The following is a 72,089-nucleotide window of genomic DNA, read 5'->3' as shown; positions in this document are numbered from 1 at the left end:
GGCAAGAAATTGCTTTCTCTTCTCATTGCTTCTTCGAATAAGAACACAACGATACTGTTTACGACTTTTAGTGAAGGGAAGACATCCCACGGGTTGGTTGCTTACCTCTCGCATTGACATGTAACCTCTTTGCTAGTTAAGTCCGTTGCCGGGAGCCATCTTTTTGCCTTGGTGTATTCTGGTTTCTCCAAGAAGGGTCATACTAAAACTTGACACGCTTTCTCACTTTCTTTCCTATACTTTTCCAAGTTCTGTCCTCAGGAGACAGATACGAGTCGCAAAATACACCATTATCCTCCTCAACTGTTCACCTCTCCTCTAGTTCCCCTGCACTGCGATTTACTGTCATTAGGCATCTGTCAGAGTTTGATGCTCAGGATCTTTTCCAGTGATTTAAGACATTTCTAAAAAATGTGTTGTGGTAAGAACACTTAACATGAGGTCGACTCCCTTAACCAATTTTTAAGTGTAAGATACATTATTGTCAACTGTAGTTACAGTGTCGTACAGCAGATCTCTAGAGCTTATTCATCTTGCCTAACTGAAACTTTCTGCCTGTCAAGTGAGTTTTTATTAAATTAGAATGTAAGTGCAAAAAAAGTGCACATGTTGTAAGTCTACAGCTCAGTGAGGTTTCAAAGACTGATGACACCCATGAAACCAGCACCCAGATCAAAAAGCAGAGCACGTCCAGCACCTCGGAAGCACCCTCATGCCCTCACGGGTAGCCGCTCTCCTGACGTCTAACAGCATGCTAAGCTAACATTGGTGTGCTTGATGCAAGTGGCACCCCACGCAATCCACTCCCGCATCTGGCTTCTCTCACTCAGTGTTATGCTTGTGCGATCCAACCGTACTGTGTGTAAAGTTGGAGATCACTCATTCTCATTGCCTGATTATTTATTCATTTTCCTATTGATAACTGCTGGGTGGTTTCCAGTTTGGGGCTAACATGACTAGCACTGCTACGAAAATTCCTGCACCTGCCTTTTCATGAAAACACATAAGCTGTTCTCTGGGGTACACACCAGAGAGGAAAATTGCTGGGAGATGCTGCTTTTTAACATATCAAGGCTGATGAGTTAATGCTCATGAGTGCCAAAGAAGCAAGGTATGTGTTTAGGTAGGTACGCATGCGTTCAGACACCCAAGCATAAGAATCGGAGCCAAAAATCCTTTCTCCTCCATGTGAAAAAGGAACTTTCTGCCTGCCAGCAATTTCTGAGCTGCCGCCTTATTCCAGCCTTCCAAGGATGCAGTGTTGATTGCTTTAGTTTATTTTATGTTTTTAATGAGATCAGCCCACTGCTGCAATCGCTTTTCCAAGCATGACACATCCTGGCTCCATAGTGAGAACCGAGTCAATTCTCAGCTGTGTGCCAGCGGCAGCTAAGAAATTGCTATTCATGATTTTCTGCTTTAGAATCTCCATCGTGGAGGGTGACTAGCGGAGGCAGGACAAGCCATAAGCAGAGGGGGTGGTCGCCTGCACACTGTCGTTGGAAGCCCTTAATTAGCTCTGCCATAAATGCCCTCTTCTGAGAGGACCTAGAACTGCCCCCCCCCCCCCCCGCCACCAACCAAGCTAGCATTTTAGGTTAGACCACTGAGGCAGGGGACATGCCTCTGGAAGGCCACTGCTGACCTGGGCTGCTTTCCTGCAGGGAGGGAGAGGGTTTTTAACAGTCTCCCAGAAGGTTAATAAGTCATAAAGTTGGCAGCGAAGAGAAGTCAGTGCTTGGGGCGCAGGAATAGAGGGTTTGATGGAGGCAGCAAGGCTTGGAGACTGCAGTGGTGGAGACTGAACGGAAGGAACAGAATCTTGGGAGGAATCTAAGGCCTGCAGGGCCTTCGTGGGGAGGCCCTGCTGGACCACCTAGAAGGCAGGGCTGGGGGTAAGAGAACACCCAGGAGCAGTCTGCTGAGAAGTCACTTGGATCCTTAATGATTGGTCTACTCCTCAGATTCTCTGATTTCCTCTGATGATTAAACAAATATTTTGATATTTATATTGAAAAATCTCTGCTGTTTGTACCTTCCCTATGCTACTCTGATTTGGGTATATTTTAGCGACTTCTTTCCAGAGAGGGTAATGGGGCCATAATTTGATGCTTTAATCTCAGCTCCAGGCTATTCAAGATTTTTTTTCTGTTAAATTTATGATATTTTTCTCTATATTCATATATATACATTATATATACATATTGTATACATACATGAATATTATCTGTGTTTATACATTGACTTTGAGATCTTTAAATTCTATCATAGTGGTGATTTTCAGGGAGAGGAGACACGTTCTTAGAGTCTCACCCACATTGAACAGACTTAAAAAAATCTTTATTACTGTTCTGATTATAAAATAATGCCTACTTATAAGAGGTGCAAAATTTACAGGAATAAAGTAGAATGTGAAAGCTCTATATCCCTGGAGTGCATGTTAAAGGTATAGTAGGAGTTCGTAATGTCTGTTGCCCAGATTTTTTGTTAATGAAGAGCATATTTAAAAAAAATGTATCCTGGAGTGTTAAAGTCCCCTACTATAATTATGTTGCTAATAAGCCAGACGGTGAGGGACAAATACCATATGATCTCACCTTTAACTGGAACATAATCAATAGAAGAAAAAAGCAAACAAAATATAACCAGAGACATTGAAGTTAAGAACAATCTAACAATGGGCAGGGGGGAATGGGAAGGGGACAGTGAGGAGAGGGGAGTACAGGAACTACTATAAAGGACACATGGACAGAATCAAGGGGGAGGGTGGAAGTGGGGGAGGGAGGGGGGTTCAGCTGGGGTGGGGTGGAGGGATGGGGAGAAAAGGCACACAACTGTAATTGAATAACAAAAAAAAATTTTTTAAAATGTATCCTGACTACTTCTTACATAACATTAAATACGCATATTAAATACATTCCCTATAACAAATGTCCTGCTTGCCCAAGGGACGTGGTGGGCCTTCTGGGGAATAGAGCAGAGCCTGGCCTTTCCCTTCGCTTCTTTCCGGCTCATTCCCCACCTTCCGTTAAAATTTATGAAGCAAAGAGAGACTACTTAATGAGACAACTCCACACATGTAAAGAGACTTTAAAACATTTGAAACTTATAGTAATGCCCACAAAATATTATACAAGAACACTCATAACTTTTCTTCATAACAGCCCCAAACTGGCGATAACCCAAATTCCCATCAAGAATCAAATGGATAAATAAACTGTGGTGTGTTCATACAGAGGAAAACTTCTCAGCAATAGGAAGGAAGAAGATATTTACTGATCATGCAACATTATGAGTAAATCTCAAGAATGTTTTGATGAGCAAAAAAAGCCAGAATCAGGAGTATGTACTGTATGATTTAATTTATGCACAATTCTAAAACAGTCTAACCTCATCTAAGGTGCTAGAGATCACAACACTGGTTGACCGGGGTGGGGATTGGAGTAGGGGGGACAGTGGGCAGGGACTGGCTACAAGGGCACAAGGGACTTCCTGGGGTCATGGAAATATTCCTTATCTCAAATGAGCTGATGTTTTCATGGACATGTACATTTGCCAAAATTCATCACTGTGTCTTCTTATGATCTGTGCCTTTCATCACATATAAATTATACTTCAGCAAAAAACAAAATTTTGAAGGGAATCCCATAGTTTGTGAGAAGGGGCATGCAGCACATGGTTCCTTCGTGCGGGTTATGCTCCCTATTTCAGCTGCAGCTGTTGGGGACAGTTCTGACTCACCTTTCACGGCTGCTTTCACCTCCTGTCCGAGGCCTTCTCCAAGGCCAGGAACACGCTGAACCCACACTAAAGCGCTGCCCATGAGTTTTCGTCCCTGGGGGGCCAGTGATGGGGAACAAGAGTTCGTGAATAAATACTGCAGCCTGTCAGGTGGAGAGCTCTGGGAGGTCTCGTATAGGCTGTTCAGAGGTCTGGGTGCAATCTAGTCCCTGTGAGGTGAATAAGCACCCTTACACTGGTTAGTTCTTTTTCCGCATCTCACCCTTCCTTAACCTTCACTCCGGCACTTTAGGAACCCCTCCTAAATTAACAGCCGGCACCCCCATCTCAAGCTTTACTTTCAGAGAATCCCAGACTAAGAAACTCAACACAGGGGGCAGCGGAGGAAGATGCTGTGGTCCTTACTCCAACGTTCCCTCTGCTTCCTTATTCCTCTCGCTCTCTCCTCCCATTTCATTTCAAAATTTTCTGTGACTATATTTTAGGAAAAATAGAAAGGAAGGAAATGAGGGTTAGGAAGAGTAATCTAGGACAAGAGAAGAAGTAAAGGAGAGAGAATTTTATATATGTGTGCTTATTCCCCATACAAGTACCATAATCTAATTTTAGAACGTTTTCATCACCCCAAAGAAAACCTTGTACCCATTATAGTCAGTCACTCTCCCGCCCTTCTACTTGCCCCCCAGTTCCTTCACCCCCAGTCCCTGGCGATCATTAATCTACTTTCTGTGTCTATGGATTTGCCAATTCTGGACACTTCATATAAATTTTGATTAGCTAAAAAAGTGGAAGCAACCCAAAGAATCATGAAAAGATGAATGGATAAAAAAAATTGTAGTATCTACTCACAATGGAATATTATCCAGCTATGAAAAGCAGTGAAGCTCCGATACATGCTACAGCATGAATACGCCTTCGAAATATTATAATAAATGAAGGAAGCCAATCATAAAAAGACCACATAACGTGCTATCCCATTTATATGAAATGCCCATTTACTTGGGTTGTTCCCACCTTTTGGGTAGTGTGAATAGTGTTACATGAACTTTGCTGTACAAGCTTTTGTTTGAACACCTGTTTTCAGCTCTTTGGCAGTATACGCCTCCATGTAGAATTGGTGAGTCCTTTGGTAGTTGAGTCAATTGGTAATTCTGTGTTTAGCTTTGTGAGGAACCACCAGACTGTTTCCCCTAGTGGTTGCGCTATTTTACATCCCCACCAATAATGTATGAGCATTTCCACTTACATATTGCCTTTTTAAAAAACCTGTTTCTCCCTCAAGCTTTCCCTCAACATTTATGGGGAATATATATATTCACAGTCATCTCTCCTTTACTTCTTCTGTTGTACATTTCTCTTGCTAACTTTCCTCTAATGTACTTTCCTTTCCCTCTCTGTCTCCTAAAATGCAGCCCTTCCCACTGACAAATCTCCATCCGGGACCATTTCAAACCATGAAGGGAGTGAAACAGATCACAGTTTCTTTCCTCCCAGGACATTCTTCGGTCCCATTGCCCATCTCCTCCCCAGAAACGGCTCTATGATGTACCCAGTGTTGGGAAAGAGCTTTTGCCAGGACCTAAAGTGGGAAGTTTCACATGTTTTGATCTCTTCTCTCTTTTCTCCCTCAGAATATTTTATGTAGCTTTTAAATTTTTTATTGTAAGAATGTATTATTTATAACTGGAAAACAATAAATCAAAGGAGAAAAAAATGTGAGGGCTTAAAAAAAAATCCCCAGTGGTGGCTTGGTATTTAAACATGCAATCTACTTAATTATGCAAACTTAAGTTTGCTTATCAAATTCCCTGTAATTTATGACATGCTAAGCTGATGTGGGAGTCCCTACCTACTAAATTGGAAGAAAGCCTGATTTTTAAAAAAGACTTTATTTATTTATTTTTAGAGAGAGGGGATGGGAAGGAGAGAGGGAGAGAAACATCAATGTGTGGTTGTCTCTTGTGCGCTCCCTGCTGGGGACGCGGCCACAAACCAGGCACGTGCCCTAACTGGGAATCAAACTAGTGACCCTTTCGTTTCCAGGCCTGTGCTGAATCCACTGAGCCATACCAACCAGGGCTGATTTTTTTTTTTACCAAATACTCTGAGTATCTCTAGGGATGATTATGGTGATTATTGCACACCTCTGTGAATATACTAAAAACTGTTGAATTAGTGCACTTGAAATGACTGAACTTCATAGTAGTATGTAAGTTATCTGTGAATAAAGCTGTTAGAAAAATTAGCCATGGCTCAGGGAAGGGAGTCAGCACTAATTTCAGAAACAGATTTACTTCTATTTTAAATTCAGTTGGTAAAATTCCAGGGATCATAGACAGTGGAGAGAGAATTATATACCTTTACTGATATAATACGTTCCCCAGATGTCCTGTTTCCCAAATTAATTCATTATCTAAATTATTTAACAAATATTTAAGTATTAATTAGTATTGTGTGCATGTAAAGATGCAAGGGTGAATAGGAAGTCACTGTTCCCGCCTCATGGAAATCAGAGTCTAGTGGAGGAAACAGAAAAAGGGACAAGAAATTAAAGAGGGAGAGAAATGCCTTTATAGTGCAAATTGAGTTCTTAATTCAGAAAAAGAAACAAGGGAAGGGCGCTGTGCCTCGAGGGCCTGTGCTTCCTGTGGGCAGAATTGGACGGTGTCCCCCTCCCTCCCGATGGAGACTCAGTGACGGAGAAACGTGTCTAATGCATCAGGATTGTCTTTAACTGTATTTTTGAATGTTCTCTATTCTTGATGTTCAGGCTTCTGGGCCTTGGATGAGAGCTAATCATGAAGGGACTGTCCCTGGCAAGGTTAGCTAATTCCTGGAGATAACAAATAACTCACCGGGAGAGTGCCTTTCATATGTAAATAAACCAGTCCAGAGCCCGCATTTCCTCCACCTCCTGTATCTGGCTCTTATACACCAGGCCAATATTCCCTGCCCTAATTACCCCAGGGCCAGGTAGTGGACACCTCAGGACAGCCTCTGCCCCAGAGCCTGCAGAGCATATTCAAACTAGCCAGTCCTAAGCCTGCTTACCCTGCCTCCCCTGTTCCTTCTCAAGGAAACCACAATAAAGGCCCTGCCCACCTTTTCCACTGGGCTCCCTGTGCCTCCTGATCAACCCAGCTTCTTCTCTGTGTGGCCCAGCATGGCGAGGCATGCCCCTAATCTTGGGATCTGCGAGAAACAAACTATCTTTTCAATGGTGGCCATCTCCTGATCTATTGGCTCCCCCGCCTAGTACCTGACTAATAATAAAACCTGCGAAACATTTGAAAACAGCTCACTGTAGTTAAGAACAAGTCTTCACAGAGGAAGGGAACCCGGTGGCTCCATTCCGCCCAGGGCCTAAACATTAGAAGGGAAGATTTGTTCTTCATGTAAAATACAGGGACTATGAAAATGTGTTCACAGATGCTGGTAAGCATTTCTGGAGATTCTTAGAGGCACTTGGTAAAAAACAAAATCAGGCTTTCTTATTCAGTAGGTGGGGAGTCCCACATCAACTTACCATGTCATGAATTACAGGGAATTTGATAAACAACCTTAAGTTTGTAGAAATCATCAGTGGGGGATTTTTAAAGAAAGCCCTCACATTTTTCTCCTTTGATTTATTGTTTTCTAGTTATAAATAATACATTCTTATAGTAATAAATTTAAAATCTACACAACATATTCTGAGAGAGAGAGAGAGAGAGAGAGAGAGAGAGAGACCGACCATTTTTAGGTCCTGGCAAAATCTCTCTCTCTCCCAATACTCTGTACAACACCGAGCTGTCTCTGGGGTAAATGGGCCCCCAGGGACCAAAGAATCCCCAAGGAGAAAAAAGACTGTGAACTGTATTGCATGTCTTTAATGGTTTAAAATGGTCCCGATGAAGGTTTGCCACTTGGCAGGACATGAAAGACCCCAAAGAGACTCCACAGCAGAAGAAAGCTCAATGGGTGATAGGGTCCACCCCAGGCCCTCCGTGTACGTAGACGAGAGATTTTTCTGATACAGTGTGTGGTTCAGGCTGGAGATCTGTCCTGACAAAAGGTGCTTTGGGGACAATAACTAAGTATGTGAATGTAAACCTAGTTAGAGTTAAATAATAGGCTATGGTCAGTAGTATTGTCCTTCCTTGAGGAATAGCTGTGGCCTGCAGAGGTCTGGACTAGGGTTACTGTCATGGCTTCCAAATGATACCTTATGGGTGCCACAAAGGCAATACCAGCAAGAAACAAGCGTATTAGGGGTAGAAGAAAGACATATCTAAGAGTTTATTCCAAGTCTGAGTGCATCACATGCATTTATTTATTTAGCCCTATTTACTTATTTAACCCTTACAACAATCTAATGAGATGGTTACAATTTAAAGCCACTGGCCTTTACAGGTGAGCAGGAGGGACTCAAAGAGCTAAAGTAGTTCCTAATGTTACTGATGGAATGTGCTGACTTGTACCATTGCTCAACAATATTTAGTTCCCTCTCATGGGAGAAGGGTACTGCCCTGCTGCATTTATTTGGGGCTTGACCAATGCACTTCACTTATTCATTGTTGCAAAACTAACTACCCCAAAAGTTAGCAGCTTAAAATACCACTTTATTGCCCTGGCTGGTGTAACTCAGTGGATTGAGCGTGGGCCTGCAAACCAAAGGGTCACCGGTTTGATTCCTAGTCAGGGCACATGCCTGGGTTGCAGGCCAGATCCCCAGTAGGGGGCATGTGAGAGGCAACCACACATTGATGTTTCTCCCCTCTCTTTCTCCTTCCCTTCCACTCTCTCTAAAAATAAATAAATAAAGCCTTTACAAAATTAAAAAAAAGAATGTGGTGAGCCACATATGATTAAAAAATACCACTTTATTATATCTTGTGATTCTGTTGTTTTGCCAGGACTCAGTGGGAGGTTCTGCTGGTTTAAGTTGGGGTCTCCCATCCACATCAACTGGGATCTAGCTGAGGCTGGAATGTCCAGGATGGCATCTCATCCTTCAGGACTTCCCCCTCACATGGATTGTACTCATTCTGTAGTCCAATCTGGGATTCCTTCCAGCATGCCAGCTGGCTGCTAAGACAGAGGAGGTGGAAGCTGCCAGCCTTCTCAAGATCTGGGCTTGAAAATCCTAAAATGACACTTCCTGACATATTCTGTTGGTCAAGGCCAGTCCAGAGTCAAGAGGATTGGAAATAGGCCCTGCTTTTTGATGAGTGGAGCAGAACATACATACAGGAAAGGGAGGAATTGATGGTAGAACCTATACCATGTGACTGACTTTAGCCAAAAGGATATGAATGGACATGATATCCAAGCAGAAGCTTTAAGAGTGTTAGCGTAGTATGGCTTAGTCTCTTTTCTTCCACTAGAACAGGCATTTCTCAGATCAAGATGGCTCCTTCAGTCAAGAAGACACATGGACCAGACCCTACCATAACCCAGAGTTGGGAGCATAGTCAAAGCAGCTTACCTATAGCTACACACATGCTAAATGAATGAGAAATACGTATTTGTTGTTGTAATTCACATTTGTTTGTTAGGCAGTGTAACTTAGTGATAGCTGACTAATACAGAGGTAGAACTTGGATTTGAACTCAAGCAGTGTAGTTTGAGAATCCAGGCTCTTAGCTACTATACTACACACTTCACCAGGAAGCAGTATTTCAATTTTGGATTAAGAAGGCCTTGAGGGTTCTGAGACAAACTGGCAGTGTCAGGGAGGTGCTAAGAGAGACATTTGGCAAATGAAGAGGTAAGAGCTATAGCAAGAAGTTTAACTGTTATAAGGAGATGTGATCAAATTTGTATCAGAAGCCGGACAAGTGGGCCATTCTGCTTTTTCAACTAGTACATGTAACACATCTCTCACCTCTGCTATACCTTAACCTGCACCCTAATTAAAGGGGGCCTTTACTTTCTACTTTCATTATTTATCATTTTTTAAAATTTAAAAAGAAGGAATATTAAAACTAGATTACTCTGTAAGGGAAAAGCATACCTTTTTCCAAATCAACATGGTAAGACATTTTTTTACTGTAATTAAAGATGGAGACAGAGAGAACTGCTGAAAATTTAGTTGTAAATACCTAGAACTCCTTGTACACCAATCCCACGGTCAACTCTCTGTTCTCATGCTACCCCACCTGTCAGCATTATGAGACAGAGCTGAACACCCCTCATCCATTAATCACACAGCCTTCGCGTGGCTTCTTTGATTGAACTCTTGAGTTTTCTTCTAGCCCCCTGCTGGCCGTTCCTTCTCAGTCTCTTTCACCTGGACCTCCTTTTCTCCTTGCTCTCTGAGCAGTGAAGTGCCCCAGTGCTCTGTTTCCATCATTTTCTCTCCTCTATCTACACTCACTCCCTTGGTGAACTCATTTGTTTTTGTTGTTTTTTTAAAAAATTTATTTTTAGAGAGAGGGGAAGGGAGGAAGAAAGAGAGGGAGAGAAACATCAATGTGTGGTTGCCTCTCACATGGCCTGCACTGGGGACCTGGCCCACGACCCAGGCATGTGCCCTGACTGGGAATTGAACCAGTGACCCCCTGGTTTGCAGCCCGCACTCCACTGATATGCCAACCAGGGCTCATTTGGTTTTTAAATACTAAAATACTGTGTATATATCAGTGACTCCAAGATTTACCTGTAGTCCAGACCTCTCTCTCCAACTCCTATTCACTCCAGACACACACATCCAACTGCTTATTTGACATCTCCTTTTAGATGTCAAATAGATATCTCAAAGTCACCATTCCAAACTGAACTCCCGATTTCTTCCCACACTCTACTGCTCAGGGCTTTTTTTTTTTTTTTTTTTTTTTAATCTCAGTTGATGGCAACTCTATCCTTTGGGGAGGTACTTAGGTCCCAAAGCTTGGAGTCATCTTTGTTTCTCTCTTGTATACTCAACATTCAATCTGTCAGGAAATTCTGCTTATTTTACCTTCCAAATACATACATACTCCTCTCACTTCCCATTACCTCCCTATGATGACCTTGGTTTGCATCCCCATCATCTCTCACCTGGTTCATTGCACTTGCCTCCCTATGGGTGTTCGTGCTTACACCTTTGCTCCTTTTTAGTCTGTTGTCAACATAGTAAACGGACTGATGCTTTGAAATGTAAGAATAGGGTACTTCTCTGCTTCAGTGGTTTTCATTTCATATTAAAAGCCAAAGTCCTTACTTTGAGTTTCAAGACCATATCTGTGACCTGGCTCCCACCAAGCAGAGAGTACCTCATTTGGACCCTGAGGAGGGCAAGCACAGATCCAGACATACGAGGTCTGCCTGGAAAAAGTCCAGTCTTTGTTAATATAATGAGAATGGTTTGCTCAACATCGATGTAACCTGGAAGCCAAGGAGAGTGGACTGCAATGCTCATGCGTGAACAATGACAACTTCACTGTACTAGTCAGTGGGGGTGGTAGACACCACTGAATGAACATGTGTACTGTGTGGCCGTCACATTCAAAATGACTGAGCGAGTAGAGCAACAAATCTACGTCAGATTTTGCATTAGGCTTGAACATTCCTCCATGGAAACTATTTGGATGATTCAACTGGTCACAGCTATGAGTTGCTGGTGATTGGCAGCTTCATCGCTACAACACGCCCGCTCATGCATCACATCTTATGAAAAGTTTTTTGGTGAAACATCAAATCACCCAGATAACTCAGTCCCCCTACAGCCCAGAGTTGGCACCCTTCGACTTCTGTCTTTTCCCCAAACTATAATCACCTTTGAAAGGGAAGAGATTTCAGACCATTGATGAGATTCAGGAAAATACAATGGGTCAGCTGATGGCTATTGGGAGAACTGTGTGAGGTCCCAAGGTGCCTACTTTGAAGGGGACTGAGGTGTCATTGTCCTGTGTACAGTGTTTCTGGTATCTTGTATCTTCTTCAATAAATATCTCTGTTTTTCATATTATGTGGCTGGATACCTTCTGGAAAGACCTCGTATAATAGGTTTATAAGTATTTACTGACTGGATAAGTGAAGGAGGCTCACTGTAGGGAAATTCTTTAAAACCCAAGTCCTATATACATTAAGAAATAGAATAGAGGATTTCTTTTTTTAGTTGGAAGTCCTTTAAGGTGTATTCTTTTTTTTTTTTTTTTCCACAAAAGCTGGTAGGAGAGTAAAGATAGAGAGGGGTTTGGCCTACCTCACCAAATTCTTTATGTGCTTCTGTTCCCAGGACTGGGTTGAATGAATTCAGCCGCCCTCAGCTACACTTTAATGGCACATGGCCACATCTGGCTTCTCTGAGCTCACACAGCTGTTCTGTCAACTCCCTGTGGGTTTATGTCCCCTCCTCTTCTAGGAAATTGCACTGCCTATTGGCAATTAGCCCTAATGAAGCAGCAGGAATTTCCTGAGAGGAATGCATTGCTGACAAGTATAATTACTGTTAGCAGCTGTGGGGCCTCTGGCTCCATGAAAGTAACCCATCCACCTGTCAGAGTGTGCAGCAGGACTGCTAAAGCTGCACCTAGCAGCCAGGCCAGCACTCTAAGCCAGGCCACTGAGTGATGAAAACAAGAGACTGGCATTTGGAAGCCAATCGAGAGCATTTACTTCAAATGTTCCGATTTCTGCAAGTCAGCTGCATGAGTTGTGGAGCCATAGCGAATCGCCAATTTGCATCTCCGTTCAACGCGATCATTGTCTCTTTCCAGCATCCATAATGCCTGCCTATACTTAGAAAGGAGTGTGTGCCCCCATAGGGATGCAGGAATTTCTAACTGTATTTATTTATTTTTATCAATAAAGAAAGGAAACAAGCTTTGCTAGTATGTAATAACTAACCAACACCGGTTTCTTTACTGGGTCAGTGTGAGACCGCCACGTCCCACTTTCGGGGGAAGATTTGGAGTTCTACAGTGAAGAAGGTTTATAATGACTCCCTTTGGGTGATATGTGTCTGTGGAAGACTAAATATGGCTGTAGAATATTTTCTGTTCCTGACAGGTGGAATCTAATTGTCCTGCTGCTTGAATCTGGGCTGGCCTTAGTGACTTACTTGACCAATAGTGTGTGGTGGAAGTAACACTATGCCAGTTATGGATCTAGCCTAGGAAAACACTACCAGCTTCTGCGTTATACTTTGAGAATCTTTGGGCAACCATGCTATGGGGAAGCCCGAGCTAGCCAAATGGAGAGGCTGTGTGGAGAGACATACCTGGCTGGCCTTACTGTTCCAAGTCCCAGACAATCAAGTTGTCCCAGCCGAGGTCCAAAACCTCATGAAGCAGACATGAGTTGTTCTCACTGTGCCTTGTCCAAATTCCTCACTAACAAAATTATAATATGTAATAATAATGATACTAAATTATTATTTTAAGCATCTATGCTTTGGGGTAGTTCGTTATACAGAAGTAGACAGTAGAAACAATTACAGTTTTTGTAAGCCTAGTTGAGAAGATTTACAAATTATATTAACAAGTTTAGATGAACTCTTGAGACACAGATAAGGGCCTCCAGAGATGCTTACAAAGAATCCTCAAATGGATGAAAATACTAATTACACAATACAAGACTAATATTGGGTTGGCCAAAAAGTCCATCTAGTTTTTTTTCTGTAAAATAAAAGACACATTTTTCATTTTCACCAGTAACTTTATTGATTTGCATAGTTTGAAGCTTCCAGTGGGTAGAGCCCAGGGCTGCTGCTAAACATCTTCCAATGCATCAGACAGCCCCACAGCAAAGACTTATTTGGCCAAAATGTCAATAGTAACAAGAAACTTCGCAAACCACTTTTCACACGTTCGATCAGTCACAGCACCTTCTTCATGCACTGCATAAATCTTTTTTGTGTTTCAGTTGCATTTTTACCTTTTTTGAAATAATAAAGCATCATGTGCTGACAATGTCGCATATTTTCTTCAATATTAAAATGCACATAAATTCACCAATTTTAAGTTTTTTTAAATGCACGCTGATATGACAGTTGTCACAATACAATCTATCACAATTGTTTCGAATGAAGTTAGAGGCATCTGAGTGCTACTAGAGTCATCACACAGAAAAAACTGAACAAACGTTTTTGGCCGACCCAATACAAGTAAATGGAGGAGCTGACACTCCTCCTACACTCAGAACTAGCTTTTCACCAGCCATAGTATGAAGTAAAAATAGTGACAATGTCATGAAATCTAACAAGAAGTTATACAAAAAATTGACATTTCATAATAAATTTCATAAGACTGTTTGAAAAGTTAACATCTACCCACCATCATTAACCATATACATTACTCTAGGTGTATGTTTGTCTTGAGAAATGAGCCAACATGAAACTATCATGATTAGCAAGACATTAAAAAGGTGTTCAAAACATGAAGCCAAACTTTTACAATTCAATAGCAGAAGTGTGAGGGGTTTTTTTGAACCATATTAAAATAATATTTATTTTATTTTACCCCACCCCGTGTTTGTAGTTACGTGTTTTGTAATTGATATGTACACTACTTACATATAAAATATATATGATTATGCCCATTAACTTGAAAAATCATTATGACATATGTCATATACATAAATTATACACATAAGGGTATAAAATGTACACGGACAAATTAAAGAATAGTAATAAAGTGCGCACACATGGACCTACCACCGTGAAAGAGAGTATTACCACAACCTTAGAAGCTCCCCAGAGATCCTATCTCTGAACCCCCAGGTGACCAGTATCCTGGATTTTGTATTGATAATTAGCTCATTTGTTTCTTAGGGTTTTTATTGAAACCGCACATGTTGCATCTCTGAATAATATGTTGCTTAGCTTTCCCTGACTGGATCCTGGAATGGAAGCTTTCGTCTTGTTTAGTACAAAGGACACTATTGGGACAATTGATTTGTCTGGAATCTACACTGCTGATTAAATCGAAGTATTGCATTAATGTTTAATTTCCTAAATTTGATAATTGCATTATGGTCATGTAAGTGAATATCCCTGTTCTTAGAGGTATTTAGAGGTGTAGTCCTCTCTCAAATGGTCCAGAAACAACGAGACAGAATAATAAAGCACATCGGGCAAAATGTCAAAAATTGTGGAATGTGGGTTTAAAAAAATATGGAAGGTTTTTGCACTCTTCTTGCTGATATCTGTGGTTGAAACTTTATCCGAAGTAAAGAGCAAAATAACAACAGCAACACTAACAATGCGGCTCCGCAAGATTAGAGCCTGTCCAAGCGCATTTCCCATTCGGCTCCGCGCAGTCACTGTAGAGTAAGCGCTGACAAGCTTCTTTTTTTTTTTTTTTTTTTGTTAATGCAAGTGCCTGACTTAAGCTTTGATTGTCAAGGCATCCGTTTCAAAGAGGCATCCACTTCATGAGAGCTATCTTGAACCAACACATTGCCAGCCTCACAACTAGACGCAGAGCCAGCAAGCCAGCAAGCGCAGGGACCCCGGCTCCCACATGCACTGCGAGGTTTCTTTGTTTTGGAATCCCAGTTGATTTAGGTAACCGACCATTTGGGCCACTTCAAATGCCTGCTTTTATGTTTTAAATTCACCAAGAAAGAGTGAGCCTGGGAAACCCTAGGCCCCTGCCCTTCACCCCAATTAAACCGCGACCCTTCCCACAACCTTGCTGTGCGACCCCAGGTGTGCCGTGTAATTTCCAGGTCCTGTGAGTAATACACCTTTCCTTTTTCAAAGTTTCCTGATGGTTATTCCTGAAGGGCGTCTTGCAGTCATAGTAAGAACCACAATGGCTGGTCCAACCACAACATTGGTTAATAGGCAGAGACCTGGAAACAGCCAACTATACCCCATGATTAAGCTTTTCCTTTAAAAGACTTTATTTATTTATTTTTAGAGAGATGGGAAGGAAGGGAGAAAAAGAGGGAAACATCAATGCGTGGTTGCCCCCCACCGGGGGCCTAGCCTGCAGCCCAGGCATGTGCCCTAGACTGAGAATTGAACCAGTGACCCTTTGGTTTGCAGGCTGGCGCACAAGCCACTGAGCCACACCAGCCAGGGCCCATGATTAAGCTTTTACCACATGTAACGCAGTGAGAAGGACCCAGGAGAAGAAGGAGGTTCCCAGGCCTCACTGCACTTCACTCTGGGAGATGAAAACCCCAGCTCCCTCTCACCAGTCTAGCTAGCTCCATCCAAACTGCCACCGGTTAACTTGCCCAGGGTCTCACAGGCAGCAAGTGGTACAGCTGAGCTGGAACCTAAGCTTTGGTCCAGTGCTCCATTTATTCATTCATTAATCCATTACTGTAGTTATCTAAAAACTGCATTTCACAAGAAAAAAATGTATGGTGATGGAGGTTAACTAGACTTACTGCAATCATTTCACAATATATACAAATATTGAATCATTATGTTGTACGCCTAAAACCAATGTACAGGGTCTGGCACAAGTAATGCCCCCCTTTTTTATTACAAAATCATAGGTATGCCATTCTGTAACATAACAATATCACACTCAAGCACACCATAAGACATTTTAGGTGAAATGCTCAAATGAAAACTATAAATTATGACACCCATATTATTACCCTACCAACCACACTCAAGCAGGTGTTACTTTTGCTGGACCCTGTATGTCAATTATACCGCAGTAAAAAAATATTTTAAAAACTGTATTTAGTGATCACTTACTATGTATCAGGCACTGTTTTAGGTCCTTGGGATATAGCTGTGAGCGAAACAAACAAGATCCCTGCCAGTCACAGAACGTAGAGTAGTAGGGAAGACAGTTAGTACACAGATAAGTAAATAAGAGTGAATTACAAAAGATTTCCAGAAAATTAAAATAGAGATGTTTAGAACAGCGTATGCCTGCGGGACTATTTTAAATCGGGAAAACTAAAACAAGCCTTCAATGATGACAAGGAGATAGCCATGGCAGTTTGGAGAAGGCCATTCCTGGCTGAAGATGAGCAAATGCAAAGGCTCTGAGGCAAGAACTATTTTGGCATTTTCAAAGAACAAAAAGAAACCAGTGCGACTGGGCTTGTAGTACTTGTAAACGTGTGTATCAAGTGGGAGAAGAAGGAGGGGAAGGGGAAGGCAGAAGAGGAGAGACAGAGAGTGAAAGGAGGAGGAGGAGGAGAAGAAGAATAGAAAGACAAGGGGAAGGGAGAGGAAAAGGAGGAGGGAAGGGAAAGGGAGGAGAAGGTGAGAGAAAAGGGAAGAAGGAAGAGGGAGACAGAGAGAAAGGCAGAGACACAAAAAGAGACAGAGAACTTGTTCTAAGAACAGAGGAAGCCATTTGAAGGTTTTAAGTAGGTCACTGACATTTGAAAGGAGAGTGGATTGTCAGGGAGTAACAGACGGTGGTGACTTGGATTACATCAGTGCTAGTGGAGATGGAGAGAAGTGGAAACGGGAGGAAGCGTTGGCAGAATTTACTGATGGGCAGGCTGTAAAGGGTAAAAGAACAAATGGAATCAAGAATAGTTCCTAGAATTTTGACTTGAGCCACACTCTGGGAGGCAATGCTATTCACTGAGTTGAGGAAGGTGGATGGAAAGGTGGGTGGGGGGAAGCTGACTAGGAGGGAGGTGGGGAGTCAAGAGTACTGCTTTGGACCTTGTTAAATCAGGTATGTCAAATAGACACTAGGAAAGGTGAGTCTGGAGTTCTAGAGAGCGGTCAGAGCTGAGATTCAGAGCTGGAAGTCCTCAGTATGTGGAGGACCTCAGTGCATACTTGGAACTGAAAGAGGTGGGCCTATGCTTTTCCGTCTGTGTGTGCTGCCTGCAGTAAGAGGCTGGGCAGAGGAGCAGGAGTCAGTGACAGAGACCTCATGGGGTAAGAGGAGAACCAGAAACCAAGTGAAGAAGCCCTTCAATTAAGGAGGTACAGCCCTGGCTGGTGTGGCTCAGTGGACTGAGCACTGGCCTGTGAACCAAAGGGTCGCCAGTTTGATTTCCAGTCAGGGCACATGCCTGGGTTGCAGGCCAGGTTCCCAGTAGGGGGAGGGCGAGAGGCAACCACACATGGATGTTTCTCTCCCTCTCTTTCTCCCTCCCTTTCTCTGAAAATAAATAAATAAAAATCTTTAAAAAAAATTAAGGAGGTATACCCTCTGCCACTCCATCTATGGGAAAACTCACATACACTTTCTCACATTTACATTAGGTCATAATAATCCTTTAAATTCAAATAGCACTTTAATCAAGTGTTTTTGCACACATTTTTCTCGTTTCACCAGTACAACAACCATGTGAGACGGTGCATTATTTCTTCATTTCACATGTGAGGAAACTGCTAGCAGACGTGTTCAGCGAGTGGCCAGGGTCCCGGTGCATCTCGCGCCGTGTTCCCCAGAAGCCAGATTGCGGTTCGGGTGGCTTGTGGAGCAAGTGCTCTTGGGAGAAGGGGAGAAGGGTTCAACAAGGATGCAGTCTAGACTACAGGCTGATTTCTGCCCGATCCCAGGGACGCCCTGGAGCGCAGAGAGCATCACAGAATTGGTCCTACGTTGAGGTGGGTGGCCTTTTGCACACTTGTGTCAGTCAGTCTTTGGCCCCTGGGAGTGGCTGGAGTGTTAACCTCCTGGGAGAAGGGGCTCCAATTTGTCTGAAAGCAACTTCATGGAGCAGAGCAGAGGGGAGCTGGGAGCTGGGAGCTGCCTTCCCTTCTGCCAGCTAGAAGATGAGGGTACCAGCCAGGGAAAAGGGTTTGTGGGCATTGCATCAACGACATCAACTGTCCAGTGCTCATTGGGCATTAGGATTTGAAGCCAAGTCTTCTGGACTCGATCCCAGGGAGTGTCTTGCTAGCCTCACACTGCACTATGAGATCAATCGTGGGTCCTTAACAGAGTGCAGCTTTTTACCATAGGAGCTGGAGGAATTCGACCTGAAGAGTAGAAAGAGGGCAGTGTAACAACTAAGAAGTTCAAGTGAAGTGGGGGTAAGGAAAGATACTAGAAATAGAAGATAAACTTGATCCCTTTACTAACATTACTTGTATTGATTGAAAATAAGGCCCGTGTTCCAAGTCTGTGACCAAATCCTTTCATTCTTTTTGTCAGTCTCGTTACCCATGTCTTCCATATTAGAAATTTAATTTGCAAATCTGGTAACATGGAAAAAAAAGTGCTCACATTCGGGATGATCATCTTGTTAGAAACGGGAGGCAGGGTTGGTTGACCAAATTGTTCCTGTAAACGTTTAAAACATCTTTGTCCGTACATAACACCTAACTTGATTTCAAATGTTTCCATTGTCTCCTTTTCATGAGCCAACTTTTAAGATAATGCTGAAATTAGTTATACTTTGCTATAAAACCCCAGCACCTTTTCATGTCCATTTTCCCTTCTTCTGTGACCTCGGGATAATTAAGTGTCTTTTTCTCCCAAGATGAAATGTGAAGCATGTGGCAAGCCTGCTGGACTATTTGCTGATTTATGGGTCAAGTCCCCAGTTATTACAGGCTAAATTTGAAAGTCTCTGATGAAGAAGCCCCACTGATTTAAGGATCTCCCTAGAAATATGTGCATAATGAATTATCTGCAGATAATAATTCAAATTGTCCCTGGGTGATTCATATCACCCTCTTTTATTACATTATCCATTTTCTGGGGCAGATTCGGGTCTGCACAAAGTAAGATGTAGGGACACAGTGATATTGTAAGAGATTGACCAGGAAACAGGTTTACTGCAGAAGAGCATTTACACCCAATTTAAAGCTAATTTTCACAGGGCAGTGGCAGTGAGTATGTGTGTGCGAGAGCCGGGTTTTGAAAGAATACTCCCTGTCATGTGCATGCTCACTTAAACATGGTTTCTGTGAAAAGATCACCATTTTCTTATGAGTGGTGGTGGAGAGAAACAGGATAAAAATAATCAAATTATTTCTTGGGGAAAAAAATGGAAACAGCAGTCACCAGCGTCCTTTTTTAGCCAGGCACACGGGCCTGACAAGGCATTAGTTAAGAGAGTGTGTCAGCCTTAAATATGTGGGTTTATTTAACAATGGAACCAGTAGATATATAAAGAACAGAGCTCCAGTACTGAGAATTCAGAAAGACCTATTTTTCTTTTTTTTTTTTTCCTCCAGGAATGACGGTTTTTTTTTTTTTAATCTCTCTCTTTTTATAGAACAAAAGGAGGAAAAGAAAACCCTCACAAAACAGATGCATCAGTGTTCAAGAAGGGAGATGCCAGGTTCAGAAAAGAGATTCCCCATGCCTGTGCCCTCCTCTGAGGGACCTGGGGGCAGGACTGGGTTGGGGGTGACAGGTTTAAACAGGGGCTAGACGCGTTTCCATCCGAGAACTTGAGTGAGGTCTGCTCTTAAAGCACCTGGCTGGAAATCTTGAGGGGGCGGAATTTAAAGCAAGCATACAAACCCTTCTGGAAGCTCATCGATGCCTTCTGCTTCTCCACGTTTTGATTTTTCAGGTTATTTTAAGGTTTTCATACTTCAGGCAAGGTGATTTATTGTTATTGGGACTTTATATAACTCTTTATTTTTGCAAAGTGCTTTACAGTCATTTTTCTCTCCTTATTGTGTGCCATGCCTTCCCTCTCCTGCCACTATAATTGGTTTTGGGGGAGGCAACACTTCCTTTCCTAGGGAAAAGAAGATGCTGTTTCTGATATGAGGCACTTGCTGAGCTTTTACCTTTGTTTCTCCTTTGCTTTCCTCCTCCTGATCTCATTCCCTGCGGCCTCATCACCTTCTGTTTCTTTGCTCCTATTCAGACCTGCACTCATTCGTTCCCCACCTCTGTCCTCAAATCCCATCCAGCCCTCTTGTTTTGGTCCCACATCCTCAGCTGGATCATTCTGTCACTTCTGGGCTCCAGCTTGATGTCTGTCCTTGGGACGTGGGCATTCGTTCCTCTCTTGCACGCCTGCTGCTGAACACCCTGGGCCCCAGAACCTGGTATAATGCTAGTGATGAGCGCTCCCTGCAGTGATAATGTAAGAGACCAGAGTTACCACCTCTACTTGGAGCTCCATCTATTGAGATCTTAAATTGGCAGAAAGTTAATTAGTAGCCCATTAGTCCCAGACCACTACTAAAAAATAAAAAATCATTCCCTTAGTTCGCAGACAGTCTTAGGTCAAACAATATGACACTGTCATTTTTGTAGGGCAAAAATAGTGGATAGTAGCAATCTCATGCGCTTCAAACTAAATGTTACGCACAGGTAACCTTAGAGCTCATGTACAGGATGCCTAGGTGCCAGGGGAGCCAGCCCAAAACTTCTCCCCAGCCACCACAAGAGAGCTGCGGTAAATTCTGTTGAAAACTTTGTAGCCAGCCAAACCCTCCAAGACAGATTTCTCCGGTCCCTATCTGCTGTGATGTATGAATCCTTCCAGTCCTTCCAGTTTTGTTTCCTCCTCATTCATACTACACCCTTTCTACTGGACCACTGTTTGCAAATCCCATCCCACAGGACACATCTCTGCATCCTCGTTCACTCCCCCATCAGCCTTGACTGAAACCCCCGTACCTTGTGGGTCTGTCAGCTGCCGGTGATCCATCTCTCACTCTCAGAGTATCAGGTTGGGAGGTGGGGGCATGTCCTGACCTGACTCTTCATGTTCCTTGCACACCATTTTTTAAAAAGAATTTATTTATTTTTAGAGAGAGAGGAGGGAGAAGGAGAGGACGAGAAACACCAATGTGAGAGAGAAACATCCATCGGTTGCCTCTTGTATGCACCCCAACCAAGGACTGAAACTGCGACCCAGGCATGTGACCTGACCAGGAACCAAACTGACAACCTTTCACTTCCCGGAACAATGCCCGACCAACTGAGCCACACCAGTCAGGGCTCTGCCACACCATTCTTGACTCTGGGCTTTTGGGACTCACATGACATAACTCTGCCACTCTCTATACTCCTCATCGCTGTCAGCTTGCTGGTCACCCACCCTCAGTCAGTGACTGTCCACTGTTTCTTCTCCGCCCCAGCCCTGCCATCATCCTATGACCTTTACCACCCATGAAGAGAACAAAGCACCCCTATCCTTTCGAGTTGCACATCTTCCCTTCTTCCGTGACCTTCACCTACGCTCCCCTCCATTCACTCACTCCATGGCCTTGCTCTAGGACTTGTTGCTCTTAGAACTGTACCACTTCTAACATCTTATGTTCACACAGTTCACACACTGACCACAGTTTCCTAAATGTTGGTCAACCTCAAGGGAGCTCTCCTCACTTGGCCCACTGATTTCTTCTTACATAATATCAGCCCCCTTCTACCTTCCTTTTTCTCTCTAGTTTATATTCCCTGGTCCAACCCTCTAGTCTCTCTTACCGGTGTTCTGACATCTTTGTTCCTTCCCTTCTATCAAATCCATGTGCCAGACCCTATTCTTGAATGGATCTAACTTCTGCTTTTTGTTTACATCTAGACAGCTGAGCACTGCTGGGGAAAATCACACCACTGGTGGGACCATAAGTCTGTGACATCTGACTCCACCCTCCCCACCTGAGGTCATCCTCCACGGCACCTAGACAGGCCTCCATGTTTCCCATAGTCAAGTCCATCCTTCTGTTTCCACGGCGACTATTTCAAACATTTTCCAATCTCCTATTACCTCCAATTTGTCCCTTGCCTCTGCAGTCTCTGCAAAGGTACCTTGGTTCCTACTTCACTGAGGAAAAAAAGAAAGAAAAAAGCCATGAGGTGGGAGCACATGAAATTTCTGCTCACCAGATGTGCCAATATCTCTGCAACTGTAGCCCTCTCTCTGATTCCCTCCTGTAGGGACAGCAGAGGTGTCCCTCCTTCCTATCAGCATTTAAAAACACTCAAGCCTTTCTACACTTAAGCCTTTCTCATCCTATGTTTTCCCTCCAACCGCTTCTTCTCTTTTCTCCGTTCTCTCCCATGTGTTTCCAGGCTAAATGCTTTAAAAGGATTGTCCATATTGCTGTCTTCATTTCTTAGTTACCATGGACTCCTTGATGTCTGTCCTCACCATGCCATGAAGACTGCTCTGGCCAAAGTCGCCAGTAATTTTTCTTATTATTAAATCTGATGAAGTCCCTTCCCTTCGTTTCTTACTTGCTCTCTTGCCATCCTCTTTGTGTCGACAGGCTCTGTTCCTTCAGTTTGGTGATATAGACCACTCCAGCTTTTCCTCCTATCTTCCTGGCCACTCCTTCTGAATCTCCTGCTCAGCCTATACATTTTTTAAAAAAAAGATTTTGTATTTATTTATTTTTAGACAGAGGGGAAGGGAGGGAGAGAAATATCAATGCGTAACATTGGTTGGCTCTCACACGCCCCTCACTGGGGACCTGACCAGCAACCCAGGCATGTGCCCTGACCCGGGATCAAACTGGCGACCCTTTGGTCTGCAGGCCGGCACTCAATCCACTGAGTCACACCAGCCAGGGCTCAGCCTGTACTTTTAATATTAGTGGTCCTTGAAGTTATTTCTGTCCTTGGCAATGTCCTATTGTTATTCTATAAGTGTTCTTGGGAGAGCTCATCCACACTCATGTCTTCCATTATCATTTGCATGGCCTTCTTCTCTCTCTCTGCTTCTGTTCCTGTGATGGTTTCCTTTTTCTTTATTTTGTACTGGTCACTCAGTTCCTTCATCATTTCGTGCCTGGACCACTCTCAGCCAAGAACTGTATCCAGCACCTAAACATTTCTAACATAACGTTACTTAGTTTTTATTATCTATTGGCCAAATATAAGCTTATTATTAACAAACTACAGTTCAGTAGCAGTTGGTCTAGTATGAGAAAATTTCCAGTAAGATCCTGGTTCTAGAACTCATATAAATTGACTTAATGGTGATCATTTAAATGGACTCGTTTTGATTTCTTGAATGAAACTTGAAATTCTAAATTATACCAGAAAATCTGTTCAGCTTTTACAAAGACATTTGAAATTCTTCAGTGCAAATGCAAATATTTGAGCCTGTGCATAATAAGCAGAAGGAGCCTGAGACTTATTTTGGGTTACCCAGTGGCATTCTGAGGTATCCCCCTGATTCATTACAGCTTGGAGATAGATTTAAGAAAATGGGTTATGTGGTCATCCTTAGCCAATAATAGCACCATAACCATTTCATAAAATGTGTGTGTAGAAGGGTGCAGAATGAGTATGTGATTTGAATATATCGCATCAGCCTTGCAAATACTCACTCCCAGAGCGAGTTGTAATTTGCTGTATGTCAAATGAATGGTGGAATGGCTATATTCATTCCCTGCACAATTTCTAAATCTCTTGGGGGAAGAAAAGGAAAGTTTGAATAATTCTTGGTTCTATACTTACTTTTCAGGTTGCAGAATATGGATGTGAGAGACGAACCTCGTACCTTGTTCCACTGAATGAGGCTCCTCAGATAATGTTTCCGGATGATGAGTCTTCTTTTGCCAAACATGTTTAGCAAGAGGAACAACACACTTTGAAAATGCCTATCAAAGGAATTTAATCATAGTATAAAGACTCCCAGGGTGAACCTGGGTAGCAAAATCCTGCCCTGTTCATCGTTGCAGGTTTACTTAATGTATTCTGCACGGTAACGCTTCATATGGCAGTGAGGATGCTTGATTTGGGCATTAGGATGTTTCTGATCCCCCAGGAAGCTTTTCTGCCTCAACAGGTTGCAAGCTTCCATGGCTGCCTTTGATGAAGCCATTTATCTTGGTGCCAGCAGCAGGACGCTGAAAGAGTGCATGTGGGAAGGTATGCAGCGGATTAGGCACGCGTTTGTGGAGTCAGAAGATTATTATTGACAATCAGCTTGGAGAAGATTTAGGTTATATGTCCTTCTGCACAAGGCCGCTGAGCCGCCTTTCTGGAAACAATGAGAGGTAGGGAAATCGGGAGGGGTTCTTTCATCTCAGCCCCTTGCCACTTCCAGAGTCTGTTTTGGTTGGGAGAGACTGTAAAATAATTTCTAGTGGGCATTGTACCCGTGTGATGAAAGCGCTTGACTGGAAATTTGCACAATAATGTCTGCTCATCTGTGGTCTGGCCTTCCAAGCAGCATGTTAGAAAACCACAGAAGACACGCTCGAAACACTAAACAACCCAACTAGGAGCATGTGCACGGAGCCTGTATCACTTAGCTTTTGCGACATGATAACAAACCCTTCCAAAACTTGGTGGCTTTACTAGTCCTTTCTTTAGCACAGAATTTGGTGGGCTGCCTGGGCAGTTCTTCTGGTCTAGGCTGGCTCTACTGATTTCTGTCGGTTTCCTTCGTGAGCCTGCAGTTAGCTGGAAGGTCAGCAGGTGGCTAAATGATCCAGAATAGTCTCACTTACGGATCTGGCAGTTGGCTGGCTATTGTCTGGTCGCTGGCTGACTGTGGTTCTTCTTCATACGGTGTCTGATCTTCCAGAAGGCTAGTTGAGACTTAATCACATGGTAGCCTTAGGATCCCAAGCACAACAAAAGGGCACACACCAATATGCAAGGGCTCTTTAAAGCCTCTGCCTCCTCCCATTGGCCAAAGCAAATCACATGGCTCAGATTCAAGGAATGGAGGAAAGTATCCCCCACATCTCCATGGGAAGACCTGCGACGTCAGTATTACAAGGTTGTGGAGGGGTGGTGGGAGGAGGATTTTTGGCCATTTTTACACTGTACCACAGAGCCATTTAGCATTTACAAAGTGTTGCCCGCCATGCATCGCTCTTCACTCCAACCATGTGAGGCAGAAGCTATGATTCCCATTTTACAGATGGGTAAACTGGCTCAGAGAACCTGAGTAGTTTAACCAGATAACAAGCAATAGCATTCTTGGCCCACACCATTCCATCTCATCCCGAGCTATCAAAAATAGAGAAACCAGGCAGGTGTTGGTGGTGGGAGACGCGAGCTTGGGATCTAGGTGCATGCTTGGGATGGAGGCGCGTGCCCAGGATGGAGGTGCATGCTCCAGGCCCTGGCACAGAGGGAAATGGGCTCCCAAAGACAAGCTGGAAGAGCCTTTCCCAAAGTGTGTTCTGCGGAACTAGCCCCTACTGTGTTGTTGACACCATGCTGCCTCTAGAACATGATGGTGGGAACAGCAGCAGTAGTAGTCATGTAAAAATCTTTCCACCGAAAAGCAGCTTGAATGCCGACATGTTCAAGTTTACCCAAAGAGAGGCACCGTTGAAACAGTAATGAGAGATCATGATGCAGCCATCCTTTGGGGTTTCTTTTTAATAATAAAGTGTGACCCTTCACCTTTGATCCCTGCCATTCATTACCTTGGTAACCATTGTATTTTTTTAATTTAAGTTAATTTTTAAGTTTTGGTGTACAAGCTGTAACATCTCATCTCTCAAAGTGTAACACGCTGATTACCTCAAATAGAGAGATCCCTTTGAGGGATACATTTGCAAAATGCTGTCTTCATTTGCTGTATTAAAATTCATTTCAGGGTTTTTTTTTTTTATAGAGAAGCCATTAGCTCTAAATCATGCTCTTAGTGTCTCAGCTTTTTTGTATCAGGTGGTTCCCAAATTTAATGAGAATCAGAGTCATCTCTGACACTTGTTAAAATTCAGATTCCAGGGCTCCACCAGAGGGTCTGAGTCACTCACGTCTTCTGAGAATCCAGGATCTGCATTTTTAACAGACAACCCTGACCCCCGGATATCCTGATGCAACTCCTGCCGTGAGAAGTACTGGCTTATATTATGATATTGGGATTTCCCAGCACAGTCCATTTTCATGCTGTAATAAAACCCCACACAACTACAATTCCTGTGGTCAGTTTTCCAGATCCACAAGTTAGTAGCATTACAACAATTATTTAACTTCTCTGGGCCTTTGTCTTGATATTTGTGAAATAGGGATAAGAAGAAAGACCCCCATAGGGCTGGTGTGAATAACTGTGAAGCCCTGAGCCTGGTGCTCAGTAGTTGCTCAGTAAGTGTTGTTTTCGTTCGATAGGATCCATTGATAAGGCAAGTCTATGAGAAGTGGAAAAACTGTTTCTAGAATGCTTTGCAGACCAGCACTGTCGATACCTATAGATGAGAAATGATGGTCAAATATTCATCAGTACCTTAGAGAGCACGTAGCTCTGTTGGAGGAAAAAAGGTACCAGATTCTTTAGACGCCTAAGACTCAAGACTGGAAACACTGACAGGCCTGGTAGGCAACAGCTGCTGTCATTAAAGACCAACTATATGCACAGGAGGCACAGAAGGGTTGGTCATGCCTCAACCCCTCCAGTCTTTTCCAGATTGCTGTGAAATTCTGGCATCAGCACTATTGTCTGTGTGTCTTCAGACAGGGACAAAATGTATAGCAATTCTACAGGGTCTGGCAGAACGAAGGCCTCCTTGAGTGTGGTTGGGAGGGTAATAATATGAGTGTAATAATGCATAGTTTTCATTTGAACATTTCACCTAAAATGTCTTGGGGTGTGCTTGAGTGTGATATTGTTATGTTACAGAATGACATGCTTATGATTTTGTAATAAAAAAGGGGTGTTATTTGTGCCAGGCCCTGTATATTAAACCTTAGACTTGCCCAAGTCAATTGTTTCGATTCAGATAGAATCCCTACCAAATATTTTCTTATAATTATTTATTTTATTTTATTTTTTTATATGGGAACATCATTAGTCTTAGAAAGTAGATACTTGAGTAACTAGGGGTAAATGGTAATTCTGTGTCACTAACTCTCAAATGATTCAGAAAAACAAATTAGGAAGATGGGTGGATGGGTGGCTAGATAGAGCATGCAAATAATAAATCAAATGGGGCAAAGTGTTAACAATAGGTGAATTTGAGTAAAGAGCATAAGGGTATTTTTTTTGTAAGTAATTTTACAACTGTGAGAAATTCAATAAGGCGATTCCAAGGGTTAGGAGATTTTATAATGGGCACAGGTGATCAGAAAAGGCTTTCTTAGGGAATGATGTGTAAACTGAGGAAGGAAGGAAGGGGAGGTATGAGTTGGGAAAGGCTGGGGTGGGAAAAGGCTGCCATGTTTCAGGAGCTGAAATAATTGAAGAGTGGTTAAGGCACAGAGCGAGGAGAGGGAAGCATGAGATGAGGCTGGGTCAGGTGCCTACGGGTGTGGAGAGAACCAGCTCTCAAAAGACAAGTTCCTGGACCCCTGAGTTGGCCTTTGGGGCATAACTGTTTTGAGGAGTGTTTTGCATGGAGTGTCAGAACAAACAAAGGTGTTAATTTTTCATCAAATATTTAAGGGGCAAGTTGTCTTTTTTACAGGCAGGTCTCTTCCTCCAGATGGTGAACTTCTTCCAGGCAGGAGTTCAAGTTCATTTCCAAATCCTCAGCTCTGGCATGGTGTTGGTGTGGGCACATAGTAGCTGCTGTCAAAGACTCACATGAGATTCTGCAGATGAGCCAGGGGTGGGTGAGCCAAGGCCCAAGGTGTCCAGGTCTGGACCAGATGCACTCTAGTCTCCATGTCTGTTGGTCCCATCAGTATAGCCTCTGAGATAAGCTGTTAAAGGAGGCCCAGAGACCCTGGTGACTGGAACTGGACACCTCCCTCTTCAGGGACAGCAAGCTCCTCAGAGGTGGATGTGACCTGCCTCACCGTTCAGACCACCCATATAGGTATTCTTTGAACTGTTCTAGTTACTTTTCTGTAAGTTTGAAATTATTTACATATTAAAGTTTTTTTTAAGAAAAAATTATGTAAAAGAGAAGAGTGTGATATCAGATAACATTCCTAAAAGATAATGTCTAAACTTCCATGCTGCAGCTGGTGAAAAGAATTAGTAATGAAAAAAAAGTAGAAATAAATAAAATGTATACATTTAACATTGTAGCTCCTCTCATTACCTTCTACAATTAAATTTAAAAAAATCTATATCCCTAATAATTTATGTTGTTACAATTACTTAGAGTTTTAATACTACATGTAGAAAAATGTTCTATCCATATAACATCTTGAGTTTATAGGTAAAAGATTATAATTTTATGTTCATAATAGAAAATACTCTTAGTTGTGGATAAATTTTGTTTCAATTCTTTTTTTAATCAGAAGTACTTCTAACAATGTTACAGTTTTGTAAAGAGATCTACATGTGGGAAAAGATAATTAGAGATAAAAGAGCTATTGTAGTGAAAAGTTATTTTTCAAATAAAATATACAAAATAATCAATTTTGTTATGTTTAAACTTATAGTTGCTATGTCATATATGCCTATGTCTAGATATGACATAATTTAGAATTCCACAAATAATTTTAATGGTTTTACAATGAAAATTATGCTTTTCTTAAAAAGAATCTTGTTTTAATCAAATTGGCAATTATAATGAAAGTCCCCTAAATAAATTACTTTAAAGGCGAAAAAAGAAAAAGAATTAGTAATGGCATGCTTTATCTGTATTCCAGAATTGCTGTTTCAGGTGCCAAACTATGGCATCGTTTCTCTGGAGAATACTCATCCCCGGGGAGAAGGCCGAGATGGCCACGGGCACACCGGGCTGCAAGCACCTTGGCCAGGGTGGAGCACGTGCAGCCCCGCCGCGTGCGCTCCACTAGGCGCTGCCATACGTAGCTGGAGTTGGCGTGGAGCGTCACGGCCACGATGGTCACGCGCCGCGTCTGCCGCCAGTTGGCAGTCCGCACTTGCCGGTTGGCCGTTGGCCGTTGGCCGTTGGCCGTTGCCATTGGCCATTGGGCGTTGGGCGTCGGCCAAACTGCCCTTCCTCCGCCATTGCCTCGAGACGACAAGGACCCGGAAGAGCACGCAGCAGGTTCGTGAGCCACTGGGAGCGCTGGGCCACGTGCGACGGCGCCCGCCACCAGCTCAACTTCATTGTAATAATTTAAATGAAGTATTAAAACATGGGACATAGTATGCTATTTCCAGATTGTATGGGGGCATTTTTTTATTAAATATTTTTTCAATTTACATTTGTTGAATAAATTGAATAAATATTGAATATTGAAATTGAACAAATATTGGTTCACTTTACATTTAATATTGTTTGTTATTACTTCAGGTGAACAGCATAGTTATGGGGGCATTTTTGAAGCCTGTGATCAAATGATGACCAAATAGCATGTTTCTTACAGTTTTGTCATTTTAGCACTTTCTTCCCTATTTTTTATGCTGCTTCTCCCATTGTGTCTCTGTTTAGTTTGTCTTTTTTCTTCCTAGCTTCTGTCCCAGCAAATTTCATGGTTTTCTTTCTTGGTTCCTTCTTTCTCATTAAAACAACAACAACAACAACAAACCCTTTATTTAAATGCAAACAACCAGAACCCAATTTAAAATATGGGCCTCAATTCTGTTTTATGGTATTTGCATCTCTATCTGCGATTGCCGTCTGTACCAATAGATGGAGCACATCTCCTACTTTAAACTGCACCCTCCTTGGTAGGATGGGGTGTTTTTCCCTCGTCTGTCATTTTTGCGGCAGTGAAATTGTACTTGAAAGCCGGTATAACACAAAGCAAAACTCTTAATCTTGGCTAGACTGGAGCGTATACTTTTCTGACTCACGTCAGCAATGCAGGGCTTAACAGCAGCTGATCTAGATAGGTGGTAGCTGAAAGATAATGAGGGTTTGTGCATGTGTGGGATTGTTGTTTCTTTTGTTTTGAAGAGTTAGCTTACTGCCAAACATGTCCTGTCTTTCCCTTCTCTCCCGTCTTTTCCACGCCATTCTTCTTTCAGACATGCAGACTTCACCTCTCTGCTGTTTGTCTTTGGGGTCAAGGTTACCGGTACCTAGCAAACACACACTTGTCTAAAGGCCTGAAAGTAAAATTATAGCTTGTTGCAATTATAGCTGGAAGGAAACCTAAACATCTCTTAATACTGAAAGCAATACGGCCCAGGTGAACAAAGGATTGATGTGGGGATTTGGGATAGGCTTTGTCTGTGAGCAGACTGTTGTGACTGTCCTTGTTATTGTCGTTGTGCTGGCATTCCTTAACGGTGGCCTCATGGCATGGAGAATTTCCCGACCTGCCTGTTTTGACTAAAGTCACCAAACGGTGCTGTCAAACAGCTGATTTGATCTTGCTCATCAAACCAACCAGCTGTTGTAACTTTGTTGTACTTTGGGGGAAGATGCAAGCGTCAGCTTTTGAGTGAATTTGTTCTGCGTGTTGCTTGCTGCAGTATCATGTGCATTTGGGCACTTTTAGACATTTACAGTTTCTCAAAGGCTCATCAGAATCAAATGGGGTACTTGAGAAAACCCACACATTCCTGGGTCCTGTTCCTGTTCTGTAGCATTAGCATCTTTTAGTTTGGGACTTGGGGAGTTGCATCATTCACCAGTGTCCAAAGTGAGTCTCATGTACCTGAAGTTTGAGAACCTAAGACTTAAGAGATGTTGATGAGCGTGGCTTCTTTAATGGATCTCACCTGTTTTGGCTGGGCTTCCTTCACTTCCCACCCTCATTCTGGGTAAAGCACAGCTTAGGGGCCATGTTCTGTGCAGAACCTGGGGTTGGGAACTGATAAAGCCAAGTTATTATATATTTTTATGAGGATTGGAATTTTCTTTTGTAAGAATAGGAAAATAAAACTTGGTTGAACTAACTTCTCTTTGAGGGAAGCCAACCACTTGCTTCTACAATGATCAAATAAAGGTCATTTTTCCTGAAAGTTTGTTAGAGCCATGGGCTGGCAGATAAGTGGTATAATAACACACCACAAACAACCTCTCATTCCATATGTTCGAAGACCCTAATATTTATGATCAGTGTTTTTGTACCAAAAAGCCAAAACACTGACTTGAATAGAACATTAATGTTGAAATGTAAAGACTTGCCTGATTCCAAGATGTTTTCCAAGTGTCTCAAATTCCTCCGGCTGCATCTTAAGAGCTTGTGGCACAGGCTGCTACGTGCAATCTGATAGCAATTCTCCCCTTTTCCTCAGTAACAGAGCCCTCATTGTATTCAAGGTGTTCGAATACTGCCCCAGATCCAACGAAAGGCCACATTCCCAGCCTCCTTTGCTGATACTTGTGGCCATGTAACTAAGTTTGGGACAGTGCAATGTAAACAGAAGTAGTGTGCAGGATTTCTGCATAAAGGTCGCTGACTCATTCGGGAGGCATCTCCTTTCGTCTTTTTCCCCTTCTTCCTTCCTGCTGCCTTGCATGTGAGATGTGAAAGCTAGAGCTTGAGTGGTCATCTTGGACTAGCAGGCAACCTTGAAAATGACAGCCAGTGCTGAGGATGGCAAAGCCGAAAGTCAGAGCTCTGGTTTCTGATGGCTTTGGGGTACCACCATCCCGGTCCCGGACAGACCACCTTGAGACTTCTACAAAAAAGGATAAATCTGATATGTTTTGCCACTAGTACTATTTTGAGTTTTACCCTTTACATGCAGTTGAAAGTAGTCATGACTGATACACATTATAACCTCCTTCTACTACAGGGGTTGTTGTCATTGAGCTTGTGTCAGAATCATCTGGAAGACATTTTAAAACAAACTACTGGGCTGCATCCCCAGGGTTTCCAAGTCAGTAATGCTGGTGTGGGGTGCGAGAACTGGATTTCAAACAACCTGCCGTATGATACTCCTGCTGGTGGCCCCACCTGGGACTACACTTTGAGAAGCACTGCCTTACCAAGATCATCTTAAATTTTAAGGTAGGTGCCTGCCCTAAACATGAGGATCAACTGGTTTCACAACCCTCAGTTGATAAGCAAGAGCTCTCTCCCCACCTCAATGAAATGACTACCAGAGCCATTTTAAAAAAGAAGTGAATGACTGGGAATCACTGTACTATCTTTTTCCTTCTGGGGTTTCCAGCTGAGCTAGTTTGGTTCCACTATAATGAGGCCTCAGGTAGAGAAAGTAAAATCTCTATCAATTATCTGCTGTCTATAAGACCTGCTTCTGAGCCTTCATATATGTTGTTTCCTCTATTTGGAGTACTCTTCTGTCTTTCTCTGTACCTCAGACTTCACCCCTTTTGAATTCGTTTTTATTCATCTTTCAGAACTTAGCTCAAAACTTACTTCCTAAAGGAAGCTCAACCTGGATCAGGTCCCTTATACTCTCTCCCAGCATCCGGGACTTCACTTTCATGGCATTTATCACAGATGTAGTCAAACAATTGTTTGATAGTTAATTTTCACATTATGTCTTTTCTAGTACACTGTGAAGTCCACGGGGGCAGAGAGAGATCTGATTTATAAAGCTCCATATCCCTAATACCCAGCACAGTGCCTGGCATATAGCGGGTACTCAACAAACATTTGTTGAATAAAGTAAAGCATGAATGAAGGCACCCTGGCTGGTGTGGCTCAGTGGACTGAGCGCTGGCCTGGAAACCAAAGGGCCACTGGTTCGATCCCCAGTCAGGGCACATGCCTGGGTTGTGGGCCAGGTCCCCAGTTGGGGGCACAGGAGAGGCAACCGAACATTGATGTTTCTCTCCCTCTTTCTCCCTCCCTTCCCCTCTCTCTAAAAATAAAGAAAATCTTTTTTAAAAAAAAAGAATGAATGAAGGCAAAAGTAGAAGCAGGGAAATGGTGATAATCATAATATTTACATTTATTAAGCACTTACTATCCATAATGCTGGGCATTGCATACATTGCTTTGTGTATGTTATGCCATTCAATTCTTACACCCCCGAGGTAAGTACTGTCCTTATCCCATTTAACAGATAAGAAAACAGAGGCCTTAGAGAGTTTAAATGTTATCATAGCTGGTACCATTTTTGAGTCCCATAACAGCTTCTCTCATACTCCTTCTCACTCCCTGCTGCCTCTTCTATCCATTTTATATCTTCACTCACCCTTTCTCCGTGGAGAAAATTCCTGATGTCAATGATGGAGAGAAGTCACTTTGTTCTGGACCTTCTTTGAGGACATTGCTCCCTAGTGAGAAGCTGCTTCTAGAGCATGTATTTGATGGGGTGGCGAAGGGAGGGTCAGGTTGCCTGACTTTGGGCTTCAATAGATGTCCGTGGAGGTCTGGGTGCATTTGGATGAGACGCTGAGGCAGGCTCAAAAGCACTGTTCTGCTCATTCTCATACATGTGATAATATTGTACTTTAGATACAGGATGATTCTTTTTCACCAAAGGGCCTAAAAGTTCTTTTTCAATGTGTCACTTTAAAAAAAACCCCATGATATAGTTTTAAATACTGACTCATAATGCTATTGATGATCAAATATGTGAGCAGAAAGCTGCCAATATTTAATTTTTTTCCAAATCTGACTCATGGTCCTCCCCCCACCAATGCCAGCTAGTGCTATAATCATGACTATCACGGTTTAGCAGTTTTAAAATATATGTTACATACCAAGTAGGCTGCAGAAGCTGTCTCAGTGGCATTTGGAAACACATTCAAAATACGCAGTTTGACTTTTCATCCCCTTCACACCCTCGGCATTTCCCTTTTGGAGAGCTCAGAAGGAGGCATGGTGGGAAGAAAAATCAGCCCAAGTGAAGCCAAATAGAATTGTACCCCCGTAGAAAACATCGTGCAAAACCCAAATCTATTGTTCTTAATTTAGATTCTGCTTCCCCTGCCTGCCTGCCTGCCTCTTTGTGTCTATCATTTTATTTTTGTTTAACAGTGATTTTCTGCTGGGAGGGGGCGTTCTTTTATTGACCTCTCCTTGTGCCTGTCTTCATTCTCCTTCTGTTCCATTTGGTGTTCCAGCTTATGTTAGTATTGTTCTCGACGGGTCTCACTTTTCCTTCCTCGCATTCATTCACTTTATCTGCACCCTTTCCTAATTCTCCACTGTCTCTCATTTTCCCAGATCCTAGGCATATCTTTGTATTTTCAGCTCCAATGCATTGTATCTAAACCTTGGCCCTTTTGGTTATCTATTTTTGTTTCCTTAATTAATCCCTATCGGTTTTATTTTGAAAATCTCTCCACAGTTCTCTCTAATTGAATTTCTAGCTCTGTATTTGCTTTTGAGGTTTACTTTTGACAGAGCGTTTGCCTGGTTTCTTTTTCTCTTTCATGACTGACTTTAATTGGCAGGGCTTTTCATCCCTGGTTTTGGTCTTCAGATGTATATGGACTGAAGCAGTGAGTGGGGACAAGTGGAAGGAGCACGGATTGAGAGTTAGAAGGCATGTGCTCAGGTCTAAACTCTGCCACTTAAGCATCAGAACGTCATCTGTGAAATGAAAATAATAGTACCTGCTAAGGGATCAAAGGAGATAAAATAATGTAAACAGACTGCAAATGTCTCCTACTCAAGGGACTTTAGTCTTCATGGAATTGTGATTTCCATAAAATGGTACCTCTTTCCCAGTTAACACAAGACCGAAAGAAAATGATGGGAAGTGTTAACTTAAGCATTAGAAGGGGAAGGGGTATAAAAGGAGTGAATGGTGATGGGAAAAAATACAATAAAGATAAAACAATATATTAAAAAGTCCTATCTAATTCTCCAAGAGGTCCTAATTAGCTTCTTAGTAAAAATATTGTGGTAATGTTGGCACAGAGAATGCCAGCTGTATCTACACCTTTCATCTATAGCCTGCACCTCAAGAAGGCTGTGGAGGAAGGGGCAGCATCTGAAAACTTACTTGCAATATTAAAATTAAAAGGAAGTAAAAAGAGTTCCTTGGCTCTAAGGTCCAGAAATTATTATCCAAGTGTCTCATACAAAGATGGAATCTTAATCATTCACTGAAGTAGGTTGTGCAAACTTTGTATAAACACTTTTAGTAATGGGCACTTGCTGTTTCGAGAAGCGACCCATTTCATTGCCAGATGTCAGATTACACATAACCTTCACTCACTACTTCCAGTGACTCCCTAAACAAGATAATTCTTCTTGCCAGTGACAGCTCTTTGATATTTCTCAACAGTGCCTGAGTTAGCCTTTACCACAGGCTAATATTCCTGTCCCTTTAATGGTTTCTCACGTAACGCGGTTTTTCATGCTCTTCACCGTTCCAGGCTGCTCCATTTGTCAAAGACCTCCACAAAACCAGGCATCCAGAGCTGGGTGCAGTCTCCCGAACTTCTTCCCACCGTAGAGATCTGGACAGTGTGATGCCTTCTTTGTTATTACTTTTAACCTTTATTGAGTTTTTATTCTGCTCTCTGCATGTAAAATGTTTTGCATCTATACCGGCCCTGTGAGGTAAGACAATTATTATTCCCATTTACAGATAGGGATACCGAGGCACACAGAGGTTTATTAGTTTGTACAAGATCATGCAGCGAGCAAGTGGATCTGAACTCAGGAAGTCCGATTCCAAAGTCAGTATTGCCTCAGCTCCCTGGGCAGGGCATACTTTGAAAATATTACTCATGGTAATTGATTGTTATTCCCTAAAAGAGAAGATCTGAGCAAGACCTCATCCTAAAGTTCCTCTTTCCCATGTTTCCCAACGTTGGAAGCCTAAGGTGGTCTGAGGGGAGAAAAACATGTTCCCATGTTTAAGGCCACGTAGCCACTTTGGCCGTGCCGATTCAAATGCCGGTGGCAGGGCCCCATGAGATATTATACATGAGAGCAGTGTGTAGATGCCGAAGCCACCGTGCCTGCTCAGAGCCTTTCAGTGTACCCATGACTTTCACCTGCCTAAGAGTGTCATTCAAGACACTTGCTTCTGTGATTATTGACATTTCCTTCACAAACTATTTTCAAACTTGCTTAATTTATGGTCATCACCAGTGGCAACACACATAATAATGAGTGAGAAAGTCTAAGACTGTTTTAACAAGTGGACCAAATATGGAGGCTATGATAGAATTCGTGTGAAGCAGACATTCAGTTAAGCTCAACAGTCTGTGATGTTCAAAGGTGCAAGGAGGAGAAATTTACATTAGTTATGTTGGGCCACTTCTGTGTACACTTAAATAACAATCACAGCAACCGTGAAGCCCTAATGATACATAGTGTCCTCTAAATTTACATTGTGTCTTAATGGGACAACTTATATGAACACCTTAAGTCCATCTTTCTTCTAACATCTCAGTCTTACTTGTTAGCCAACTTCCTTTTATCCATTTTTGTTCCCTATACGCCGTGAATATTTTTGCAGTTATTCATACCAGCTCTCTTTACACGGTATATATACTAAATTATCATGGCCCACTTAGAAGCATCACTTTGGGAAACTAAACCAATTAAGTCCATTCAATCTCTTTGTGTAAATGACATTTTCAAAGACAAGTTGAAAAATAAAATCAATCCATTTAGTATAAGACACAATAAAAATGTCATGAAAACTGGGTGTAAAGTCAAGCCAAGCAAGTTTGTACATTATTATTATCTTCCCCAAAGGGAAAGGAAAATAGAAAATAGAAGAACCTTAATTTTTGAGACCAGTCTGGGAAACTGTAATTACATTAGCAATATCCAACAGTGTTATCAACACTGAGCAATTTCTCTCATCTCAACACAGCAGCCGACTCAGAAAATCACACCTTCCAGCTCATGGGATTTGTGACACTTAGTAATACATGTGTAATTGGGTAAAAATAGTCATTACCTCAAGCTTTATTTTCATTTGCTTCTGTGTGTCTTCAAAGGAAAAAATACTCATGGAGCTTCTCAATCATCTCAGGTATCTCTCACTGGGCACCCTCATCACCCCAGGATATCTCTAAGAAGGGATTCACCAACCCACTCCTGACGTCCAGATCCAAAGCCGCTGTTTCCTCCAAATGGCTTTAACAGAAACACAAAAACTCTGTGCTTGGCCTTCAGCTGTCCTCCAACTTCTCCTTTTATCACCTGACCTTGAATTGGACTCCTTCTTCCCTTCATGCCACAAGAACGGTCTCTCTTGCCCTTGTCCTCCATTTCCACAGGCCCTGATCTGGAAGTCTGTCTCGTATTGTTTCCCCCCAACACCTGTCAAGCAGCTCTTCCTCCTCTCTGAAGGTACAGCTGAAAGCTAACCGTCTCTCAGAGAGTAATCTAGATGCTGGCTTTCTGATCAGTTGGATACTCTTTCCTTCCCTTCTTTTGCCTCTTTTTTTTTTTTTTTTTCTACACACGTCCTCATACTTGAAGAATGGGTAGAGGGGGAAAAAAGAGCAAGCCGTTTTTTGGTATTAAAGTTGCTTTGTTCAATGTGGCCCGATCATATTTTATATGTGAAATTCTCTTGGACAGAGCATGCATTTCTGTCAGCCTTAATATGTGTATGAGGTAGACCATAATGATTACGATTGTGATTGGGTTTTCCATCTTCCTGCCGCCTTCAGGTCTCTACTTCTCTCCCTAACATCTTACAAAAGTTGGCCATTTTCTTTTTCTTCCGACTCCTTTCCCTGAAGGCTACCCTCCTTTGCTACCACGGACAAATCGAGTAGATAAAGTGGGTTTTCCTGACTTGCTCAGGGGGAAACCCTCCCTCTTGTACAAACCCACTCCTTGTAACATCTTTATTTGCAGTAAGATGTAGATTGACAAATAACAGGGAAATGCTAGTGTGGGCATCCCTGTAGATATCACAGGCTCCCCGGAATTCAGTTAGTGCAAAGCCTTAGGCGCCCTCCCCCAAGGCCCTTGAGTCTGTTGTTGACTGTGTCAGGATTTCTGCCCAGACTGGGCATCATGGAGTCCCCCCAGGCCAGCAAGTCTTCTGCACCGGAAGTCCGCTGCATCGTGGGTCATCCCTAACCGAGGAAGCTTGTCAAAGACTCTCCAGAGTGGGGACAGCTCCCAAAGCCTGCAGGCCTCCAGTCTTCTTTCTCACCTTTTCCAATAGGTTCTTCTCCTCTTGGCAGCCTCCAGAGACAGTAGTGGTGGTTCTCCCTGATCAGAGAGAATTCTGTTTGTGAAGAAAAGACTCTTCCAGAGCAAATTGGGAGAGAAGGTCGTTCCAATGTCTGGTTGTGAAGCCCACAGCATGTCTTCTAATTTTCAGTTGCTATGTACTAAAATTTCTCTTTTACACTTATTTAGACATAGATATATCTGTCATTGGATCACTCTGTGCATGTGCACAAAAAGGAAGCCATGTGCCAAATAAGTCGTTGAAGGTAGGACTAGAACTTCTTCAGATTCAAATGTCAGCTCTTCTAAGATATCTGAGCGCCCATGTTTATTGCAGTATTATTCATTCACAAAAGCCAAGACATGCAAACAGCCTAAGTGTTTATTGACACATACGCAGATAAAGACGTATGGTGTATACATACAAGGGAGAAAAAGAAGGAAATCCTGCCATTTGCAACAACGTGGATGGACCCTGAGGACCTTATACTAAGTGAAATAAGTCAGACCGAGAAAGTCATACACTGTATGATTTCACTTTTATATGGGAAATGCAAAAACGCCAAACTCATAGAAACAGAGTATAATATAATGATAGTTGCCAGGGTAGAGACAATTCAGGAGAAATTAATGGCTGCTTTGTACCACTTGTCACACATGTCTGAGGGAAAAAAAATACTTTTCCTTTTGCTGGCAAAAGCAGTGCAAGTTGTCAGTGACGACCATCTATTAAGAAGTTTCCTTTTGTGATTAGAGTGGGATTTTTTTCCCCCCAGAGGTAAATTATTCAACACAATTAATTCGAATCCGTGTTTGAGCCTGAGATAAAGTTATCAATTCTATCATTATCCCCCAGTCTGTCCTGATATTATCCTTGCCTGAGATTCGGGTACCCATAGCAACAGCCAGTATTTCAGACGGCACCCCCCCACCCCCAAACAACACGGCACCACCAATGATTGACAGTCATCCAGGTGTGCATCTCAAGAGGGCATTTTCCAGGGCTGGAAGACCAGCATCACAGCTCACTTGCATGCGTTGAAAGCTTATCAAGAAGTTGGGGAGGCTGTGAGTATTCAGGGAGGTGGCACACCCACATGAAGTTTGCTTAGCCCTTTTGAGAGGTTTATGGCCGAGGAGGGTGGGGGCATGAGGAAATTTACAGGGCTGGACAAGGGCAAGACATTGGAAAATACAATGGAGCCGACTTCATCGGTCTGACTGTTTCTCACTTCTTTCCACCACTACCCCACACACTTAAATGGCTGTTCGTGGACCCCCAAACTGAACCTAAAGGAGGGGATTTAGAGCATTCACTTTGTCTCACAGAAGAACAAGGAGAGACTTCCCTGGCAGGGATTCTTAAAAGAAAAGCTACAAAATGTGGTACTGCAAGTAGTGGCTTGTAATAGGCCGGGGAGTGTAATCGCGATTCTCTTTGAGTCTTGGCAGGTGAGGAAATCCTTTTTCCCAGGGAAAATAAGAGGATATAGGCCTAAGTAGATTTCTCTGCATTATCCTGGGGAATCCCTCTGAATCACAGGAAAGGAAAAGATGGGGTGAACAGCGAGCCCAGTGGCCAAGACAGAACCAGACTGGGTAGCTTTAGATCCTAGTACAGAGACCACAGAAGGCAATGATTCTGTATATAGATGACAATACCTTGTGCATGGGGAAAATACAGGCTTTCTCTGTCCACAGGAGCTGGATTTGCAGGCAGAATATGTGTATTTGGCAGCTACCCCATTTACCTATTGCGCCTGAAGAGAAGTCACTGAGAGTGAAGCCATCTGGGTGGATGGTGGACTCTCTGGGGATTTTTTGTCCTGAGGTGTTACACATATTCAGTGTCACCTCAGGACATGACTTTGCTGCCTGTGTGGGACAAAGGGATTCCGGTGTGCAGCTGTGGACTGCCTTCCTATGAGGTGGCCTGCTACCTCTGATCCATTGTGTTGCTAATTTGCAGGACTCCTTTCCTGTGAGAAGCATTTTGGATGAGGTTTAGAGGCCATCCCCACCCTGGGCTGGAAGGCACACCTATAATTAGGGGAGAGACCACAGTGGTCAGGACTGTCTTTAAGAGCATTGGGGATTTCCCTCCCTTCCAGGGCTGGCTATTTAGCTAGGTTCCCAGTCTACCCACCCTACCTTGCTTAATCCATTGATATACCTGTGAGCTAATTGGGGAAAAAATGGAATGTGGCATCAGAAGATCTACATTCCTGTCTGCATTCCATAACTTCTTCCCTGTGTGGCCTCCTTTTTTTTCTCACTGGTAAAGACCAGTTTCTCATGGTCATTGCACCTACCCTTTTTCCTTCCTGAGATTCTTATAAAAACAAAATACGAATGGTAATGGAAAAAAATACAATAAAATTATTAAATAAAAAATATGATAATGTAAATACAAGGACTTGGACTCACAACGTGCCATTGTTACTATTTTAGTTTATCAACCCTGTACCTATGCGGAAGGCAGCCCAAGGCTCATTCCCTATTATCACTGTCGCCCAGGGTGAGCTTGTCAAACAGGTACTCTGCCATGCTGGCTTCCAGGACCCGCAGCTCACTACTCTGAATCAACATACACTAACATATGTGTAGCTGGATAAACTAAGACATTTCTGGTAAAGCTGAACACCCCCTCTCCCCCTTTATTAAATCCTTCCTAAATCCTATTCCCTTCACTTCTTCCCCAGAGGCAATTATTATAAATTCTAGACCATTTAAAAAATACTTTTACTATGCACATGTACCCATATTCACCAGGACCCCAGATCATCCACCTTACCCCACCCCCATATGCCACATGGTTCATAAGGGGGAGATTGATTTTTGTGTTTTTCAGGGTCCAGGGAATACCCCTCCCTCCATCCAGGGTCCCAGGGATACCCCCTCCCTCCATGCAGGGTCCCAGGGACAGCCCCTCCCTCCACCCAGGGTCCAGGGAATACCCTCTTCCTCCATCCAGGGTCCCAGGGATACCCCCTCCCTCCATGCAGGGTCCCAGGGACAGCCCCTCCCTCCACCCAGGGTCCAGGGAATACCCTCTTCCTCCATCCAGGGTCCCAGGGATACCCCCTCCCTCCATGCAGGGTCCCAGGGATAGCCCCTCCCTCCACCCAGGGTGCAGGGAATACCCCTCCCTCCTTCCAGGGTCCCAGGGAATACCCCCTCCATCCTTGGAGATCCTGAGGTGCATGTGATTGGGGCATGGGTGGGTAGAGAAAGTCATGGATACTTGTTTTAAATCTTAAAAGGTGAGGGTTTTGCAGACACCGATCAACAAGAAACCTTTATTTATTTAGGAACCAATAATTTTATTGCAAGATAATAAAGCTATAAGGGCAATACTGCTATATGCATTTGCCACGGGTAACAGGGAAGTCACCCCGTGGCTATGGGGAAGGCAGTCCAGGCTCAGTTCTTTTGGTCGCCTTGGGAGAGCTTGTCCTGGAGGCTTTCTGCCCGGGTGGCTTCTGGTTGCTCCTGCCTGTACGAGAAGGTGGGATGGTCTCCAGCCTGTTGGGTGGATGTCAGCTGCTCTTGCAGGACACTGGACTGGCCGACGTTGTTGTTTTCCATGGCTGGCTGCTGTAAGTTGAGCAGGGTTTGGTTGATGCTCATCGCCAGGCACAGGGCACACGGCTCGGCCATCGGGGTGCTGGATGAGTTGTTTCCGACTGGGTTGTTGAGGTCGGGCTGCTGGGTGAGGCCCCCATGCTGGTTGTGCAGCCACATCTGCTGAGTGGACTGCCCCTGGAAGAACTGGGTGACTTCACTCAAGGTCACATTGCTGCCATCGAAATAAGAGGCCACCGACCTGTACACGTAAGCGGTGGAGAGCTGCAAGTTGATCTGGTTGTTGAGGCCGACCTGGCAGTTGACGAGGTAGCTCTGCTGCAGCTCCCACAGCGATGTCATCATCGTGGGTGGAGGCCCAAGCGCGGGCGAAGCGGTCGCGGTGGCTGAAGGCCCGGGTGTGGGTGATACGGCTTGAGGCTCAGGTGCAGGCGAGGCGATCACTACCGCAGGTGGGTCAGGCTCAGGCGATGAGACCGTAGCGGCTGGTGGCTCCGGCTCAGGCTCAGGCGATGCGACCCTCGCGGCTGGTGGCTCAGGCTCAGGCTCAGGCTCAGGCTCAGGCTCAGGCGATGCGACCCTTGCGGCTGGTGGCTCAGGCTCAGGCTCAGGCTCAGGCTCAGGCGATGCGACCCTCGCGGCTGGTGGCTCAGCTGTGGCGGCCATTGAGGCCAAGGCAGCACGACGGCGGGAGCTGCGGGCCACGCCGCCGCTGGTGCCCCGGCGGCGGCGGCGGCGACGGGGTAGTTGCAGTGACCCCAGGTTGAGCGACTAAGGTGGTCGAAGACCGGCAACTCGAGTTAGCTCTCAGCTGGCAAGCCGAAAGGCTCTGAGATCGGACGAGAGATAAGAGTCTGTTAAAAGCTGCGTTTGAGGGCGTGGTAACGCGCAGTGTTCTATGTACCACGTGACCCTGTATGACGTTTGTAACCTGGGCAACTCTGCGCGAGAGTGTCTTGCGACCGTAAAAAAAAAAAAAAACCCAGCTGTTGAGATATGATTTATGTACTATAAAATTCACCTTTTGCAAGTGAAAGTTTCCATGGTTTTTAGTATTTTCTTGGAGTTGTACACCACCATAGTCTCATTGCAGAACACTTATGCCCCCTGGCTGGTGTGGCTCAGTGGGCTGAGAGCCACCCTGGGAATCCAACCGTCGCCGGTTAGATTCCCAGTCTAGGGCAAATGCCTGCGTTGCGGGCCAGGCCCCAGTAGGGGGCGCGCGAGACACAACCACGTATGAATGTTTCTCTTCCCCTTTCTCCCCCCCTTCCCCTCTCTAAAAATAAATAAATAAGTAAAATCTTATTTCAAGTCACCACTTGAAAATGCAGTTTCCTACCCATTAGCAGTCAATCCTCAATCTGCCTCCCCTCAGGCGGGGCAACCATTGATCTACATTTTGTCTCTGTAGATTTGCCTGTTCTGAACATTTCAAATAGGTAGAGTCATATCATATGTGGCCTTTTGTGTCCGACTTTACTTAACATCATGTTTTTAATATTACCCTTTTTGTTGCTCAATAGTATTTCATTTCATGAGTATACCACATTTTATTTATTCTTTCATCAGTTTATTCATCAGTTATTTTATTTTATCAATTATTTTATTTTATTTATTCTTTCATAAGTTGGACATTGGGGATATTTTGTGGCTTTATGAACAATATGGCTGTAAACACTTGTGTTGTAGGTTTTTCTATAGACATAGGTTTTCAGTTTTCTTTGGTATGTACCTAGGAATGGAATGGCTGGGTCGTATGATAACTCTGTCTAATATTTTCAGGAACTGCCATAACATTTTCCAAAGCAGCTGCACCATTTCACACCCCCACCATTTCACACCCCCACCATTTCACACCCCCACCAGCCACATGTTAGTGTTCCAACATGGCTACTGTCTGTTTTTTGCTTTATTTTTTTTATGTTTTTAGTCACCTTAAGTGCATGTAAGGTGGTATCACATTATGGTTTTGATTTGCATTTCTCTAATGACTAGTGATGTTGAACATCTTTGTATGTGCTTATTGGCCATGTGTATGTCTTCTTCGGAGAAATGTCTATTCAAATCCTTTGCCCATTTTTAAGTGCAATTGTCTGTCTTTTTATTGTTGAGTTCTAAGAGTTGTTGCATATGTTCTGGATACAAGGGCTTTATCTGACCTATGATTTTCAAATACTTTCCCCAAGTCTGTGGTTGTCTTCTCACTTTGTTAATAGTGTCCTTGAAGCACAGAAGTTCTTAATTATGATTAAAAGTTGAACTTATCAATTTTTTATTTCATCACTTGATGTTTTGATATCATATTCAAGAAACTTGCTTGCTTCAAGGTCAAAGATTTACACCTCAGTTTTCTACTAAGAATTTTATAGTTTTAGCTCTTACATTTGGGTACATTTAGGTCTCTGAGTGATTTTGAGTTAATTTTTATATATGATGAGAGTTAAGGATACAACTTCATTCTTTGGCATGTGGATCTCCAGTTATTCCAGCACCATTTATTGAGAAGGCTATTCTTTCTCCATTGGATGGTCTTGGCACATTTGTTGAAAATCAATTGACCATAGATATATTGGTTTATTTCTGCACTCCCAATTCTACTTTGTAAATCTATATATCTAAATCCATATATCTATGCTAGTCCAACACTGTCTTGATTACTATAGCTTTGCAGTAAGATTTGAAATAGGGAAGTAGGAGTCATCCAACTTTATTCTTCTTTTTTCAAGATTGTTTTGGCTCTTCTGGGTCTCTTTTATTTCTATATGAATTTTAGGATAAGTTTCAAAGTTCTTCCAAAAAAGGTAGCTGGGATATTCATAGCGATTGCATTGAAACTGTCGGTAATTTGCGGGAGTATTGATATGCTAACAATATTAAGTCCTTTGATCCATAAACGTGAGATGTCTAGGACCTCTTAAAATATAGGTTCTGGTTTAGACTGATGTCAAAAATCTAAATTTCTGAACAAGCTCTTGGGTGATGGCAGACTACACTCTGAGTGACAATGCTCTGAAAGGAAGGACTCTTCCATCCTCAGTTGTATTAGTCCATTCAAGCCGCTAAACAAAGTACCACAGACTGAGTGGCTTATAAATAACAGAAATTTATTTCTCATAGTTCTGCAGGCTGGAAGCCCAAATCAGGATTCCAGCATGGTTGGGTTCTGGGAAGAATGCTTTTCTGCGTTGCAGATGGACATTCTTGCTGTGTCCTTACATGGCCTTAAAGGGGAAAGGGAACTCTCCAGAGTCTCTTTTATGAGGACACTAATCCCATTCATGGAGGCTCTCCTCTCATGACTTAATCACTCCCCAAAAGCCTCACTTCCAAATACCATCATATTGGGAGTTAGGGTTGCAACATATGAATTGGGGTGGGGGGAGGAAAGCAAACATTGCATCTGTAGCATTTGTTGAGATTTGGAGGTAAGGAGAACATGTACTCATTGGTCTCCACAAGCACAGATTCCTGTTCCTACCTCCTCAACAGTGTTTCCAACAGTTACAATAGATGTGGGTTTCTATGGGGAAGAGAAGAAGCCTTCCTCCTCCCATCAGGCAAAATGGTGAAAGACTTTATATCTGGCAAAGAAAAAGTTTACTGGGTGTCATTTTTAGAGCAGCCTTCATTGATTTTATTATTGTATAACTCTGTAATTTGTGGAAAACTAATAATGCAAATGATTCTTGTCCACAGGAATGCAAATGAATTGTGTCTGGTGGAATGCAACTTTTTTTTGGACTCATTTTACATCTATCCGTGCATCCATCTCCACATTTCTCAATGCCTGGCTCTTAGAAATTTTCTTTGAACCATTTGTGATGTCTCACTGGTTTCCTCATTAATTACTGAGTGAACTAAAATCTTTGACATGCATTTATTTTATTTTTACATGATAGTCATGATTTTACTTTATTTATCTTTAATAATCCTCTACCATTCCTTAGTCTCATCCCAGCCCCACTGGAAACATACTCGAACCCCACAGGAGTCGGCTTAGTGCATCGCACACGTTTATGGGCTGTTCACCAGAGATGTGATTCCAGAAAAGTATGTGGAAAGTAAAGGCATAGAATTCCTGACCGGAAGGGACTGGAAGGATAGCATCTCTGAGGAGAAGGAGGAAGGAGGTACCCTGGGAAAGCAGGGAACCAATGCAAACCAGCGGAGGAAGGGGGCATCTAGAGAGCAGGCCACAGGAGGGACCCTATCAGCAGAACACTGTAGCCACCGTGGGGCTGAGGCTGGTGCAGTGCATGTCAGAGAGGACAGAGAACTAGGAGTGACCAGTGAAGACCCATAGAAAACCAGAAGTAGCTGAGAACAAGGGAAATGGTGAGAGCTTCCAGGTGGGGAAAGTAGTCAACAGCAATTTGAAGAGTGGAGGACTAACAGACTCACAGGGCAATCTGAGAGGCTGAGATGCTCCATCTTGGTAAAATGGACCCTGGAAGGAGATAGAAACACAAGCTTTTAGAACCAGGAGAAGGACCCCTTCGTCAGCACTTTTGTGTTCCCTGAGTCCCCATACCACTGAAAGGGCTGTGGGGACCCACAAATACTGAGGGTGTGGGGTATTCAGGACTGGGCCATGGGTCCTACCTTCCAGCCGGTGATCAGAAGTAAGGAAGCTCTAGTGCATTCTGGTTGGCTCCACCAGCAGGCATCTTTTTAGCACAAAGGCCACAGGAAAGTTTTGTGCTGGTTCCTGTTTCATTAGGTGCTAAAGAGACACATCGAACATCCACACGCATTGTATTCTGAGAAGGAGAATACCCCTTCCCATCTCCACTTCCTCTGTGTTCTGATTTGAGGGTGTAAAAGAGCATCACTACCTTGAGGGCCGAAGACAAGGCCTCTAAACTTGAACATGTCCATTGTATATATTAATGTGTGTAAGTTGATGACTGATAGTATAGTTCAGTTAAATATAAGTTTTCTTTAAACTTGCAACCTTTCAGTGTTATCCAGTGTGCCGGATATCCTCCATTTGCCTCTCCAGTACTGTTCTCTGTCCTTCTTCATCTTACTCTTAGCCCTGGAGGCTGACCTCTATTGACCGCATCCGCCGGCCTCTGCGTGCTCTGCTTCTGGTTGGGTTCAGCCAATGGAAGGCACTGGCAGGACGTGTGAGGGCAGGGGAGAGTGAGGCTGGGGTATGTATTGTCTTGCTTTCCTCTCATCACGGCAGAAAATTAAGACGCAAATCTATTTCTATTTTATAGATTTTGCTCCCTGAGTGTGGTTAAGACCATTCTCAGATAGACCTTCTGCAAACACTCCTCACTGCAGAGGAACAGACTCCAAAGAACAGAAGTTCTTTGGCTCAAGTCTAATGCACAGCCTAAGAAATTCATGAGGACCCAGAAACTAGTATGCAGCTGTGCATCCCTTCAGGCCAGAGAAGAAATGGAGCTGATAGAAGAAATAAAGTACCTCATCTAGGACAGTCTCAGGCAACAGAATAATGGCTGAAGTGGAGCTACCAGCCAAGGTTCAGGGTCCAGGTGTCTAGCCTGGGGAATTTCTCTGGCCCCTGGCTCCCTTGTTTCCTTAGGTGGGGGACTCCTTGGTTACCTCTCATCGAATTGGCAGGCCCGTGAGAAAGAGGAGCGCGAAAGCGGAAGCAGGGAGAGTCATTTTCTGTTTGTTAGGAGCCCCATTAAAAAGTCTGGCTAGGGAAGATGTTGACTTCATAAGGTTTGAGGATTACCTGTTTATTTCACAGCAGCTTTTGTGCTCCTGTGCTCATCTTGTAGTGCCCAGGATTTCAGTTTTCGCAGACTGTTCTGCACAGCACTGCATATGTGAGTCCACTCCGTGTGGATAAGGGATTGTGGATGCTAACTATCTGATTAGACATCTCTTAATTATTTGCACCTACGCAGAAGAGCATAACCCTCAATTGCAGATAGCCAAAAGTGTATTTTAAAAGTTCATCTGCTGGTTCCCTTTCCTAAATAGAGGATAAATACTTTTTAGGATGTGACATTCAATTCCTTCCTAGAGAACACTCGGTGAAATAGGACACAGTAAGCTATGCTACATTAGTAAAACCTAATTACAAAACCTAAAGACCTCAATGGCTGAAGACAAGATATATTTCTTGCTCACTTCACAGTCCAAAGCAGGGGAGGTGACTCTCTTCCATGGCTCTTCACCAGTGGTTAACTTATTGATGCAGGTTCAATTCCATCCTGCAGTCTTATCATCTGAGAATGTTTCCCTTCCAACTGCACAGAAGGGAAAGAAGAAGCCTGGAGACCTCCTTATTGCCTTGGACAAGAAGTCATGGCACTTCAGCCCAAAGTAACTTCAACAGAAGCTGGGAGATGTAGGCAAAAACATGTGATATTCAATGAGAAATATAACCTCTGCCATGCACGTTTTATCCACTTCTCCGAGTTTTTTTCCTATCCTTACCTGAGGACATTTTTTCCCCGTTGCTTTTAGATTGAGAGGAAGGGGGGGTGGAGAGAGAGAGAGAGAGAGAGAGAGAGAGAGAGAGAGAGAGAGAGAGAGAGAGAAACATTGATGTGAGAGAGAAACATCAATTGGCTTCCTCCTGCAGACAGCCTGGCTGAGGTATGTGCCCTGGCCGGGAATCGAACCTACCACCCTTCGGTGCATGGGACGACACAACCCATGAAGCCACACTGGCCACGGTACTCTCCTAGTTATTTTTTTTAAAAAAATTATGTAGCCTTGGCTGGTGTGGCTTGGTGGATTGGGTGCTGGCCTGTGAACCAAAGCATTGTCAGTTCAATTCCCAGTCTAGGGCACATGCCTGGGTTGTGGGCCCAGTCTCCAGTAGGGGTACATGAGAGGCAACCACACATTCATGTTTCTTTCCCTCTCTAAAAATAAATAGTCTTTTTTTTTTTAAATAGAGTAGCACAAAATAGGAGCTCAAAAACTTTGGTCAGATTTCATCTGATTTAATTGGATTGCTAGAGTCAGCAAACATGTGTTAATCACCTAAGTACCATGTTCTAGGATCTGTACTAAGAACTGTGGGCAAGTACGTGATTCAGTGTAGTGGCTATCCTCAGGAGGCTTTCAGAATTTTAGGGATAGACTGAACACAAACCAAAGAAACTACCAAGCCAGGGTATGGCAGCTAGTCTCCAAAGACTGCCCCAACAGCCCCTCCCCTCCCTATCTGAGCGTGCTGCTCCTCATCTGTAGAGTTGGCACTTATTTTTTCCCGGCCAGTGACTGCCTTGACCAATAGAGTGTGATGGAAGCGGCATTCTGAGACTTCCAAGAAGATGGGTGGGAAATTTTCTTTCTTTCTTTTTTCAAATTGTAGGAGAAAATGTATTTAGAAAGTTACAGAGGTAGAAGGGCCCTTGCAGCTTAGGAGAAAGGCAGAGGCAATGCACCTCAGGCAGAGGTGGAGAAGAAGGGGAAGGGAAAGGCATAGGCACACTGGTTCTTCATCTTCAGAGTTTTTTTTTTTAATTTAAAAAATATGTTTATTGATTTGAGAGAGAAAAGAAGGGAGAGAGAGACATCTATATGAAAGAGAAACATCAGTTGGATCAAACCCACAATTTAGGTATGTGCTCTGACTGGGAATCAAGCCCCCAAACTTTTGGTGTACAGGACAACACCCCAACCAACTGAGCCACGGGGCCAGGGCCTTCTTGAGGGCTTTAAAGGCTGGGAGTTTAGGGGAGATCTTAGGGGAGGATCTTAATAGATATTCACCAGCTTTATGCTGATGCACCAAAATGAGATTGATTCCCTTTGACTTCATCCGTCTGTGGGTATGGTTGGCACAAATGGCACTAATTGGATGCTTATTATCTATCTCCCTGAGTAGGGTGATTTAAGCTACGTATTTCCTCTCTGGTTGGGGAGAAGTGTAAACCATTTACTCTTACCCATTGTTGGCTGGGGAGGATAGGATTTTGTGGTTTACTAGATGGCTGTAAATGGCCTAGCCGTTTAACTCTGTCTCAGTTTCCCTATTCCACCTGCCCTGGCTCACTAACCTGTGTCGCAGCTCCTCAAACCCCGTGGCCTCCTTAAATCAGATCATTGTTAACAGCAGAAGAGGGAGGGGGCTCTGTCTGCAGGCTTCTTTACAGATCCATAAGGCAAAGGCCAGACAGATTGGAAAAAGGAAATGAGGCATGTGGGCAGGGGACGTTGAAGCTAGGCTCCCCTCCAGCACCCCTCAGTGTGCCTCACTGCCTTTCCCTGAGGCTGGTGGTAGGACAGCACTGGCTGAGGATTAGGCCCAAACCCAGGCCCGACAGGAACTGACCCAGGAGCTGGAGTCATTGGGTTGTACTAGCTTTACACTGGTTGAGTTCCCATTGTGGGGCTGGCCGTAGTCAGATGGGAGAGGCAGGGGAAGAGCCTTGTTCCTGCAGAGGGCAGGGCTCCTCCACACTGAACATGGAGCTGAGATCAAGAGAGGAATCTAGTTTGAACAGCCAAGGTAAACAGAGTCCTGGATGGGCTTGAGGGACCCTCGGCCCTGCCATTTGCAGGTCCTGTCCATGCTCCAGTTGGCACCTGGCCAGGCAGTCAGTCCGAGGGGCCCTGGCATTCCTGACAGTCCTTCATGTCCTCAGAGTTGTCCTCGATCTGGATGGTTATGGTGTGGAAGTGGAACTTCCCCTGTAGGCAGGGGCTGGCTGCATTCAGCACAGCCTAGGCATCTGCATTCTGAGCGATGGCGATGTGGACAGACAGCACAGGCTGAACCACAGGCAGTGCCCAGATATGTAGGCTGTGCAAGGCTTCCACCCCTTCCACTGATGGCAGCAGATCCCGAACAGCCATGAAGTCCATGCTCTTGGGTGTCCCTTCCATTGACACCAGGATCACATCTCTCAAGATGGTCAAGGTTGTCCCCAGGCCCAGGATGGAAAAGAGGAAGAAGGTGCAGTTGGGGTCCACATACTTGTACTATGGCTTGAAATTTAAGCCACCACCAGGATATCCAAGCTCTGTAGCAAGTCCCCTATCATGTGGATAAAGGCAGCTCAGACACTGGGGTTCCCCTGCTGCTGGCCGGTGTCAGGGCTATGCCCGTAGCCAGACTGGTGAAGAGTCAACCCCATTATGATGTTCATGGCCACAGCGTAGCCCGCTGTTATCAGCATGGTCCTCCCCTCTATCTCAGAGTCCCCAGAGATCAGCTGCTCCACTGCCAGGTACCCTAGTACCCCAGTCATGACCCAGATGGACAGCACAGAGAGCAGGGCTCCCAGGATCTCAGCTCGCTGCCAGGCAAACTTCATGGTATTGGTGGCTGGCGGGAGGACATCCAGAGAGAGAAAAGGCTGATGAGCGTGCTGGCAAAGCCAGTGAGTGGATGGGCTGCATCGGTCATGTCTGCCAAGCTCTGTGCTAGGTACCATCCAAATAGTTTCTCCAATCATGAAAATCAGGCAGATGGCAGAGGCCACATAGAGCTGGCGACAGGCCTGTTCCTTTCGGGGGTCACAGTGACTGCCAGGACACTTGTTCGCGTGACAGTAATGGTTGCTGTCCATGGCCAGCTCAATGGATGGCAGCTCCGACTCAGGTGGGGACAGATATCCAGCCAGCCCCATCCTGCCACAGAGACCCAGTGTAAGACCGGGCTCCAGGCCTGGTGTCCAACAGATGCTGCTCATCCGTGGCCTTCACGCGGCCTGGCCTGCCCCACTCTGGGTCAGGAAGCCGCGCGCAGATGCCCCACGGAGTGAGCCACGGAAGTTGTGCGCCAGACGCTTGCTGCACACACTCGCCTTCGGGGGAAAGCCCTGTGTGCCTCTCCCATCACCTCTCGTGTGCCTCTCGCACGCCAGCTCCCTCGTGCCGCTGCCCCTACCAGGGCACACTGGGGCCGCGGTGGGACAGTGCCGCTGCCGCGCGGCTCCAGCCTCCACTCCGCGCGCGCGACGAACTCTTTACCCGGCCCTTGTCACTCCGTGTGAAGCGGCCTGCCTTGCCTCGCGTGCAAAAGCCCCTTGGGAAGGGGAAGGAGATGGCCGGCTGCAAAAGATGCCCCGGAGCTGCCGTGGACCCATCCCCTGTGTCCCAGGGGCCCTGGGAGTCCACCTGGCTTGCGACGAATGCCTCTACCAAGTTAGAACTGGGCAATGACTGCGCGCGCTCTTCCCCACGTGGGGCTGGGCAGCGTCCCACAGAGAAGTTCTGGGATCTTGGTTTGTAGAAATTTGCCTTGCATCCCAGGAGAACAGGAATATGGCTCCTCAGGCTATGGTTGTGACTTCCCCTGGGGCTGGAGACTGAGAGTTTGGTAGGTTTGCATGCTCAGGCTGCAACATTGCCCACCCCCCTCACCGCTCCCCACCCCCCACTGCCTCAGGCTAGGTAGGAGGTCCTGGAGGCCGGCCGCCTCCCCTCAGGCTGGGGCAATGGCCCTCTTTCCGACTGGTTGGGACTGCCAGACCCATCCTCGCCACTGAAGCAGCTGGAAATTTTCTTCCTTCCACTCAGAAACTTCACTCTTGTAATTGCCCCTCTGAATCCAGCCACCGTGCTGTGAGAAAAGCAAAGCACAAGAAGGACATGAAAAGAGGCTGAGTTCCCAGACAATAGCCAACACCAACTGCCAGCCGCGCGGGGGGAGCCATTTGAGATATTCCAGATGACCGCAGCCCCAGCTGACCTCACAAGGAGCAGAATAACCACTGAGCTGAAGCAGCTCCCCCACAGAATTGTGACCGGTAATAAAATGGTGGTCGTCTGAAACCATTATGCTTTGCAGGAGAAGGAGTTGATTTGAAGCAGTGGGTGACCAAAACACAGGGTCACAAAATTTTACCAGTGCAACAGGTCCACAAAGGAAGGGCAGGGATGAAGGGGATGAGGAGTAGAAATTCCCCAGGCAGAACTTGAAGGTCAGTTAGTGACCCCACATGAGCAAAAGCACGGAGGTGTGAACCTGTGCGGCAGGAACAGAAAAGTACAAGCAGTTTGTGATGGATGATGTGCGAATGCAAGGGGGAGCTCTAGTGTCCTGCAGCCATTCAGGGCCTGGCAGGTTCACACAGGATTCGGGCAGACGGAAGAAAATTCACGGAGCCATTGGGATGTCTGACATGCCTTATTCCGGGGTGGGGCGATCCACGCACACCGCAAGCCACATGTTGTGCCGAGGGAAGTCCCGACTCCCTAAGCGCACACAAATACTGACCTTCAGTTATATAACACAGCTTCATCCTACATCTGCAGGCCCTTCCTCAAAGCCACATGAACACTGCCAAGGGCACAGTCACCCAGACAATCTGGGAGAGGGAGCCTGACTGACTCCATGTTCCCTACATCTAGGTATTCCCAGAGAAATGTGAAAGTCCAGGAGCCCAGCTCTGGGATTTATTCTCTCCCCAGTGGGGCACTTGGGACTTTTGAAAACGGGGGAGTGTCAAAATCAGATTTTTGCCTCTGACATATGACTCTGGCCCGAGTGAGAGGTAGACTAGTGGGACATAAGACTGCAGAGAAGAACATCCAAGAGACTTCTATAACTATCCAGGGCGAGAAGAGGAGGCATGGAGCGGGGCGGGGGTAAGGGAAATGGAGAGGAAGGGTGGGGTGCAACTACTATCGAGGTAGAAAGTCAATAGGCTTTGAAGATGGGGGTGGGTAATGAGGGAAAGAGAGGAATCTAGGAGTCCCAAATTTCAGGCTCCGATTCACCACTCTCGAGGCTGGCAATGCAGGAGGCCAAGCAGGTGGGGAGGAGGTAATGGCCTGGGTTTTCATTGAACTGTGTGAGCTCTGGGACGTGCAACAGATGGGGCCATGCAGGACAGTGCTTACTGGGTTCAGAACTCGGGAGAAAGGGCCCCATTGACGTAACAGTTAAAAAAAAAAAAAAAGGTCTTTGGGACCTGTGCCGAAGTGAAGCTCCTTTGTGGGTACTTATTCAGTTAGAAAGCAGTAATATTTTTGCCAAGAGCATGTCTGAAAGATAGCGTGTTAGTCGGCGGGACCCTGGAGAGAGCATGTAACCAATAAGAAGAGTGTTAGGATTTATTTTTCCATTAGCAATAATGGGTTGTGGAGAGCGATCAACATGCTCATCCACGCTCCTTTGCCGCTAATTTGACAGGATTTGTCTCGAGAGCACAAAGGTGGGTGTAGTTTGTGGCTGTGAAGGATTTTCTCTGTGTGAAGCTAACTGGCCCACCTGGGCTTGAGCTCAGTCTTGGCTTTATTAGGGCCCACTCTCCAAGCACCTGAGCAATCTTCCAGCCTAAGGCTGCGGGATATGCCAATCATCCTAAATATAGGTGGTATCTAAAGGTTTGCAGCAAGGGGAAGTTAGTTTGATTTTCTAGAAAAGGTCTGAAAGCTCATCACGGTTCTGCGAGTCCAAAGAATCCAACTTTGGACCACATGGCGCTCAGTGAGGTAATTATTTTGAAGACAAATGGAATACTCTTAAGCTGGTATCTACAGCAATAAAGAGTATTACAGGCTATGTACACAGACTGCTTGATTTGACCCCAGCAGGTAAATTTGTGGCAGATCTGTGTGAATGTTATAAATGGAATTTTACTTTTTTAATTTAAAAAAATTTTAAAGATTTTATTTATTTATTTTTTAGAGAGAGGGAAAGGGAAGGAGAAAGAGAGGGAGAGAAACATCCATGTGTGGTTGCCTCTCAAGTGCCCCCTAATAGGGACCTGGCCTGCAACCCAGGCATGTGCCCTGACTAGGAATCGAACTGGTGACCCTTTGGTTCATAGGCCCATGCTCAGTCCACTGAGCCACACCAGCCAAGGCAGAATTTTACTACTTTTAATGGGCCCTGAGAAGAGCAGAGTGGGTATTTGGTCCAAATCTTGACCAGCCTGATTCCCTTTTTACTTGCCATTTGTATACGATCACCTTACCCTGGGACAATCCCCGGTCATCTTGTTAACTTGCTCATTTTTTATTCTTCTGGCCATGCCCTCACCTACAGGAATACCTGTCAATTCACTGAATTTGATTGCTTAGTATGATTTTATTTTCCCAGATGTCATGGCTTCCTTATGAATAAAAATGAAAGTGATTCTAGAGTTGGAGCGTCTGCATTGTGGAAAGCTCAGGCGCGAGACTGGAGTTTGTCTGTGCTCCTCTTCCCACTCCCAGACAGGCATGTCTCACCAGTCAGAACAGGCTACAGAGTGCTGCACTGACAAATACCCCCCTTCCGCCAAATCTCAGTGTCTTAACACAAGAAGAGCTTAATTCTTGCTCAGGGCCAGTGAAGCAAGTTAGAAACAAATTAGAGGAGATACCTACTCTTGGGGTCATGACAGCACAGGGTCTTGCTTATACCAGCTGTCCCTTGTGCATCCAGAAGACGCCCCATTCATGAATGCCGCCCAGGGATCCAGACTGATAGAGGCCTCATTATCCTGCGATGGTCACCAGAGCAGTGGGACAGAAACACGGCAAATTGCACACTGGCTCTTGAAGCTTCCACTGGGAAGTGACGTGTCACTTCTGCTTCCTTGCATTGGCCAAAGAAAATGATGTGCTCTGCCTTCAAAGGGGACAGAGAAATGCCTCCTCACTGTGTGCCTGGAAGGTGGAGAGCTGAAAGTATTTAGGGAACACTCCGAATGATTTCCATGTTTCTCTTCCTAAGTTCTCCAGTGCGAAGGTCGCGGGCCCACTGGGCCTGTAGAACTGTGTCCACAGCTCTCACAACTTGCATCCTGGAAGTGTAGTGAATTCTGGGGACAGGTAGCTGGCGGATCGTGGCTGCTTCTGTGTGCACAGGGTTAGGTAGGTGGGCTGTGCTCCTGTAGCATCGTCTGCTCAGCCGAGAAGAACTTTCGCAGTGTGCTACGACAGCAACATCCGTGAAGCGTGGCTCTTCTCTCCCCGGTGTGCTGTGTACAGCGGCTCTGGTTACCCAGGCTTGTCAAATCTCAGCTGAAGAAAGCGTGCTGTGCCTCTTTCTTCACCTCTTAATTTCTCTCCTGCTATCTCTCTTCCATTACTTATTATTTAACTCCAGGAAGCTTTGGGATGTATTCTGCAAAGGAGATGTTATCCTAAATAGAGTTGCTCTGTGTCCTCGCTCGGGGGGAGTGAAGAAGGTTAGTCAATGGGCATCATTTATTATTAGCCGTGGGCTCCAGAAATAGTTGGGTGAAAAGGACAAAATAGAAAATAGAGAAGAGCAAAGCAGTGGGCTCTTGTCTTTGATTTTTTATTGTTATTTTTATTCTCCTTTAAGCGTCAATCAAAGCATAGTTTGGAAGTAAAAAAAAGAGCTTGTATTTTCTAGGGTATCCTTTTCCAAGGAAGTTTGGGTATTTTTCACACTTAATCAGTTCTCATCAAATACCTCTGACCCTCAGATTTGGTACCCCATTTTATAGATGAGGCCGCAAGAGCACTGGCTGGTGAGACTTGGTGAATGACTGTAGTTTGAGGATCACAGTCTTTTGGGGTTTCCAAATTATGTTTTAGCTTTTCCTGCGGTAATAGGCCCATGGGTTTAATTTTTGCAGTGAATTTGAACTTGGTGTTTGGTGTTATAAGTAATACTCTGAAACAGATTTCAGTCAGGTTCTATCCGGGGATTTGTCAGTTACACATCACAGATTTGGTTGACTTTTGTGTGGAGGTTTGTGGGAGAAGAGGGAGTTAAAGATGGAAGCTATCTCAGTTCTACTGAATATGGTACGATCTCGGCTTTCCACAAAGCCTCTTTTGTTTCTGAAATGTCAAGTCCATGGTGACCCAGAGTGAGCGGCAGGTGAGTGTGGGCGCAGATCTGGACCCACATCCAGGTTGAATGGGAACGGTTTAGGCTGACACTTCACTTCCAGCTTCCTGGCTCCCTGGATTTTGAAGGTCATAACTCAGTACTGTCAGTGAGATAACATTTGAGCTTTACAACGGCCGAAACGCAAAATGCCAAGTATTGGCGAGGATGTGGTGAGGAGATAAAATGGTACAACCGCTTTGGGAAACAGCATGCCAGTTTCTTATAAAGTGAAATCTGGACCTGTCCTATAATCCAGAAACGGTACTTGTATGTTGAATGTGAAATAGGACATGCGCACATTAAACAAGCCATAAAAGAATGTTCATGGTAAGTTAATTCATAATAGCCCAACACTGGAAATAATCCAAATGTCCATCAACAGGTGAATGGATAAGGAAATTGTCATATAGTCATAAAATTAAATAATACTCAACAATAAAAAGAATGAGCCACCGGTACACTCAATGACACGTATGAATCTGCAAGACACTTTGTTGAGTGAAAGGAGCCTAAGGCACACATGTAATACTGTACATTTTAAGTACGTTTCAACATAAAGTTGAAGACCTGGCCAAAGTAAGCTATGACAATAACGGTCAGAAAGTGGTTGCCTCTGGCAGGGGGATTGACTGGAAGGGGCTGCAAGGGAACTTTCTAGGATGATGGGAATGCTCATAATTTGATTGAGATGGTAGTTGCAATGGCGTTAAAGCTCATCAAGTTATATATTTCACATCTGGGCTTTCATGGTATGTAAATGATAGTTTGATTTTAAAAATACAAAAGAAATTCAAGGTATCAGACTTACAGGATCCCTGATCTAACCTACACTGTCCCCATATGTTCTTACTTTATTTTTCCCCCCTCAGGAAATATTGAAAAACTCCATCCTCCCCTGTGTTCCCTTGATTTAGAGGAAATCAATCCTAAGTGTCTCAAATTTACTTTCTTCAAGGGAGAATGTAAGAGCTCCACTGGGGTCTGAGTCACCACTTGGGGTTGGCCAGCCTTTGCTTATCGCTTGTTAACAGCACACGGTCACAACAGTGGCAGGGTACAATTATGGAAAAGCTCCCTCTTTGTCTACTTCGAATCCATAGAAACACGTGATGCCCTGAAAGATTAAAGCCAAACCCCTGGCCATGCAGGTGCTGAAAATGGAACGCGTCACCTGCTATTCAGCTTCAATGTGTCAGCATGGTTCTGGCAGGTGAAAGAAGCTGCATCAGATAGGGCAGAGCCGTGCTGACTGCAGAGGTCGGTGTGCAGAAAGAGGACAGAAGGGATGGAAAGGCGACAAAATAAATATATGTTCCCTTTTAATGCCATAAAGGATTGTATTACAAGCTTGAAGTGGCTCTGGGTTGGTATCTCATCTGCACTTACTGAAATATGAACCTTGCCTGAGACAAGAAGGAAAAAAAATCCCACCATTGTATGATATTCTGCCTTGGAATATCGTTAACCATTATGGGATTATGTGTTTTCCTTTTTTTTTTTTTTTGTCCCTCATGCTTTCTAATCAACAACCACTGTTATGGCATGTTATGCATTTATATCATGTTAAGAATTTACATTTTTATGTTTCTATAACTGCAGAAAATATATCGGCAAACGTTGGGTGTTCTGGGTGTTAAAAAGAAGTCTATGTAGTTATTTAAAATGAAGGGATTTTGGAAAATGAACCTGTTCTGAGTACTCCGGCCTACTACCCCTTGACTATTGGAACAAGTCTCTTTTTATTTTTTTATTTTTTTATTTTCTTATTTTCTTATTTTCTTATTTCTAATGAGGTTGCATGCTTTCGTGTCAGTTTTGTGCAGAAGTATAATGACTGAAAAATATAGAAATTACAAAGCAGTGAGTGAAAAAAATGAAATAAAAATTTTAAGATGATCTTAAAATATTGCCAAAAACCATATATACTAAATATAAACAAATAAAAAAAGCTTTTCTTTTTCCCTTAAATTTTGTTGAAGTGTAACATACACACAGGAAGAGCTTCCTAAGTCAGGTGATATCGGGGGCGCTTAGGGTGCTATGGCTGCAGACTGGGGCAAGTCTCCTTAAATCAGTGGGTTTCTGTTAAAAGTTTCCTTAAAGTTTGGCTTGGTCTGGCTTTTTTTCTTTTGTTTTCCAAAGATTTATTGAAGCAGAAACAAATTGGTCAGAGACTTATTGGCAAAAAGTTTTAATGGCATTCAAAAATACTTTTTAAGAACTATTCTAGCAGAAACCTTTTTTGTAAACTAGATTATGCTGTAAACTTCTTTCTCAATTCCTTAAGAGTGTTGGTTCTTAAGAACTAGAGTTTATCCCTATTCCAAATTTATCTTGTGCTCCTGAAAAACTGCAGAAAGACACTTGAAAGCTGTTTCTTTAAGACTGGGGTTCCCAACTTCCGGGCTGTGGACCAATACCGGTAGCAGTCCTGGCCTGTTAGGAACTGGCTGCACAGCAGGAGGTGAGCTTGAATGTAATGTACTTGAATCAGCCTAAAACTCACCCCCCCACCTGCCGTCCGTGGAAAATTTTCTTCCATGAAACCGGTCCCTGGTGCCACAAATGTTGGGGGCCACTGCTTTAAGATACAGATTTCTTTTTTTATTCTTGTTGGTAATATAGTGCTGCACCAACTGTGTGCAATTTTTGTTCCAGAGCATTGAGACGCTGAGAAGTTTCATCAATAACCTGTCCCTCTGTAGTTTCCACTGTCTTAATCAGGGGTGTCCTTTCTGAGTGGGTGTCAACCAGAGGGGGTGACTCCAGATTGGTTTCCCTCAGTGGGGTTCAGGGAAGAAAAGTTGGGAAGTGGCAAAGCAATCGCACTCTCTGCACCTTCCAGCAGCTTCCTGTAGGTGGCAATCTCGGTGTCGAGAGCCATCTTAACACTCGGAGAGTCTTGGTATTCATGAAGGAGAAGGCATTTCTTCCTTAGTGCTCTAAATCTCATCCTGCAGGCGGCCAAGAGTGTCTTGGTAGTTAGCAAGTTTTGACAGCAAAGTTCTCTTCCATTTCATGCATCTGGCACTCCAGAGACTCATTGGTTCCTTTAAGCATGTCCACGTCGCAGGTGAAGGACTGTGCCTGTCTCCGGTACCCATTTGACTCCTGGTTTGCCTGGTGCAGGACATTATTGTTCCAGTTAGCAGCCTCAGAGAGGTCAGCAAGCTTGGACTTGTACCATTGCTCAGCCTCCTGAAGGTTCTTGGCAGGCACCCTTTCATACTGCTGACGTATGTCACACAGGAAAGCTGTGAAGTCAGGCTTGGATGTGCTGTTCCTGAATCTGGGCCTGCAGCTCCTGGATTTCATCATCGTGGAGTTTCTTCAAAAAGGCAATCTCTTCTTGCAAGGATTCCACTCTATGCTCAAGGTCAAGATGCGCCAAAGAAGCACTGCCAACATCTTGTCTGAGGGGCTGCAGCAGGCCCTCCGCTTACTCTCTCTGAAGCAACTCCTCCTGCAACTTCTCCCGGGGCCGCTTGATGTCCTCAGCCAGTAGGCATGCTCCACCTCGATGTGGGCCTTGTCACAGGTAAGCCGGTCCACCTGCTAGCGCAGCTCCCGCATCTCCTTCTTGTAAGCGCGCCTTGTCCTGGCCCTTGAGCTGCTGGAGCTGGGTCAGCAGGATCTTATTCTGCTGCTCCAGGAAGCTCACCTTGCCTGTGTTGTTGGCGAAGAGGTCCTTCAGCACCTGCAGCTCCACCTTCTCGTTGGTGCGGGTGTTCTTGAACTTGGTGTTCATGGCGTCAGCCAGTGAGAAGTCTACGGCGTCCTGCACGCCCAGGACAGTGCTCCACAGGCGCACAGCCGAGGAGCGCATGGCCGTGGAGCACACAGTATACAGTCTATCTGCCATCCAAGGATGAGGAGGTGTTGCCACTGGTGCTGGGGCGCACTGCACCGCACAGGCTGTAGGTGGGTGTGAGTGTGGTCGTGTAGCTCCGGCTGGAGCTTGGCCAGCTGGCAGTGCCAGGACTGCCAAACATCCTACGGCAGGGTGACGACAACACAGACCTGGGGTCCATAGCTGAGGAGGGTGGCAGTAGGCTGTGCTGCACAGTGGGTGTGGGCAGTGGGAACATGACTGCGTCTCTGGAGCAGGGATACCTGAGTGAGAGTGGCAGCAAGCTGGCTCTTGCTTTGGTATATTGTTGACCGGTAACAGATCATACCTCCCAGTATTCAGGCCCTAATGTAGTCGCCTCCCACATTAACGCTGGGTTTGGCCATGTGACTAGTTTTGGCCAATGGAAAATTAGCAAGTGTGCCGCACACTGAGGCTGGGTGAGCGCTTGCACATTGGGGCTTGTCTCTTTGGAATGCACACTGTGAGAACGCAGCAACCAGGCTGTGAAGAAGTTCAAGCGGCCATGTAGAGTCCTACATGGAAGACAACAAAGGCCCCTGGCTAACAGCTAGCCCCACCTTGCTAGCTGTGTGAATGAGGTCAGGTTGGGAATAGATCCTCCAGTCCCCAGTGGATTCTCCTCGGCTGATTCCACATGAAACAGAAATGCGCTGTCTCCATCAAGCTCTGCCCAAATTGCAGATTTGTGAACAAATGCGTGATTGTCGCTGTTTTAACTCGGTAAGTTTGGGGTGCTTTCTGACATGAATGAAATATTACCTCAGCAATTTTGGGGTGGTTTCTTACACAAATGAAATAGTACCCAAGCAATTTTTTTTTTGCATTTTATCTAGGTGTCTATCACAACCTACCCTTAAGTTGGCATATAGATTTTAACTCTGTTTAATAGTTCAAGAACTCTGTGTTCAGGAAGATCCTGAGATTTCATCCTGATTTAGTAGCAACGTATTCGCATCCCCCATGTAATCTATTCTCCACATAGCAGCCAGAGTGATCTTTCAAAAATCAATGTGATTGTGTAACTACATTGCTGAAATCCTCCGGGGCATTTCTGCTGTACTTACAGTGAAGACCAAACACCTTAGTGTAGTTTACAAAACCCACTATACGCTGGCCTTTGCTTCATTCTTTTCAGTCTCATGTCATGAGACTCTCCCAAGCAGCCCCTTGCATAGTCTGGCCTCATAGGTTGGCTTTCGACTCTGTGAACCTGCTGAGCCCATTCCCACCTTTGTGTCTTTTTACCCATGTCAGGTGTTCTCTCTGCCTGGAATAATCATCACAGGACTGGCTTCTTATCATTCAGATCTCAGCTGAAATATCAGCCCTTCGGAGAGACTTCCCTGACTGTGGTGATCAGCCAGCTGTTGCTATAATAATATTTCATAATAAACCACCTGACAATTCAGTGGCTTCACACAACAAGCATTAATCTCATATGCACAGGCCTGTGGGGTGGCTGGGGGCAGTCCTGCTCTGCATCATAGTCTGGGGTCCAGATGGCCTCCCAGATGAGCAAAAGAAAATCCTCAGGCTTCTACGGCCCAAACTCAGAACCCACACACTGCCCCTTCCCCCACTGTGTGAGCCAATTCACACAGCCAGCGTCAGTGGGGAGGGAAGTGCTCTCTCTTCCTGGTGGGTATTTGCAGAACAATAATCGACCACAGTATCCAATCTAAAGCAGTTACACCATCAGTCCTTACCTCCATCTCACCCAATTTTAATTCTCTGCAAATAATTTATCGCTTGGATATTTTTGTGTTTATTTATTATCTGCCTCCCCTTGTTAGGGTATGTGTTCTATGATGGCAAAGGTGTTAATTTGTCTTTTTCTTTTAAAAAAATTTTTTTTATTGTTATTCAATTACAGTTGTATGCCTTTTCTCCCCATCCCTGTGCACCCCAATGTTCATAGCAGCACAATTTACAATAGCCAAGTACTGGAAGCAACCGAAGTGCCCATCAGCAAACGAGTGGATCCAAAAACTATGGTATATTTACACAATGGAATTATACGCAGCAGAGAGAAAGAAGGAGCTTATACCCTTTGCAACAGCATGGATGACCTGGAGAGCATTATGCTAAGTGAAATAATTTGTCTTTTTCAATGCCCTGTTCCCAGCACACGGAACAGTCTCTGGCTGAGAACAAATGTTAGCTGCAGATATTAGAACAGGGTGAAGGAGCTGGGAAGCTAATTTCCCCCCCAAACACAACTACACAAAAACTCAATCTTTCCAGGGGTGCCTAACCCGAGGCCCATGGGCCACATGCGGCCGAGGATGGCTATGAGCGTGGCCCAACACAAAATCGTAAATGTACTTAAAACGTGATGAGATTTGTGTGTGATTACATGCCACAATGTATTGAATGTGTGGCCCAAGACAACTCTTCTTCTTCCAGTGTGGCCCAGAGACGCCAAAAGGTTGGACACCCCCAGACAATGGTCCCTCGTCTTGTAATATCTCCATCTCATCCAGTACTGTCTTCTGATAATGTAAGAGAGATCATGATGTCCTGCCTTTAATGCTTTGTTTTTTTATTACCCGTCCATCTTTGTGATTTTTTTTTTTTGTGCCAGATGTTAGCTTTAGAAACTGTCCTTTAACTCAGAGGGGTCTTGAGGGCCAGTGCCTTAGAACTCAGATTTTCAAATCAATGTCTTCTTCCCATTTGTAGCAGGAGATCCTCACCAGAGCTTTGACCCTGTCTAAGTTAGGCTCCCCAGAAGCTGACCTTGGTCCAAGGATCGGAGTGCATGTAGTTTATTTGGGTGCATGGACACGGGTCGTGGAAAAGTGATACAGGGAAAGAAATACTGTCTATCAATGGGTTTATTATTAGGCCAGCCACCACCGGGAGGAACTGGAACTTAATCCCACCAGTATTAACAATTCACTTCAGAAATACCCTGGCCAAGAGTCCAGGGAGCTGGGCATCTAGGCCCTTGCACTTGCCAATCATTAAAGGCCGCCCAAGGGAGTGGGAGCAAAGAGGCAGGCAAGGTGGGAAATGTAACTCCTAGGTACCTTCACCCAGTTTGTAGGGCAATTGTGGGTTTTGGCAGCCTTGGGGCAGGCTTCTGACAAAGATATGCCAGCGATTGAAAGTCAGGCTGGGTGAAGGTCAAGTTTAAGGACATCAGAGGGGATAGCATGGAAGACACCAATTAGCTTTTTTAAAAAAATAGTTTTATTGTGGTATAATTGACATAGAATATATTACACATATTTATAGTGTACTATTTGATGAGTTTAGACATATGTGTACACCCACGAAACTATGAGTGCAGTCAAGATAATGAACATAGCTACCACCTGCAAGAGTTTTCTTCCGCCCTTTGGCCATCCCTCTGTCTGGCTCTTGCCCATCCCCAAACAGCTACTGATCAACTTTCTGTCACAATAATTTGCATTTCACAGAAGTGTATAGATGAAATCATATAGCATATGCTTTTATTTTGTCTGTTTCTTTCATTCAGCATGATTATGTGGACATTCATCCATGTTGTTGCATGTTTCAATAGCTCATTCCTTTTTATTGCTGAGTAGTATTCTATTGAATGGATGTGTCACAATTTGTTTATTCATTCTCTAGTTGATGGGTATTTGAATTGTTTCTACTTTTGGCTATTATGAATAGTCCTCTGAACATTTTCGTACAAGTCTGTGTGTGGACATACGTTTTCACATCTTTTTAAAAAATATATTTTATTTATTTATTTTTAGAGAGGGGAAGGGAGAAAGAGAGGGAGAGAAACATCAATGTGTGGTTGCCTCTTGAGTGCCCCCTACTGGGGACTTGGCCTGCAACCCAGGCATGTGTCCTGTCTAGGAATTGAACGGGTGACCCTTTGGTTCGCAGGCCCATGCTCAGGCCACTGAGCCACACCAGCCAGGGCTGACATCTTTTGATATTACATTGATAACTTAAAATTGGCTACGATAGGAGTATTTACACTATGAAAATTGGCAAGCACTGCAAATTCAAGGTTTTTCCTCCAGAGACCCAGCTGTTAAACATTTACCACCACACCATTAGATATAGCCTCGGATTGGAAGTACTGAATCAAAGACTATGCACTTTTTTAAAAAGTTTAGATCTATTTTTTATTTAAGGATAGTTGATATACAATCTGATATTGGCTGTATTAGCTTCCAACCTATCACCCCACTCAGTCCTGTAATCCTGTCACCTTGTAAACTTTTCACCTATCACCCCCTGCCTTTCTGGTAACCATCCCTTTGCTCTGTTTCTATGAGTCTGTTTTGTTTTGCCGTATTTTGTTTGTTTTGTTTTTAGGTTCCAAAAGACTATGCACTTTTAAAAAAACCATTGATGGATATTGTCAAGAAGGCTTTCCAAAAAGGTCGTAAGTATCTGATTTACTAAAATGTGTAGACCCTTTATATCATTTTAAAATGCTCAATTCCCTCCAAGTAAAAAACCCACACAGTCTAAGTTGCTGGTCTTTCCACAGCATGATATTGCCGTTTTTTCTTATTGCAATAAAAAGCAGTAATTTCTGGGTATTTCTAAAGACTTAAAAGACATTTCTAGACTGGTGCATGTACATATAAGGCTTTTATAACAGGAAAAAGAAAACCTTTAAAAACATCAGGCCAGAAAGATGACATAATCAACCAAGGCGATTAGGGGGGAGGATATGAGACATTAAGTTCTTGCCTTCTAAAGCATTGTTTATAAAAACATGTTTTCATATAGGTGTAACACAGTGAACATGCACCATTTCTGCTTTGCTCATTTACTATCATCTCACATCACATTTCTACAAATGGATGTAATCATTATTTTCACTTGAACTACTTCATAATATTCTATTATTATCCTTCCCCTCTTATTGAGCATTTGGGTTGTTTCCAGGTTTTCAGCATTATGAATAGAACGTCTTCCTGCAAATTCCCTCTTTTGCCTTGTAAGCCATTATTTCGCTGGATTAGCATCCCTGAAGTCCTCTTCTTCCCTGTTCACTACTTGTTTATTTTGTTCCGCACTGACACTTCTTTTCTTCTCTCGCGGGCCTCAGGGCTGTGCTTGTCAGGATTATGCACTGTCGCGGAACTCTGCATTTCCCACACTACAACCTACCACACTTTCTTTAGAGTGTTTGTCCCCTGGCTAGATTGTAGGTTCCATGTGGGAGGGGCCGTATCGCTTTTTCCTCTTTGTTGATTACTTATTGCTCATACTGTAGGTGCTCCATATCTCTCTATCTCTCTATTATCCATCTGTCCATCCATCTGTCTCACTTCCTTTCCCTTCTTCTTTCTTCAAGTCTCATTTGACAGTAATTCCCTCAGAAATTAATACAAGAGCAACGCTTTGTATCCTACCTGAAACCTAGTGACCTTGCTGAGGGTACATAATTGCTGACCCTGAACTAAACCTCTGTTTGGCATCAGGCCCTGTCTGCTGTAACCGTGAGTCACGCGGCAAGGCTAGTCAGTACTTCTCTCAGAGATGACTTAATTATAGGTAATAAAAATTTAAAAGAAATTAGGTAAACCTGCAAAATTATCTTTCTGACCCTTCCAAAGTCCAAGTAGCCTGGTACTTAAAATGAGTGTGTCTTAGGTCAAGTTCTCCGGAAACAGGCTGTGAGATGGAGATTAGTGCACAGGAAGTTCATCCAGAGCTGCTTGGGGAGGCGCCTTTGTGGGCCACTGAAGGCAGCAGGCCTGGGTAGAGGGAGATGAACTGTGATGCAGACCCCTCGGCCAATGCTGTGGGGGGCTCTAGACTGGGACGGTGCTTCAGAGTTGTCTTAAATTCATGTGAGGGAACTGGGACCCCTCATCGGCCAGCGGTTGAATGCAGGCTGCACCCAGAAAGGGGGCATAACTTAGGATGAGCAGGTGACTTTCAGTGCAGGGGAATTCCCAGAGACGGACCGAGTGAGCCAAAAGCCAACACCAGTCAACACTGCCAGTATTTGGGAGGACGTGGCCCTCAGTCCTGAAGCAGGGAACGCACCACAGTATAGCCCCCAGCACAGGGGGGAGGAATCGTCTCAACGTGGAGTGCTAATGTTACAGAGCAGGTGGGGGGTGGTTCACGATAAATTATTACAAAAAGGATCCCCCCTTTCTGTCTCTGGAGGTTCCCCTCCACACACCTCTGCTAGGTTCGCAATGCCCGCCGCCAGAGGAAAGACGTCTCTCAATGCCAGAGACTGGTGAAAAGGAAAGAAATTATTTATTTAAAAGTTACACAAACTTAGAGTAATGACTTAATGTCTTCATTAAGATACTAAAGTCCCCTAGAATACCCACAGATGCAAAGTCCTTCCCTCTCCCTGTGCCCAGTCCGGGGTACCGTGTCTCAGGAAAAGAAGTAGAAGTCTGTGATTCAGGCTTCCGGCACCATCAGCTGTGTGGCTGCTGCAATCTCCAGTTAATCCAAAACCATGTGGCACCTTCTTATGGCCCACCAGCAAGAGTCCTTTCTCCCCTTTTCTTCCCGGCAAAGTCTCTCCTGCTGCCTAAGCTGCATGGCAAAAAGAAGCACTCCAAAACCACATGGTCCTCTCCTATTCACTCCTTCAGAACCGCGTGGTCCTCTTCCCCATTTCAGAACCGCATGGTCCTCTCTCTATGGCTGCTGCGCCTAGGTTTAAATCCCAGCACCCATCTTCCTTTGCAGCCCATTTCCAACTCCTCCTATAATCAGTTACACGTGCCAGCATCCCTGTATTCTTCTAGCTTTACTGGGCTGCCATAGTAAGTCTGGGCGGGTGTGGCTCCATGGCATGGAGCCAGTCATCTCCAAGCTCTCACGCAGGCCCTGTAACCAGGGGGAGTTGCTTCCCAGTCCCATCTTGGGTGGAATTCGCTCCCATCCCCTTGACTCAAAGCATGGCCACAGCTATTTAACACATCCATGAAACCAGTTAAAGGTTATAGATATGTTAAATGACCGTGCCAGGGGTTAGCTGCAAAGCTGTTGCTACCCAAAACAGCTGTGAATGGCCCTGTTCCATGTGTCCCATCCCCCCTGGCTCAGGCTTGTGGGGGTGAGGACATCCTACATACATTTTTCTAATATTTCCTGGACACCTTGAGTTCTGGACCCCATTACAGATCCCTTCTTGGGGCCCTCCTCTTGGCTGCACCCTGCTTCACTAAGACAATAGATTGGCAGCTGTTGCAAGAGGACAGAGCCAGTCAACCCTCCCCTTTCAACTGAATTCCTATTGTTACCCACAAGCTCTCAAGTTCAGAGGAGGTAATGGCTGAACCGGCCCCAGTGTGTGTGGTCTCAGGATGTTTTTAAAAGAAACAGAACAGTCGGCCAGGATCCTTTCCCTTGGGGTGTTTTCCCCCACAATCCTTCCCCCACAGCCGGTTTCTCATTTTGAAGCCCCAGGAGGCAGAAGCAGAAAGGTGTCAGACTCTAACCAGGAAGTCTGGCCTCAGAAGTCGGAGGATCAAGGATCGCCTCAGGCTCCTCCCCTCCCCAAGGACTCGCTGAGGTTGGGCCTGGATCTGTGATATTCACAGATACCATCCCCTCAACAAACTGACACCCCTGAGACAGTTTCAAAGGAAACAGTGGACATGAATCAAATTACACAGACTTATCTACAAGGCTGATTAGCTCATGTCTGCAAAGTACTTTGAGCAATTTGGATAGACTTCCTGAGTTGTTTACCTTAAGTTTTACCTCATCCTTGAGTCAACTTCTTAGAGGTAGGATGGGCTAAACACACCTTCCATTAGAAAATAATCTTAAGAGATCCAAGATGGTTGCACAGTAGGTACTTCAGGCAGAGTTAAATTAACTTATTTCTTTTTTGTGTGTAGAATAATATATATATTTTCCATAGTATTTGAAAGCCTTTAAAATAAATTCTTAAGCAAAAAAAAAAAAAAAGAAAGAAAAAAGAAAGAAAGAAAGAAAACCTCAGATACAGACAACCATATGGTGATGGCCAGAGGGAAAAGGGGGTGGGGGAGAAGTAAGGGGGGATAAATGGTGATGGAAGGAGGGGGACTTGACTTGGGGTGGGGAACACACAATACAATATACAGATAACATATTATATAATTGTGCATCTGAAACCTACAATTTTATATATCAGTGTCACCTCAATAAATTCAATTAAAAAGAAAATAATCTCACGAGCTTTCCCCACATCTAACATGGATTCTCATTAGTGGTTTGATGGCAAGGTTTGCTTGTTGAAGCAAGACCATTATTTTTCACATATTTTTTGTACATTTTTATTTACTGTCTTTTAAGAAAGCATTATGATTGTTGTGCTAAAAACTATATTTTGGTGCAGACCATATTTAAATGAATAGTTCTAGGCTAAAAGATTCATATTTTCAACATACGGTGACCAGATGTCTCAATTATATGTGTGTGCATGTTGTAGCAAGTTTCATATTAGAATTCCAACTCCCTGGAGACTATTAGCACCGATGTCGTCCAGAATCGCTGGCACAAAAGGCTTCAGGGGCACCAACTTGGAGCCAGTTTCATGGACGTTTGGAGTATTCTCATGTCACCACAGTCGTCAAAGAATTTTTTTTTTTAAAGCTGGTGACAAGGAAATCTGATTCCTGCTGCTCTGGCTGCTGCTGCAGCTTCAGTGAAGCCAGAGAATGGTTCTCTGTCCTTTCCGCTACTATGCAGTTGATAAGAGTTTCACAGAATGTGACCATTGGTGAGTGGATTGGTTTGGGGGATGGGAGGCACGGCTTGGCATGTACGATCTAGCTCTTCTGGCTCTCAGTGCACAACGAGAACCACTACACAAGAGCCCCTGACAGGGTCTGATGCTAGAGGGTGTTCTCTGCCGTCAGGCCCGCCAGGCTGGCAAGATCAACCTAGATGCCCATTACAATGAGGTAATGTGTTCTGCAGCCACTCCTGGTCCTCTCCGTGTATAATTCAGGTTTCTTACAAACAACAAAACCCCTCTTGTCAGTTTAAACTAGAAGAGAGATTACAAACTCCACATGCTCTCCAGGAGGGCTGGAACTTTCCAGAGGAACTGCTCCATTGGAGACAATGTTGCCATCATTCCTTGAGACAGACAGCTGTGATCACATCAGTAATGCTGGGGACTGGACACAGCTGCTAGGAACCCTGCCATTGATGTTTCTGGAAACCGTGTATCAGCTGCTGCCCACGTCACACTGACTCAGGCAGGCAGTGCCTGCTTGTTTGAGTCAACAACTTCTTTTTTTATTACTTATTTTTAAAATGTTTTAATTTGCATGTATTTATTTATTTTAAAAAGATTTTCTTTATTTTTAGAGAAAGGGGAAGGGAGGGAGAAAGAGAGGGAGAGAAACATCACTGTGTGGTTGCCTCTCATACGCCCCCCACTCGGGACCTGGCCTGCAACCCAGGCATGTGCCCTGACTGGGAATTGAACCAGTGACCTTCTGGTTTGCAGACGGGTGCCCAATCACCTGAGCCACATCAGCCAGGGCTGGATTTATTTATTTTTTTAATTTGACAATGCAGCACTTGGTGAAAGGGTCGCCAACTTCCGGTTCAAAGGCTGGCATTGGTGTGTCTCAGTGGTGAAGGTCAGGGTTCTGTATCTGTACCCTGGTGTCTTCTGGCTCCCATGGCTTCCACACTTATCTCCCCTTCTGTTTTGAATTTCTTATTCACAGAGATGAGAGGGAGAGGACAGGAAAGAAACAAGAGAGAGGAGAGAGAGACTATAAAGCAAGGAGGCCAAATTTCACAAATTACACCCAAAACCATTTTTACTACTTTATTGTCCCATCAGAAAGGCAATTTTAAACCTTTAAGTATTTTTCACAAACCATTAAACTTTTAGCTATTACATGTTTTTTTCCAAGAACTGTGTGAAACAGTTACTCTTACCCTTAGAAGAGGATTTAAGTGGTTATACAATCTTGGGGGAGAAATTTCTAAGCATGACACCAAAGCTAGAAACCATAACCAAAAACATTGATAACCTTTATTACTTCAGAAAGAAAAACCCCTCCATAACAGTGTTAAAATATTTGACAAAAGGGAAAACATTTGCAACTCACATGGCAGAAGACTAATGCTCTTAATATAATAAGCTCTCTTTCAAACCAATACGAAAAATTTTAATACGACCAATAAAAATGGGCAGAGGATATGTACAAGTAATTCACAAAAGAAGGCGGCAAATGGTCAACAGCCGTATAAAAAGATAATCTAACTATTAATGAAAACTGCAAATGAAACAATAAGGTATAATCACCCTTTCAGGTAAGAAAGATGTTGCAAACAGACCTAAGCCAATTTGGCAGTCCAGCAAAAGTCCTTTAATGAAAATGGTAAAGCTGGGTGGTGACTATACATATCTGCCCTCACAACCTTGGTAGCGGCTGCTTTATTACTCTGAAACTGAATACCAACCCGAATTCTTTCAAACATACAACCAGTGATTAGCAAGCAAGTACAAAAGAGGATGAAAGGCGTATTCTGTAGTAGATGTTCCCCTATTCCCAATAATGCGACTGGCTGGTTTTGTAGATGAGTTGGGATCTGGCAGGATCAAAAGGACTTTAGAGCTAGAACTACTTTGGGTCTATGCAGACACACTGTCAATATAACAATTGAAAATAAGTGGGGTGATGGACGGAGACTTGACTTGGGGGTATGAACACACAACACAGTGTACAGATGATGTGTTATAGAATCGTGCACCTGAAACTTGTGTAATTTTGTTAGCCAGTGTCACCCTAGTAAATTCGATCAGAAGGAACAAAGAAATAAACGAAAATAAGTGGGGAGAAAGTTGCTGCAGAATAGTACCTTTCTGAAAGGTAGTTTTCAACATGTATAACAGTATCAAGTGGACATAGTTTACAAATTAGCAATCCTACTTGTCCTTATCCTCAGGAAGCAATTGAGATCTGTCCATAGAAAATGGACTGTATCATGTTTAACAGTGCTGGGTTGCAAACAACCAAAATTTTGGCAGTAATATAGTGATACTGAACAGATCAGAGGTTGCTTGGCATTAGGGTAGGGTTTAGAAGGGGTGGGTCAGAAAGGGTGGAAGAGATGGGAGGGCAGCCAGCTGCTGCTTTTCTGGCCAGCCGTTGTCTTGCCCACCCCGGTCCTCCAGCTGCCGCCTTACCACAAGTCCTCTCCGCCCGGCTGTGCCTCTCCGCCCCTCATCTCAGTCTGGATGAGTGTTTCTTCTTTAACTCCTTGGTTGTTGCACTTCCAAACAGTTAGATTTTCTGTCAGTTTTGGTTGTTTTTTGTTTTTAAATTTATGTTGTCCTTATTTTGGTTGTGCGAGGAGGCACAGTGTGTCTGCCTACGCCTCCACCTTGGCCGGAATTCCTGAATTCAGAACTGTTGTCATCCTCATTTCTCACAGATGAGAAAGCTGAGGTTTAAAGAACTTGAATGACCTATTGAAAGTCACACAGCTAGAAAGTGGCTAAGAGTAGGAGTCAACAACGTATAGCCCATGGACCAAGTCCAGCCTGTCACCAGTTTTTGTAAAGAAAATTGTATTGGAGGACAGCCATGCCCACTTACTTACATATTGTATA

At 44.2% G+C, this 72,089-nt stretch overlaps 2 pseudogenes; both read right to left on the bottom strand.

Annotated features, from left to right (window-relative positions):
* Window positions 1-50,453: 50,453 nt before the first annotated feature.
* LOC112302014 (proton-coupled zinc antiporter SLC30A2-like) lies at window positions 50,454-53,736 on the bottom strand (annotated as a pseudogene).
* Window positions 53,737-59,265: 5,529 nt separating this feature from the next.
* LOC112302013 (vimentin pseudogene) lies at window positions 59,266-60,692 on the bottom strand (annotated as a pseudogene).
* Between the last annotated feature and the right edge of the window lie 11,397 nt (window positions 60,693-72,089).

This window comes from Desmodus rotundus, chromosome X, assembly GCF_022682495.2.
Source record: "Desmodus rotundus isolate HL8 chromosome X, HLdesRot8A.1, whole genome shotgun sequence".
NCBI lineage: Eukaryota > Metazoa > Chordata > Mammalia > Chiroptera > Phyllostomidae > Desmodus > Desmodus rotundus.
This window is presented reverse-complemented; position numbering and strand designations above follow the sequence as displayed.